Here is a 61,365-nt window from a genome sequence, read left to right on the forward strand (position 1 = left end):
ACATTATGAAGTAAGCCAAATTCAAAGCTTCCAAAGTCACAATAATGTAGTAAAAATAATCTAATCTTCCTTCATTAAGATCTTCTGCTAACCACCCTTTTCTCCATTACCTTCTGTCAATCTCTGAACCATTGTTTGCATAAAACTACTCAAGTAACTCGATGCAGCAGATGCACAGAAGAGACATGATGTAGCTATACTCTTCATGTTCTCAGGGCTTTGCTTGTAAAAAAGCTCGTTTTGTCCTATCATAAAAAATCCTTCGGAAAGTCCTGCTACAATTAATTGTGGTATGAACCAAAAGGCAGACATTGAAGAAATTTCCCCTTTTCTTGGTTCAATTCCTAATGTCGGTCTAGTCAGAGCCCATGTTCTTCTTTTGGATTCGATTAAGGCTGATACAAATAGACTTAGGCTAGATAAAACGATTCCAATGCCCATTCTTTGAAGCACAGTGATACCACCTTCTTTTCCAGTTAATTTTCTGAGCAAAGGAACAATGACTCTGTCATAAATAGGGATCCAGATAGTGAGTGTTACCATGGTAAATACAATATATGTTGCTGCTGGAATCCTGAATGTACTGCTTTTGATGAGGCGTCTATCGGATTGAAGAGCTTGAAAGACCAAATAGTTGTTTTGTTGGATAAATGCTACATGGTATACAAGGATGGCAAACCATATTGGAACCAATCTTAGCAAGCATTTCACTTCTTCCACTTGCTGGATAGTGCAAAGTCTCCATGGATCCACTGCTGATCCGTCCATCTTTAGATCGTCTTCTAGAGTTCTAATTGCTGCTTTGTCCAGAAACCTGGACGGTTAAGTTCAGTTTGTCAAGGAAAAGCATCAGCAATCAGAAAGTATCTAATACATGGTCTAATAGAATGAGTGTGAAAAGTAGTCATTTTAGACAACTGGAGGACATCAATACATGAATCAAGATAGTGATATTCAAAGGAGTTACTCATCTTTTGGTCTTTACCTGAATTGATCAGTGGATGAACTTTAAGTTGGTAGATTTTTTTGGTACATAGTCAAAAAGCGAAAGCCATGGTTGCTCCGGTGACTTCAATCCCCTCTTCTTGATAGCAGCCGCAAAGACTTGCACCACGCCTAGCAAAGGACTACCTTGTGGCAATACTATGACATATATTTTGGTACCGATAAAGAAGAATACACATGAAAAGAACATAAGGAGGGTTGGAATTCCTAATCCGATAGACCAGCTAATATTGGACTGCACATACACTATGATCGTCAGGGACACCATTACTGCGAAAGTATAGGTAAAGTAGTACCAGTTAAAGAAACTATTGATGCCTTTTCTTCCAGAGTCGGTGTTGGGATTAAACTGATCTGCGCCAAAGGCTAAGTTACAGGGTCGTATGCCAGAACCTCCAACAACTAGAAGCGCAAAAGAGCTCAACAGAAAAGCCATTTGCCCTGTTGTTGGTCCTTGGCATATGCTTGTCACTTCTTTCCCACAGCTTGGTGGATGAAGCTTTGAAATTGCTGCTGTTAGAGTTAGTAAAAGCATGCCCTGCATGTTTGACATACTACTTTAGCTTTTTAATCCATATCATCAACTGATATATAACAAATCATTTCTTGTTACTGATTTACACTAAACAACATGAATTATTACTGAAGAAATATTTGTACCGTGAAAGAAGATATGGAGGCGAATCCAAGCGTTTTGTAACGACCAAAATAAGTGTCTGAGAGGAAAGCTCCTATGATGGTACCAAAATTACAAGTTCCCTGGAAAATATTGTTGAGATTTGTTGCAGTTATGGTCTTCATATGAAAGACAGAAGTGAGATACACTAGGAAGTTAGATGAAGTCCCAATTGTTCCCAGCTTCTCAAATGTCTCATTTCCTGCAAATCAAATTCAAAACAGAAAACAAAAACAAATTGTCAAATCCAGTGCAACTGAAGTAGAAATAAGATATAGTTGCAATTTCAAACAAAATTAAATAACATAAGCTTTTTGAGTGTCAGTATACGTTACCTACGATATAAGGCATGGCCTTAATTCCTCTGTAGTTAGGTTCGCTGTCCATAGTGTCTGTGTCATCTTTCTGCGATTTGGAGATTACTCTCGAGGTTTTGTCCATCTTCTTGCTTCTACAAGTTGGAGTACCCTGTGACTGTTTTATGCTTGAAACATATATCCTTCAAGAGGTTTGCATGTTAATTTATACTCATTCCAGCACTGCACTACCCAAGTCAGTTCAAAGATTAGTACCTCTGGTCCTCCACGGCTCTGTTATTACAAAAATAAAATTCAAAATACTCGCGTAGTCATATTTAAGACACTGTTTTCCAAAAATGAGGGAGGAAACAAGTAATCTACTAGTATATAACATGTAGATTGTGAAACATAAAGACTCGTGAGTAAGATTACATATTTCATCTTTGACTGGGAATGTTCAATTAAATAAAATTCTTCATTTACCGATCTCCCCCAACGTCTACGTGTTAGGAAAGGGACTTAGCATGCATTCTAGCGCTTATGTTTCCCTCACTCAACACCCGTTTTCAGATTTGAAGAGTGAACCACTAGGAGCCGAGCAATGAGCAATTCGGACCAGCTCTCTCAGCACGTTAAGGTGCTAGAAAGACCTGTATTACGCTTAAGTTTATGCCTAAGTGTTAATGATAACTACATGATCCTACTGGGGCCTTGCTCTAATACCTCAAGGTTTTAGATGAGCTGGTTACTCAACAGTTAATAAAATGGATGGTCCCTAAATCTAATCTTACTACATTGAGTTACTGACTAAGGTAAAGATAAATTTGGTAACAACCTTGAACAATTTGTCTACCAAGTGCATCAATCTGTGACTATGATCTATAGGAAAACAACAAACATTAGAAATCAAATATATACGGGTTCACACTAGACAGGTAAATTTGTCGCAACTCGCAACATTAGTATATAATAGCTACAGCCTACAGGCACCATAGGTCCATCTCTTTGACAAATACTGCTGGTGTAGATACGCACCCACACGTTTAGTCTGGTACACCAGTACATGACAAATCCTATTGAAATGTGGGGGCTAATTTGCCAAGTGCACTGTGACCACCAAGTAGATCAGTGAATCTATCAGCATCTGGAGTTTAAACAAGAATAATGGACTGCTAAATCTGGTTACTTAACCAAATCACATTTATTTTGGTAGAAAAAGTTGAATAAGAGTGCACATGATAAAGATTATGTAATAATTGAAATGTCCAAGTTCACATTGAATTGGCTGTTAGCGAATTGTTATGATTGACACCTTGAGTCCATGATTGTGAGCAAATGTTATTGATATATAATCTGATCAAGGCCCTCCACAAAATCCTTGATATTTTAGGAGAGTGTTAACATGGCATGAGACTGTTAAGGTTTAGCTCGATTTTGAACCTTCTTGCTCCCAGTATCGTCAAAATGATCCAGTTATTAGTCGTTCTGGTACTGCCTAATAGTTGTAGAATGGCTAGCAACGGCACAGTTACTCAAGGAATTGCTATCTTTTGACTTCCAAATCTTATTTTTCGATCTTTCTCTTGGCCTCTTTGCATCACTCAGTCTAAATTTTATACAGTTTGTTAATTTTTCTGGTTGTAAACCAGTGTTTGATTATACTCCTAGATTAAGATATTACAAACGTAGTTAACCAACTTGAATATTCAGGGGTTAAATTGTCACGTTGCTCAAGTCGATGAGCAAGAATATCAAGAATATTAACAAAAAAGAAAAAGAAAACAAGACAAAATCTAGTACCCCGAGTATGTTGGATATTTTATGATCGAACTCCAGAATAATCACAGAGCTCTTTTTTTTGATACAGAGGGGGGGGGGGGGTGGGATGCGGAATGAAGCTGAGTTCATTTCAACATTGTGGATACGCTTTTACCACTAGGCTATCACCTTACGCTCAAGAGAACCTTATGCAGATTGTTCTATATTGTTGAAACTTTAGTTTAATTAGTCAAACAGCGGACTTATTAAGTTTCAAGTTCTCCATTGCAACTTCATGGCCATTGTTGTCAGCAGTTTCCTTGTACCTGTACCACTTGGCTACCACTAGAAAGTATCCTAAATTTAATAATTCTAAACCTGCAATGAAGTAGTAATAATTATCCAATCTTCCCTTGTTCAGATCTTCTGACAACCAATTTTCTCCAGCTGAATTTCTTGTAATTCTGTGGACAACTGTTATCAAGAAACTACTTACGTAACTTGATATGGCGGTGCCACAAGCAAAGAAAGATCCCCCAAAGCTTCTCATATTTTCTGGGAATTGTTTGTAGAAAAATTCTACTAGCCCAACAACTGTAAATGCCTCTGAAAGTCCTACAATTGCCAACTGAGGCACCAACCAGTAACCTGAAAAGGAAGATATTGCCCCTTTTCGTGCTAATCCCAGTGTTGGCTTTGTTAATGCAATGGTTCTCCTTTCTTTTTCCACCAGGCCTGATACTAGCATGGCAATTACAGAGATAACCAGGCCAATGCCAACTTTTTGGAGGATCGTAATACCTGTTTCTTTCTTTGTTATTTTTCGGAGAAATGGAACTATCAATCTGTCATAGATAGGTATCCAGATAGTGAGGCATAACATCTGAAATACTGTGTAGGATGCTGCTGGAATTTCAAAACTTCCAATGCCGGAACGTCTATCAGATTGAAGGGCTTGGAACACTCCATAGGTATGCTGTTGGACTATAGCAATATAGTAGATCATTCCTGCAACCCAGATGGGAAGTACTCTCACGATGCATTTAACTTCCTCCACCTTCTGCATACTGCAAAGCCTCCACGAATCCACTGCTGATCCATCAGAATTTAGCTCGTCTTCTTTTGTTATGAGTGCTGCTTTGTTAAGAAATCTGAGACCAACATAACATGGTATTAATTGTCAAGTTGCCAGGAAACTTAAATTGTTACAAGACACACTTTTTTCTGCTGCAGTAATAAGGTAGCAAATATATACAATAGAATTTTAGACAGTGTCACCAACAATTATAAGATAACTTCTTATGAAATAGATGGAGAGTAACTGGTACCCGAATTGTTCTGTAAAGGGAAGCTTTGAGTTGATCGAATTAGCAGGCATAAAAGTACACATGGAGAGCCAGGGTTGGCCAGGCAATTCCAGTTTTCGCTTCTTGATTGCTGCTACAACAACTTGAGCAACGCTCGTAAGAGGACTACCTTCAGGTTTAACTTTGACATAGATTCTCGTACCAATGAAGAAGAATGCACATGATAAAAACATAAGAAATGTTGGGATTCCTAAGCCTATTCCCCAGTTGACTTCTGATTGCACGTAGACAATGATTGTGATGGATACCATCATAGCAAAGGTGAAGGTAAAATAATACCAATTAAAGAAACTATTGATTCCTTTTCTTCCAGATTCTGTATTAGGATTGAACTGGTCCGCTCCAAAAGCTAAGTTACAAGGCCTTATACCACTAGCTCCAATTATTAATAGCACGAAACTACTGAACAGAAAAACAAGTTGCCATGCTGTTGGCCCGGAGCATATGCTACCAGCTTCTTTACCACATTCAGGCGGATGAAGTGTTGATACTGCAGCTGTTAATGTGAGCACAAGCATTCCCTGTCATGTCAAAAACATTATGAATAAATTTTAGCTGTTAGATGAACAATTCTCTGGGAAACCGCTGATATTATATCTTTAACAATGAGTAACTACGTTTATTTACCACGAAAGACGAAATGGAAGCGAAACCTAGTGTTTTATAGCGTCCAAAATAAGTGTCACACAAGAAAGCTCCGAACAGAGTACCAAAGTTGCAAGTGCCATTGAAAACATTAATGACATTAGTTGCTGTAATAGATTTCATGTTGAAGACAGTAGTGAGGTAAACTAACAGATTTGACGAGGTTCCGATTGTCCCTAGCTTTTCAAATGCTTCATTTCCTGCCAAAACAAACAAATATTCACCAAACTCTATAGTCTACAAATTTACACACATATTAAATGTTATAAAAATCTGTCAACTCGGACGAGTACTCCGAAATTCAGACGAGTAGCCGAATTTCAACTACACAACCGAGTAAAACCGATTTCCGATTTTTATAACTTGCACATGGTTTAGCAGGTGTTGAAGTTGTACCTATAACAAAGGGCATGGCTCTGACTCCTCTGTAATTTGGCTCTTCTTTGGTGGTAACAGCTTTCTCATTTTCATTCAATGTTGCCATTTTTTGCTTGATAGTTGTGTAGTTGTGGTTACAGTTTGAAAGATGTTATTGGGTTAATGCAAGTGCAAAACAGATGATAAGAGAGAGATGTGTATTTATAGATGAGAGGTCCAAAACGTATGAGTTCTTGTTCCTGGTTAGTGCAGACATGTATCATTCATCATGGTGGGACATGTAAATATAATTGCTCGCGGACTCCACCGTTTTGGAACTTGTTAGTGAAAAGCATACTACTGTAACAGAATGCACTATGCAGTGTTATCAACAGAAACTTTTCATTTCTTGTTCTCTGTCTACCAAGAATTCATGATATACTTTTCATTTCTTGTTCTCTGTCTACCAAAAATTCATGAAATTTTAAAATGTTTAATTGAAAAATAGAATTAACATTAGAGTTGAAATTCTATTTTATGCCCATAATATACTTTTTGATTTTAAATCATGGTAATGATTATCATCATTTTAGTTTTAGCAGTGAGCTTGTGATTAATAAAATTTTCTAGGTTTGCATGATAATCTCAAAACTTTATTCTCATAAAATTTTGTTCACATATTTAACTAACTTCAACAATGTGATCTATCATCACTATATATATATTATAGTTTTATACTCGTGCAAAAATGATTTATATTTATTATATGCTGTATATACATTTTTTTGAAATTTATTATTTTATCTGTCAATTCACTAATGGTACTTATTTTTCTAGGAGCGGGCTGATGGGGATGGTACTTAATTGGATCTTGTTAATCCAATTTTTTAACATTTTTTGCATAAAATTAATTTTCTACTAATTTTAAAATTATTAAATATATTTCTTTACTGTAACTTTAGTATAATATATCTTCAAACCTTACTCGCAATTTCCACAATGAAATGCACAAATTGAAATTATTTAATTTACTTAAAATTTATAACTATTAATATTAATTCTAAAATGATGAATATATCCTGACAGACCATCTTTACCTTACACCAATTATATTAAATATAAATAATATTTATTATTATAGATTCTCTTTATCATTAAACGACAATATATAGTAGAGAGAGAAATAGGGTGTGTAATAATAATAATAATAATAATAATAATAATAATAATAATAATAATATATCTGAATTATAAGAATGGAGGGAAAAAAAGGAAATGTCAAAAAAGATGTAACAATAATTTTTTATTATTAAAATTGAAATAAGAATTATCACAATAACCTTAAAATTAAAACTAAGGCATTTGAGAGTTGTCCTTCTATTTTAAGGTACAATTAAAACATTGTTGGAATTAACTTTTTCATGAAATTGCCCTAAATTTTGATTTAGTAAGGTATAACATAATATAAGGTATCTCTTGCTATAAAACATCATCGCCACATTATTGGATAACTTTCGTTATCAAATGCACAAAATAAAAAATTAGGATATTTGTATATTTAGAATTAAAGATAATTTATAATTGAAGATGGTTATAATGATTTTTATCGAATCATATAGTTAATTAGAAATACATTTCAAGGAGGTTCAATTTTGACGAAAGTGTAATAACTACATAAAATCTTACTTAATTAAACATGAAAATTCTTAGTCGTAAAACACAATTAATATTATAATGTTTTAGGATCCTAAATTTAATTTTAGATCATTGTCTAAATTCAAATGAGTACAAAACTAAGATTATTTTCCTAAATACAGGAAATTAATTATATGATTACAAAAATGTCATTCAATTTTATACATAAAATTCTAATAATTTTTTTAAAAAAATATTAAATTAACTTTAATAACACTTTTCTCATATTATAATGCAAGCATGTTTTAATATCAATAGCTAACTCTAGAGGTTAAATCTCCCTCATAAAATTAAAATCTTTGTATAACGTTTTTGCAGAAACAATATCTCAGTTAGGAGGCGATTAAGTGCTAAGTGAGTTCGAGTTCCCCTACGTGTTTACCTGATATTGAGCATATAGGACATATATTCTTCCATTGCCTATTTGCAGTTCAGTGTTGGCGATATGTAGGTATTTGGTACTTCATGAATAGGAAAGTCTAGGACAACAAGGTTGCAACTGTTGAGGTGACTATGGATTGAGGAAATAAATCTATTGCAAAACGTACTTGTTGACGGAGGAATCTGGCAACAACAAAGATTGAGGTTTATCGCCGGAACTAAGATCTGTGACGGTGGTTCTTTGTCGGAAACTTAAGCGGTGTGTGGTTGATTGTAGTTGTTTTAGGATAAGATTGATCAGAGTAAGTGGTAGCTCTCTTATCAGCTCTCTTATCAGCTCTCAACTTCTTACCCTCTCAATGTGCCTACGTACCCTTTATATAGGGATCAAGCCTGACGTAATTCTCGCAGAACAAGAAGTCTGATGGGTTTAGACTTCTTATTCCTAAGTCCAGTAGAAGCCCATCTAATATCCGTCTTCCGCTAGCTTTAGGAATGTCCAACTATGAGGCCCAACCGCGAAGGCCCAAGGCTCGTCCGTAATCGCAGGACTTCACGGATAGTGCATCTCCCTCCGCAAGGATAACACTCCGCTACAGCTATCTCCCTTGATTTACGAACGCAGGTATAGCCACGGTTCACCCCAAGTGTCAGACGCGTCTCTGTCCCCCGAATGAGGATAACCCATCAGATAGTAGGACAGGTGATCCCAAGCTCTTGGGTACAAGGTACAGGATGACTCCAAAGTTCTCCAACGAGGACACCCGTTGAATACAAGAACAGAGCTCCCAAAGCACACACCAAAGTTAACCCGCATCCCCAACGAGGACACCAGTAGAATACAGGAGGAGGCCTTCAATCATCAGGCATACCCTGGAGGCCTTCTAGCTTTTCACGGACATCCCCCTCATTGACCGTCTCAAGGAGGGAATTCTTCAAAAGAGTACCTGCACAAATATATAGTAAAATAACCTCCATTGCTCCTCTCCAGGCAAGTTTTTCTCCTGAAGTCACCAATTAAGAACACATAAAACAGACAAGGACGCTCCTAGAAACATAGGGCGCGTCCCTAACCCTCATTATACTTGCACCGTCCCCTCTAAACCATCATGCACAACCATTTCACTTCCTACGACGCGTCATGGTTTAAAGTAGGTGCGTCCTACAAGCGTCCATCGCCATAAATCTCATCGGCCAAGCACTTTCATAAACATCGACGCGTCCATATTTCCCGTGCGCGTCCTTCTTGACCATGCACTCATCTTGCCTCGTAACATATCCCTTCCAAAACAGGCGCGTCGTCTTTAGCTGGACGCGTCCTAGTCATCTTCAATGTAACACCGAGTTTTGACTCGTAACCAGCCCGCGTTTGACCCAAGTCAATCTAGTGCCAAATTTTGGGCATAACAACTAACCCCCAAATTCCATTTGTGTTGAAAATAAAATTGGAATTTCTTTCCAAAAAGCAAAATTTGGCTCACAGGACGCGTCATTGACAGAAGACGCGCCTTGCCTTCACTCCATATCTGTGGTGTACAGCTTGTCGCCCACGTAAGCCGACTATCCTCTATACATATCTTCCTCCAACCCACAAATGCACCTTACTCTTTTTCTCTCCGGAAACCACCATTACGTCGCCGTTCTCAAGCTTTTAGCTCAAAATTCCGACGATTTAACCTCCCATTACTTGATTTCTCTTGCTCAATCAACTCCCCAACTCAAAAGGTACACAAATCTCCCTCTTATTTCTTTATTTAGCAAGTACATTAGTTTTAATGAGCAAGAAACTGTTCGCATGCTTCATGTTCATATCAACTGCCCTTCATATTCTTTTGTATGTATATGTGTATGTATATGCGAATATACCATATTTAGCTTCCCCCATGTTTCAATTGCATGTTTCTAAGATTTCATTGTATTTCCCCCAAATTGCTAACAGTCGATTAACATTCTACCACATTGTAACCACGTAGGACGCGTCTACCTGTAAAGGCGCGTCTTATTTCCTTTGTTTAAGGCATATGTTTAAGCCATTTTAACTAAAGACCGCATAGGAACAACAATTTACTAGGACGCGTCTAACTAATGCATTCCACACGTTAGGTTCCTAGGACGTGTCCTATAATGTCTCTAGTAGCTTCATCATAATTCATTCATTTTCCTTCTCCCTCCCCCCTTTTTTTTCGACGCGTCCTCAAATGTTTATTCCTTCTTTTGCAGCTGGAGGACGCGTCATCTTCTTCCCCTTTCCATCCATTCAAGGTTCTCAATAAACGCATTGGTATCTACTCCCCACACTTAATCACTTTCATACCCGATTTTCCCGAAATTCACAGGACGAGTTCCTTCCTTAGAGCAGAAAGACACGTCTTTGGTTTCCCTTAAATCAAGAAGCTCTATATGTTCTGATTCCAGCTCTGACTCCATGGATTCATGTCCCCATAAGTTCTAGAATGAAAAGAAGGGAGTTAAAGGCAAAGAACTCCAGTTCTCCATACAAGGGCCGCCATCAAAGATGGACGGACGATGAGATTGTTCCTGCTACAGGCCAAAAGCCCCCGAGGGACAGCTGTTTCAGACGAGGACGCGTCCTACTCTCAGGACGCGTCAGCTTCCCAAGGTGCGGCTCCTTCTCAGGACGGTCACCTCTCAGCGTAAGTGAATTTGAAAAGAGGGTTCCTGACCCGAGACATATCCTATTTCCCCTAAAAATCTGATTCTCCCCTGGAACATTGGGAACCTTCATATGTTGAAGTGGATTGTGTCTGGGCCAGGCTTGGCCACCCTAACTGAGACAGAGAAAAATGCCAGAAGGAAGAAAGAAGGTAAGCTAGCATGTGTTGCCCTTGACTTGACTGCGACTGACTGGGAAATCCAATGGCATATGAAATACTATGACATGGAGGGCATCTGGGAGCGCCCCTCTTCGAACCATGAGGCCGCACTCTTTCAACGTTGGGAACCAAAGGATCCAAAGAATGGTGCTTACTCCAAAGTTAATTTCCTTGGGTGTGGGCGCGCCCTTACACCCCTACATTAAGAAAATTTTGAAATGGTACGACGTGGCTCCAGTCCAACTATCACCAAATTCATACAAGCTAGCCTGGGCTCTGTTCATTATGTACCATAACCTGAGATTGGGCGCGCCCTCGATGAAAGAATTTAGCTTCTTCTACAGCATCAAGAAATCAATTCCCGAGTACCACTTCCTGGTTGTCAATAAATGGTTTGAACAACAAAGGATTTAATGAAGTAAAATCAGCCATGAACGGGACTGGAAGGAGCCATTTTCTACATTTATGATGTCAAAAGGACGCGCGTTCGCTTCAACTTGGAAACCAAGTAAGTTCAATGTTTTGGACGCGTCCTCATCTATCAGGGCGCACCTTTTCTTTATAACCTTCTCTTCTTTTCCTTGTTGTAACCTATTCTCCCTTCTCTAGACAAAAGAACTCAGAAAGAGCTAACAGGAAAGAAGAAGAAGAGAGCAGAGAAGGTTTTACAGTATGCTGAGAACATTTCAACCTCAAGGACATGATTACCAAAGAGAATTTAAAGAAAATAGGAGCTTTGTCCCCACGGGTGGATTCTCTCTGCAAATTTCGAGATTTCATAATGGGAAACCCATCCTCACATACTTCCGAAAAATCCAAAGGGCTCCGAGCCACAAAATTATTCAGCCAGGCGGTTAACAAAAAGGTGGATTTAGAGCAAGGTAAGAAATTATATACTTAAGACGCGTCACGGATTTAGGACGCCGTCATATTTATTCTCACCTTTGTCCTTTAATTTAGCCTGATTATAAACGTTTACTCACATATGCGCTATCACCTTGGGCGCGGCCCTACCCCCGGGCGCGTCTCTTTATAAAACTCTCCGATTGCTGTTATTATGCCTTTATAAAAAGCGTCTTAGGTAAGACGCGTTACTTCTTTAGGACGTGTCATTCTCACACTCATTTATACATCTTTACATTCGTCTATATATGTCATGCATGTAGAATTTTATATCATGATATGGGCGCGTCTTATTTCCAGGACGCGTCTTCTTATACTTAACTAATACCTTTTCATATTTATATCGCAGATATGGCCTCTCTTCTCAAAGGATTCGCAATTGGGGCCTCCAAAAAGCTAAGGGCCAAAAAACAGGCCCCTACAGAGGTTGATCCAAAGGCAAAAACCCCCCCTCCTGTTGCAACTCCTTCTCCTCCACCCAAGATAATTGACACCACTGTGCTAGACATTCCCGAAAGGGTGGAGGACGCGCCCTCCCAAACACCAAAAGGTAGTGTCAGATGATCAATCCTTCGTGCTTCGATATTTGGGTGCGTCCTCAGTTGGGGATTTCCCAGAGGATGAAGTCAAAGGTTGGACCTTCAGAACAGAGCAGCAAACAGAGGAGGCCATGGTGAGGGCTACTGCTGAGCTCCACTTGCACGCTAGGCAAAGTGCTAATATGGCTGCAAGGCTTAGGGCGCGTCTTGTTGCTACCGACACTACAAAGGAGCCAGGCCGAAGACAAAGTTAAATCCCTGGAGAATTACATTACCCTGCTTGTCCAAGAGAAATATGCTGAGATCAAACGCCTGGAGGGGGAGAGGGACGCGTCTTGAGGCAGACAAAGCTGTGCTAGAAGGGAATGTCTCCTCAATGGAGAAGCAAATGGACAGTATCATCGCATTGAATTCCACCATGCAGCTGAAGCTTGACACCCTAAATGATGACATGCTGCATGGGTGGAACATAGGAGAAAAAGCTAGTTTACCAGCACGGCTTCCAGGCTGGGTTTGAAGAATGGTGTTCTGGGTTCATTGCCAATGACCCGGGGTATACATTTTCAAAGTTTAATGCAGACACCCAGATATGGGTCAATGATTTCAGGGTCAGGGCCGCAGATTCCATCAAGAAACAAAAGGATTTTTCTGGGCTTAGAGGAAGAGGACGCGTCCCCTGATCCTGCTCCGCTTCAAACTCAGCCTCCCCCTACGGAAGACCAAGACAAGCCACAGGACGCGCCTCCTGCTTAGGACGCGTCCTTTGTCTTTTATGTACTCGAGCTATTTTAAGGGTGCGGGCCCCTTGAAGCCTTGCAAGTTGTAATATCTATTTTTGAACTTCATTCGCCTGCACTTTTTTATAAACCTCTTTGCCTTATCCATGCATATTTTTACTTAAGTATTCTATTTTTCCATTCACATGGGCGCGTCTTATTCGTAGGACGCGTCTATTTTGACTATCACAAGTCAAGCAAAGTAACCGTCTTGGGCGCGTCCTCCTTGACTGGATGCATCTTTTAGTTATTTAATGAATATTTTTGTTTGTAAAAAACATATGAGCATAGCACCATGTTGTACCTGCGTATTTAATCAAGGCACAAGGCTCAATTGGGCGCGTCTTATGGTTTTGACGCGCCTCACCTTCAATCCAAAACACATCATCCTTCAGGTAGGACGCGTCCTAAACAAGGACTTTTCCTTTTTAATCATGTTTCATCAAAGTTACAGTAACATTCAGTCTAAAAGAGCATCAACCAAGACAACTTGGGCGCGTCCTTGGAAATAGTACACTTCCTAGTTACATTTTGACTTGAGTTTTTATTGATCCTTTTGACAACCATTAATTCAGTTAGCATTCGCATAAACCATCAATCAGGATGCCGTCCTATAGTTAGGACGCGTCATGCAACCAGGCAAACAAAGCAAGTAACTTTTTGGGAAAAAATTTCAAAGATTTTTATTTATAATGCGCTCTGGTGTCAAAAGTGCACCAGTTCCCATGGCTACTATGCTCTGTGGGGAGATAAATTTTAAAAATGACCCTTCAACTAGTTCCAAGGTAAGTAGTACATGCACTACCCCCTAGGCTAGGAGGAATTTATTTAATTCTAGCCTATAATCCGGGCATAACCCTAAATAATAAAAGAGGTACGTAAGGGACCAAAGCCGCACCTTACTAGTAATACTTTCAGAGATGTTTCGCATTCCAAGCTCGCGGAACCATCTTCCCTTCCATATCTTCAAGGTGATAAGTCCCCTTCCACGGGATGGACTTTATACGGTACGGTCCTTCCCAGTTAGCTCCAAACACTCCATGTTTGGGGTTCTTTGTATTGGGCATCACTTTCCTAAGTACCAAATCTCCCACCTTCAGCAATTGTCCCTTTACTTCTTGTTATAATACCTTGCGGCGCGTTGCTGATACGCCGCTAGCCTTAGCTGAGAATTTTCCCTCATCTCCTCTAAGAGATCTAAATGAAGCATTTGATTAACCTCAGCATCTTCTTTCCTGTAACAATCTCTGCGAAGTGATCCCGATCCAACTTCCCACGGGGACCATAGCTTCGTAGCCGTAAGTCAGCATAAACGGCGTTTCTCCCGTAGTAGATCGTGGCGTAGTGTTGTATGACCACATCACCTTCGGGAGTTCTTCAGGCCAATTCCCTTTGCGTTCCTCCAGTTTGGTTTTGAGGGTATGCTTTATTATTTTGTTAATAGCTTTTGTCTGTCCATTACTTTGAGGATGATAGACCGCTGCAAACTCCTTCTTGATTTTCAACTCCTTACATAGTTGTCGCAACTCCTTGCTATCAAACTGCTTTCCATTGTCGGAGACAAACTTGTAAGGGATTCCAAACCTACATACGATGGAGTTGAAAACAAAATCCCTGATTTTCTTTGCGGTGATAGTAGCCAGTGGCATAGCTTCCGCCCATTTAGTAAAGTAATCGACCGCAACCACTGCATACTTGACGTCTCCTTCAGCTTTCGGCAATTCTCCGATAAGATCAATTCCCCACATGGCGAATGGCCACGGGCTTGCCATAGGCGTCAAGAGTGTCGCCGGCATAGATGAGTAGTTTGCAAAGCGCTGGCAGCGATCACATGCCTTGACAAAATTTGTAGCATCTTCTTTCATTGTGGGCCAATAATATCCCTGGCGCAAAACTTTCATTGCCAACGAGCTACCCCCCGAGTGATTATCACAGATTCCTTCATATACTTCTCTTAGGATGTAATTTCCTTCTTCTTCTTCAACACATCTAAGCAGAGGTTGGTTGAACCCTCTCTTGTATAGGACTTCGTCGTATATCACATATCTTGCAGCCTGATAGCGGAGTCGGCGAGCCTTAAACTTATCCTCGGGGAGTATTCCCTTGCGAATGTAAGCTAGAATGGGCGTCATCCATGTTTCCTTGGAAGCCTCATCCACTTGCATAGTTTCTATCTCTGGGATACTAGGAATCTCCTGGATTTCAAAAGGGATGGATCCTAACAACACAGCCTCTTGTTGCGACCCCATTTTGCTAGAGCATCCGCATTACTGTTCTTCTCCCGCGGGACACATTCCAATCTAACTTTTTGAACATTCCAATCAAGCGCTGTGTACATTTCAAGTATAATTCTGTTCGCGGGCCTCGCGCTTCAATCCCCCGTTCACTTGATTCACTACCAACTCTGAGTCACTCCTTGCAATCAGTTTTGCACCCCCCATTTCCAAAGCGATTTTTAGGCCATTAATCAGTGCCTCATACTCCGCATCATTATTGGTTGCATAAAACTTGAAATGAATTGCGCTCATCAGAGTGGTGGCCTTCCGGAGACACAAGTACTATACCCGCACCAGCTCCCCCATTGTTAACCGCCCCATCCATATGCAAGATCCACCAAGGGTGTGGAAACTCCTCCAAAGACTCCTCAGCATGAGGTGGATGTAGCATTACCAAAGCTTTATCATCAATTTCAGAATCAAATTCCAACAAGAAATCGGCTAAGGCTTGCCCTTTTATCGCTGTTCGGGGCGTATATTCCAAATCAAACTGTCCCAACTCCATAGCCCATTTCAGCATTCTTCCTGATGACTCTGGTTTATGCAGGACTTGTCGCAGCGGGTACGCTGTACGAACTTCAACTCTATGGTCCTGAAAATACGGCCGCAATTTTCTTGATGCAAGAATCAGGGCATAAACCAGTTTCTCCATGCTTGTGTAGCGAGTTTCAGCGTCGTGTAACCGCTTTGCTCACATAGTACACTGGTGATTGATGCCCATCTTCCTCTCTTACCAGAACTGCACTGATCGAATATTCAGACACTGCGAGGTACAGTATTAGAGATTCCCCATCCAACGGCTTTGACAACATGGAGGGTTTTCCCAGTTGCTCCTTGATTCTTTTGAAAGCCTCTTCGCATTCTGACGTCCATACAAAGTATTTTCCTGCTAATTTAATTGCCTTGAAAAATTCCTTGCATCTATCGGACAACTTGGAAACAAATCGATTTAACGCGACGATTCTCCCAGTCAAACTCTGCACCTGTTTCACATTAGTGGGTGACTTCATATCCATTAATGCCTTGATCTTTGCGGGATTGGCCTCAATTCCCCCCGTGTTTGATAATGAACCCGAGAAACTTGCCCGACTCCACGCCGAACACACACTTTAACGGATTTAATTTCATACGAAACCTCCTTAGAATGTTAAACATCTCCACCAGGTGCTTGATGTGGTCACTTGCCACCTCAGACTTTACCAACATATCATCCACATACACTTCCATAGTTCTCCAGATTTTATCCTTGACCATCATGTTTACCAACCGCTGGTAGGTTGCGCCAGCATTAATCAAACCAAACGGCATTCATATGTAACAGTATAACCCCCTGTCCGTAATGAAGGATATATGTTCTTGATCGGGGCCATACATCGGAATTTGATTGTAACCGGAGTATGCATCCATAAAACTCAACAACGTATTCCCCGCCGTCGCGTCAACCAACTGATCGATTCTTGGCAGCGGGAAGCTGTCCTTTGGACAGGCCTTATTGAGATCTATGAAATCCACACATGTCATCCACTTCCCATTCGGTTTCTTCACCAGTACTGGATTTGCAAGCCATTCGGGGTAGAAAGATTCTTTGATCAACCCCACCTCCAACAACCGGTCTACTTCTTCTTTTAATGCTATCGCCCTTTCTCCACTTACTGGGCGGCGTTTCTGACGTATGCCCTTGCAATTCGGGAGGATATTCAAATGGTGACACATTACTTCTGGGTCGATTCCTATCATATCTGAATGACTCCATGCGAAGACATCAAGATTTGCAATTAGAAAGCGGGTAAGACTTCCTCTCATCTCATCATCCAACTGGGATCCCACTTTCAAAACCTTGCTCGGGTCATTTTTATCAACTGGAATAGATATTGTGTCTTCGGTTGGTCCCGTCTTTTCGGCGGGCATAGGGATCCTGGGATCCAAATCGAAATCAAAGTCTCGGGGGTCTTCGACTTCCACTTTTGCATCTGAGGGCGCGTCCTCGTTTGGAGTAGCATCAACCTCAATTTCATTCAAGGGCGCGTCCTTCTTTCGAGGAGCATCCACCTTGAAGTTATTCCCGAGACCTTGCAAAATCTCACTTCTTCCTTCCAACTTTTCCCCGTTAACCTCTTTCTGTATGATCGCCTCTGTATGGTTCACCACCACTTTTTCCACGCTACGGATCTTCGAAAACACGTCCCCGCGTCAAAAAAGAGTTCCCAGAGACGTAGGTTTCTTCCTTTTCGGGGCCTTCAATGAAATAGTGGCCATGGACCTCTCCACTTGGTTTTGTATGAATATCTTCTACATCCTCAAATAGGAGACATTTCCCTTCATACCTTCTTCTACGGAATTCCTTAACAGCCTTGTGATAGCAGTCGCGTGACTCATACTGTGACCCTCTCAGACTGCCCACTCCGTTTGGCGTTGGGAACTTTATCATCAAGTGGTATATCGAGGTTATCACCCTGAACGCTCGCAACCAAGGTCTGCCGACCAGCACATTGTGCACGGAATCCTGATCTAGCACCTTGAAATCTATCATTTGAGTAACCGACAAAGCTCCTTCCCCGAGCATGACGGGAAGCCTGACCGAACCCATAACCCTCACTGCTTCCCCAGTAAAGCCATAGACGTGCGCATCTTCGAAATACATGTCGCTATCTGGGAAACCCAGCTTTTTGTAGGTGTTGTAGTACAAGATGTTTGTAGAACTCCCATTATCCAAGAAGACTCGATGTACGTTCATTACCCCAATAAGCATGGTAATCACCAGCGCATCGTTGTGAGGATGATGCACCCACCTAGATTCTTTTTCCTTGAACATAATATCAGCGGACTCTCCCTTAAAGACCTTCGGGGGTCTATCTTCCAAGTTGTGGATGTTGGTGAGCGGTGGATGTCGCGCTTCTCTCGCGTTACTCTCCAGTGCTCGATTACTATCACCAACGAAAGGGTGTCCTCCAAAAATTGCCCTGATACTGCCAGCCCTCTGAAACTTGACCTCTGTTGTTTTTTCAACATCCTCCGCCCGCGGGGGCTGTCTTTCATCCTTACCCTTGTCATCAAGTCCCCTGCGTCGCTTCACCTTGTCAATCCATTCTCCTAGGTATCCAGCCTTGATCAATTCCTCAATCTCATCCCGCAGGTGACGACACTCATGGGTGTCATGGCCAGTAGACTCATGGTAGTCACAATACTTCCTTTTAGTCTCTGCTCTGCCATGAAGTTAGACGGTCGGGCCTCTTGAAGATTCCTCTATCCTTATTTACCTCGAAGATATGATCAATGGACGCCGCTAGTGGTGTATAATTGCTGACCCTTCTCTCGTAGTTCGACGGTGGGCTCCATTCTTTCCGCGAGCTCACAGTGTTCACCCTGTTAGGGCTTCTGGCATTTTGCCGATAATCTGGGCTCAAGGATCTGTCCCTTCTCTTGGATCGCCCCTTGGAGTTATGGTTATTGTCATTCTTTTTTGTTTCTGCAAGCGATTGCTCGATTGCTTTGAACGACTCCGCCTGCGCAAGCACATCAGCTAGTGACACTGGGTCCTTCCTTGCAGGTGCTTCCAGAAATCCGTCCCCATACGCAAACCCAGCTATAAGCAGTATTTTCAGTGTTTCATCAGTTGCACCCCTCACCAAAGTGGATTCTGCATTAAACCTCTTAAAATACGAAGTCAAACTTTCTCCTTCCTTTTGTTTCACATTAGCCAGCGTGGTAACATGTGGTTTGTACTTCACCGCGGCTTGGAATTGTGTCAAAAATAAAGTTTTCAATTGTTCCCAGGATGTGATCACACCTGGACCAAGTTTTTGGAACCACTGCTGAGCGCCTTCTCTAAAAGTGGCTGCCAGGAGACGGCACCGAGCCAAATCAGGTACTTGATATACGTCCATTTCAATGTTAAAACGCCCCAGGAATTCCACAGGATCAGAGTTCCCATGAAAACGCAAGTCATTGGTTGTGTTCCTGTATCCTGCGGGCAATTGCGCCTCCCTCACGACAGCAGCAAAAGGAGAAGGAGCTTGCGCAGTCGCCGTTACTCTTCCTCCCTCAAGATGGTTGAGCAATCTCTTGAGGTCGTTCACATTAAACGTCCCTACCCCAGGTATGGTTTGAACATTAGACTGTTGGAGTTGCTCTGCGACTTGCTGAAATTCCCCTTGATTGCCCCCCGGGTGTGGCGGAGGATCTCGCCGCCCCTCGCCCTGAGGCTGCGGCGTGGCATGTTACCATTTTGGTTTTGAATATTTTCCCGCACGCGAGGTTCATCTTGACCGCGTCGCGAAATTTCATCATTGTTCTGCATTCTTACTTGAATTCGTCCGCCGTCCTGGTCATGAGGACGCGCCCCAGACCCATTACCAGTAGCACTGTGGGAAGCTACGGGAACAATGGCGGGGGCTTCTCCAGCGGAGTGTGCTCTACATCTCCTACCATTGTAGGGTGTTCTTCCATATTGATATCCCATTCTTCCTCGTCCATTCCTCTGATATCCCCGATAGTAATTCTCGGACCTTCCTCGCGGAGGGGCACGCTCGTGATCGCGGTGTCGCGCCCCGTCATCCCTTTGGAATGCGGGGGGCACACGCGTCGTGTCACGGGGCCTCGCTTCTCCGGCGTTTCCTTCTTTTTGCCATTCTACCAGTAACATCCTCAAATCATCGTCTTCCAATCTTATGTCAAGCCTCCTTTTCAAGGATGAAAGATCCCTTCATTCCTCGTCTTGATTTTGAGTGTTCTCCGCACGACGATGCTCGTCCATCGTACGCCCAGACCTATGTGGGTGCGACACTACCTGGTTACCCAGGCGAGGCCTTTCTCTGCCATCAGTGTCCTCATCCGCAAGCTCCACAATAGGCTCTACATCATCAGAGTACTCCAAGCGTCGTGGAGTGATTCGCGGGTTTTCCCCGCTCCCCTGGGTATCTCCTTCAACTACAGGGGCTTTTTCCAAGGCATGACCGTGACGGGGGAAACGACGACCTCTCATCATCCTTCGACGCTCCACCGTGTTCAGTCTTGAGTTAAAACTGTTAAGAGTATCCCCCATGCGATACAATTGCTCCAAGATATCAGCGTTGTTGATGAGAACTGGAGGTGTCTCCCCCACATTCGGAGCTCTTGCTGGATCCGCCATGTTTCTGGGAACGTAAGGTTCATGGCGAGTATAGCGCCCCCCGCCTTCTCCTTCAGACCTGCTATCACTTCCATCATAAGAACTTCCATCACGATCGTAAGACATCTTTTCCTCCTAAGATTGCAACCTTAATTAGCAGCCCCTCCTTCGAGTGCCAATTTGTTGATGGAGGAATCTGGTAACAACAAAGATTGAGGTTTCTCGCCGGAACTAAGATCTGTGACGGTGGTTCTTTGCCGGAAACTTAAGCGGTGTGTGGTTGATTGTGGTTGTTTTAGGCTGAGATTGATCAGAGTAAGTGGTGGCTCTCTTATCAGCTCTCAACTTCTTACCCTCTCAATGTGCCTACGTACCCTTTATATAGGGATCAAGCCTGACGTAGTTCTCGCAGAACAAGAAGTCTGATGGGTTTAGACTTCTTATTCCTAAGTCCAGTAGAAGCCCGTCCAATATTTGTCTTCTGCTAGCTTTAGGAATGTCCAACTATGAGGCCTAACCGCGAAGGCCCAAGGCTCGTCCGTAATCGCAGGACTTCACGGATAGTGCATCTCCCTGCGCAAGGATAACACTCTGCTACAGCTATCTCCCTTGATTTACGAACGCAGGTATAGCCACGGTTCACCCCAAGTGCCAGACGCGTCCCTGTCCCCCGAATGAGTATAACCCATCAGATAGCAGGACATGTGATCCCAAGCTCTTGGCTGCAAAGTGCAGGATGACTCCAGAGTTCTCCAACGAGGACACCCGTTGAATACAAGAACAGAGCTCCCAAAGCACATACCAAAGTTAATCTGCATCCCCAACGAGGACACCCGTTGAATACAGGAGGAGGCCTTCAATCATCAGGCATACCCCTGGAAGCCTTCTAACTTTTCACGGACATCCCCCTCCTTGACCGTCTCAAGGAGGGAATTCTTCAGAGAGTACCTGCGACAAATACATTAGTAAAAATAACCTCCATTGCTCCTCTCCAGGCAAGTTTTTTCCTGAAGTCACCATTAAGAACACATAAAACAGACACAGGACGCGTCCTAGAACATAGGGCGCGTCCTAACCCTCATTATACTTGCATCGTCCCCTCTAAATCATCATGCACAACATTTCACTTCCTACGACGCGTCATGGTTAAAGTAGGTGCGTCCTACAGCGTCCATCGCCATAAAATCTCATCGGCCAAGCACTTTCATAAGACGCGTCCATATTTCCCGTGCGCGTCCTTTCTTGACCATGCACTCATCTTGCCTCGTAACATATCCCTTCCAAAACAGGCGCGTCGTCTTTAGCTGGACGCGTCCTAGTCCTCTTCAATGTAACACCGAGTTTGACTCGTAACCAGCCCGCGTTTGATCCAAATCAATTAAGTGCCAAATTTTGGGCATAACTGTACTAAACTTCTGAATCAAGCTAATAACACTGACAAAGCAAAGCACAAGTGGCGATCAACTCGTGAGGAATGTTTGAAATTAAATATCGATGCAGCCATTAAATTGGGATCATAAACATTCTTTATAGGTCTTATTATTCGGGATCATCTTGGTTTTTTTGTTGCTAGTAAGACATCATACTTCCCAATGGTGAATTCAGTTTTCGAAGTTGAGGCGATAGCTCTCCACAATGGTATTTAAAAGGTATGAGGTGGTTTGTTTTGAGTCGGACTCTTTATTCTGTTTCAAGCGATCAAGCAGCATCAAGATAATCATCAGAAAGTTGGCCATTTTTTAAATAATTATCGTGTACTTATTTTATCTAATCTAAGTTTCTCTCTCGAATTTATTAAAATGTAGGCGAACAAAATTGTCCATTCGTTGACACGTTTACCTTATTTCTTAGATTGGTCAAACATTCTAACATCTATTTCAAAATTATAATTGGAGACTCTTTTACATGATATTACTTGATGAAATTTACATTTTTCTCGCTAGCCATAATTCAACCATTGCCGTAATCGTTTTACATTAACCATTAAACTTGCTCGACATGCAAAAATGGAGGGAGTATTATTACTCTTTTCGTTTTCTCAGCGTAAGAAAGAATTATGAAGTACAGCCTCGCTAGCGTATCATTTGATGGGGACATGTAAATGATTAGAGAGAGTAAATCATTTTTCAATCTCATGTTTGACCCGACTCCCACGCTACCTTGTTTCGCAATGCAACAGTGGCTTAAGTGCGATGAACATAAATCATAATCGATGTCACATTATTATTTACGATAATAATTACTGTATCTTGGTTAAAGTATTCATTTAATATTCATATTTGTGCATCTGATAAATTAATATATTTTATTTTAAACTTCTGTCCGAAAATTAATCTTTAAGGAATAAAATTCATGAAATTATCTCATAAAAAAAATAATAAAAAAATGAAACATGCCATATTTAGAATCAGGTATATATGTATTAAAAAAAACAAAATAATTAAAAATTATATAATAAAAAGTAAATAATATTTAAATTTAATCTGCAAACATATTTGAAGAAAAGTTTCCTTAGCTAACTCGCATAGTCGCGTAAGTTCTTTATTTAGGCGAATCTCATTTTACCACTTACCTCCAGTAAATTAAAATAATTATAGTACTATTTTAATTATTAAAGCTCCACCCACGCCACAGGGAGGATAGGAGGATAAGCTGATATTCTGATAAGGTGTGGGGGAAGTGGGAACTCAACATACCAGGGCGGTGAGATTGCTTTCACATTATTGATGACAGCAGTTGTAGCGTTGATCATTTTCATAAATGCGTTTTGACTATATTAGTATGTGACAAAAATGAGTAGGAAACTAGATTCGCAAGTTTTTGGAAATTGTTTGTGCCGTGCAAGTTGGATGTAATTGGAGTTGGGTCAAGTTGGTGTTTGTTAAATGAGTTGGAGCCGACGTTTAATCGAGTTCGGTACATATTTACTCAGCTCATGTAATAGAAATGAAAGCACATATTTCTCATGAAAATAATTATAATTTATAAGAGACAATTCATAAAAATGAAATATTACAAAATTGGATGTAAATTGAGTTAGAGCCAAATCGGTATTTACTAAATGAGTTCGAGCTGACCAATAAACTTTAATCAAATTCGAAATATACTTATTTAGCCTATTTAACTAACAAGTTTGAAATTTCTGTTCAAATTCATCGGTTACATAAACTCGTGTTGAGTCGAGCCAAGCTCTAACTTCGAGCTTCTCACACAAAGTTTTGTTCGAATTATATCATTATTTTCCCTTTAATAATTGATGACAACATCCGCCAGAAATTATAGGAACAAGAATAAAAGGATCATGCATAATTAGAGTAATTACAGCGAAATATAAAACAGTTAGCTATTCAAATAGTTTTACAAAAGTGATTACTCAAATAACAGAGGGAAATTCACAATATTTGATAAATACACCTTAAAATGATTAATCGGATAATTATTAATTAATTAAAATGACTAATTGAAATATTAATTTGATATATTCATAAAAATTCATAATATTTAATTTAGTAAGCTTGATATATTAGTTTAAGAAAATATGTAAAAATTAATCAAATTTTAAAAATCAAATCAGGAAAATATTTAATAACAATTAATTTGGACATTAATTAGTAAAACTGGTTATTTTTAGGACCGGTTGAACGCCTGAGCAAACAGATTAGTGATTCAATAGGATTCTCTTTATTGATTTCTGGAAAATAGTAAAAATAACATTATTGTTTAACTTTTATTTTCATAAATTAAATACATAATGACAAATAATAGTGTTACACAAGAAAGTTAAAAAAATATAATTTAAGTAGGGTATTGTATCAAAATACCCAATTTTCTCTTGAAAATAAAAAATACTCATCTGCGAAAAGTACGGCCCAAAATATATGCTGGACATGCCGTGAATATGTGTATGTTGAAGTCCGCAAGGGTTGGCTTAATAGATCAAAGAGAGAATAATTATCCTCTTGGTCACAAATTCAAATTCCACGTGAGAAGAATTTATGATTATGTATCTTGAGCCGGAGGCTGTCGCTTAAATGCGGTTTATCTTGGTTTACGTGATTCGGAGGCTATTACGTGAAACCGTAGGTTTTATCCAATGCGGACCTGAATGGTAGTGGCTGCGGCTTATCTACGATAAAAAAATATGTATATTGAATACGCATTACGAAAATATATATATCTTATACAATTTTATTTGTTTTAATAAATGCACATATTGAATATGCGTATTTTTCATTTTTTTAAAATACAGAATGCGAATATTGAATATCCCGTATTCACAAATTTTAGAAATTTAATACACTAAATATAATATGTGTTTTGAATACGTGCCGTGTTAGAGCAAGATGAGATTAGCAAAATTGTGCTAAACAACCGCGCACTTGCGAGAATTTAATTTCATAGGATTATCAGCAAAAATGCCAACCAGAAAAAGAATTAATGTAGGTGTTCATATGTTAGACTTGTAGACTTGTAGTGTGTGTTATGAATCGGACAATGAAAGCGATTCAAGTGCAATAACAAACAAAACAAAACAAAAAGCCTTTCGATCTAAAAATGTACATTTTGTAACCATCTCTGTGGATCGGCCGTATTATTTGTCTTCTTTCTTTTGACCTTTCATTCATCGGAATCTACTCCATCGGAAAGCTGACGTAGATTACCCAAAAAGTGCATAGTTGCATGGCTTTTTCTGAAAAATAACCGAAGTCTTAAAGTAATTATCGAATTGTTAAGAATTGATATTATCATAAAATTAGCTTTAAAATTAAATTACTAATATCCTTAACATAAAATATTACAAAAATCATATTTTAGGAAAGTTTTTGCCTTTGTTTATATGTTAAAAAATCACAATAACAACCAAATTATACCACCTAATTGTGATATTTATTATTTAATTCTTCGATAATTAGCAATATACAATTTATTTATCTCCACCACCTTCTTCACAATATATGTAAAACTATTATTCAGCTAATAAAAAGAGAAATCAATTTTTAAAAAAGAATAACTCAAGTTACATTTTTACAATTTGTTTTGTAAAATTGGCAAAAACAATAATAAAAAAATGTACAAATATATTGCAGTAACAAAAAAGCCTTTAACTTTTTTTATAATAAGCTTCACGTTTAGTGGATCGGAGCAGAGATCTAGTTAATGTATACAAAATCCAAAGCAACAATGTTGTGGGATGTTGGCCCAATAACAGCGGCCCAAAACGAAGGGTGTCCGAAGAAGAAACAAGAAAAGTGAGGAGAGAATGAGAGATTCTCCTCTCTCTCTCTCTCTCTCTCTCTCTCTCTCTCTCAGAGCAGCACAGCTCAGGCCTCAGCTGGATTCCCAAATCAATCAGTCCAACTCGTGCAGTGCAGCCTTCTATATCCATCCATCCCACCATACCCCACCAACAAACACAACATCCCCCAGTCGTAGAGCTCACGCGACTTCATTTGCTCTGCTCTGCAATGCCGACTTTTTGAATTTTGCTTTGTTAATTAACATTAAAATATGTAGAGAAAGTTTCAAACACTTATAAAACTAGTTTATAACCCTGCTTTGCACGGGGATTTCAAAAATTATTTAATAAAATAAATTTATAATTTAAATTGAATAACATGATTATGAAAGATTAAATTATCTATATAATAAGTGTATTACATCTACATATTACGATAAATTTATTTAAAAACTACATTCATCACATATATTATTTTTATGTTATATATTTTATGAGATTATTTCTATAAACAGATCTGTTAAAATTTAAACTTTACTTCAAATTTGTATTAAAAACTTACCATAAGTGGTTTTCAAAAAAGAAACTTACCATAAATAATACAATTCATATTTAAAATTGTATTATAAAGTTTTTATAATTAAAATGAATCATAATAATTAAAATGGATCATAATAAGTACATGGATATTTTATAAACCTAATATGGATACCAAACCTAAAAATGGATAGTCCACTGGGTCAAATTAAAGTTAAAAATCATATCCGAACCAAAATATGGATACCAAGTCTTATGAAAAGGTTATCCAGCAATTTATAATATATAGATGTGCCAAAAGTTTGCTAAATAGCACCCTTGGAGTTTTAATTTTAATAAGATGGCACCCTTGGAATTGTTATAACGGCTCGTATATTTTCGTATTATTTAAATGTGTATTTATTAAATTATTAAATAAATAATATATATATATATGTATATATAGATTTTGTCATATGTGTGTTGTTTGTTATTATTTATGTGTGATTTATTGATGTACAGGGTTTGTTTGCGTAATTGATTATTGAGTGGTATTGATTTATTTTCACTTTTAAACGTGGATTTATTAAAAATTTATTTGCATAAATATTTTGATTGTCTCTAAAATTATTTTTATGATTTTATAATTTCAATAATTATTTTTGAGATTTTATAAAATTTAGAAATCAATATTTCATTAATTATTTATCTTTAAATGATTTTTTGATTGCATTTATTTGTAAAATCAGTATCTAATTCCATAATTCTTCAAAAATTATGAAATTCATATATTATTAAGTTTTTAATATTTTGAGAATTTTAAAATTATTTTGGAAATTTTTGGGATTAAATTCACCCGCGCGTTGTTTCATTTAATCGTTAAATGTTGGTATAAGTTGCGTTTCAAAAATGATTTAAAAATTACGAAATTTATGTTTTATTAATTTCGGGATATTTATAAAATTTTAAAATTGTTTCGGTAATTTTTCGGGTTTATTTTACCCGCAACTCGGTTCGATAATTTGCGAATTGTCAGAACAAACTGAGATAGCAGGACACGTGTTAACAGTTTGCATCTCCTTTTGCTACGTGCCATGGCTGAGAGTTATAGAAAAAAATAATAATAAATAAAACACCCCCCTTCTTCACCTCCGTCTCACTCTCTCTGAAATCTCTCGTCTCTCTCTAAAAAATCTCTCGATCTCTCATCTCTATCTATCTTCACTTCCCTCTCTTTCTTTCTTCTCCCTCTGTTTCACTTCGATTTCCCCCGGTTTTACGTGTACTGTTAAATGAATGATTTAAAAAGGGGATAGGTACAAGTATTTTGAAAACTGAATAAAACGATCAGATATGGGATACATATGAGCCAGAGTGACCTAATGAGGTTGCGTAAGAGTCTAACTCGGTTGCGAGCATTACATAACCGATTAGTCCAGCAGGTTAAAGACCTAGCGGGTCTCCGAGTTCCGGAACAGGTGTATGGGATGGAAGTTGGAGCAGTCTAGTGTTGATAGCCTGATCAGTTGTATTCACATATATTCACATAAATTAATCAATTAATTTTATTTATAAATAGTTAAATAAATGTAAATTATTTATAATTAATTCAAATAATTTCTAAAAAATTATTTTTAGGTTTTTAAAAATTACATTTTGGTATTTAAAAATCAATTAATATTATTATTAATTGATTTATTTCCATTTATTTCTTGTTTTATTCATAATAATTAAACCGTTCGTCCGTTTAATACGAAACGAACGCGTACAGACTCACAAAAATGTTACGCTTCCAATAAAAATACTTTTGAGTCCTAATTTCTTTTGTATTGCAATGTCATTTGATTTGTGTATCAGTTTAAGTCGGTATTTGATTGGTAAATGCTAATGTTGACCTGATTTTCATTCTAAACGCACTAAGACATATCTTTTAATGATCTGACTTATGTGTTACATGAAATATGTGATTACGTGTATATGAATACCATGATTACATGCTAGGTGATATGTATGCTATCTGTTTATAGATTTAAAATGCCATGCGTATTCATAAATGATCAGGTAGATGTCAAGACGTATAGTTACGTCAATTGAGTTTGGTTCTATCAATTAAGATAGTCCTTTTGTTTATAGAATCAAGTAGCAAGGAGTGTGGTCAAGTGGTAGACGGAGATAGTAGCCGGCAGCTATAAGCAGAGTTATGGTAAGAGATTATCGAGCATACCAGGCAAGTACCCTAACTTCACTTATCATTCAAGTGACGTTTACTTCGAATTATATTATGCAATTATTTATGTCATCCCTTATCATTCAAGTGATATCGACTCTGAATTTATTCGTTCAATTTCTCTACTATTCTAAGTTCAGAATAGAAAAATATTTTTACATTTCGCTATAACTTACTCTATACAGTGAAGCTTTGAATTAAAATTAGCGAATAACTAATTATTCTTGTTATTTTGCCATTAGTTGTTGAGAAAACTCCGGACCATGAGAAATGGGGAGTTATGTGGTTAAGGATGTCATTTGATTCGACTCCTTTGACGGAAAATTATTTTTATGGATTGGATGGTTGCGTAAGAGGCCGTGGCGGCGGTCCAGCGTGAGCTATGTGTAATACAAGATATAACACCTTGCTAGGCCGATATGTGCCTTGGGTACCTTTTGTTTAGTTGGATATGCTTCAGCATACCGGTGTTGCTCCGCGGCTGATCACTGGCGACAACACACCGTCGTTCGAGGATTCCAATCCCAAAACAAAATATATTGCAAATGTTGTCTATTATCATATATATATATATATATATCAGTTTTTGATACTGTTCAGGTATTGTGGTTTGGTTTTGTTCATCAGATATACTGTTGTTGTTGTTCCAAATCATAAGCTATTTACTGTTTGTTGAGCATTTCTTTCGCTCATACTTGTTTCATATCCTGATTCTTTCAGCTAAACCGGAGCGGGCTTGAGTTCCAGGTTTGATTAGAGGTCAAGTGCTTGTAGATAGTTTGGTGTGTTTTCAGGTAGGCAGTTTGGGACGCTTGAATAGTTTAAAGGTTTGTAATAAAGTTTGAATAAGTTGTAAAACTAATTAGACTTATGGTTTGTAATAACAGTTGGTTTGTATTAGTTCCTGTTTCATACTATAACCTGTGATCGATCCAGTGCAAGTAAAGGGGTCATATTTATTATATTATTCCGCTGTGATTATTTTATTATAATTTAGTGGCAAGTGACCCCCAAATCTAGACCCCGGGTTTGGAGGGTGTCACAGGTTGGTATCAGAGCTACAGGTTATGGTCACTGAAACAGGCTTAGGATTGTCATAGGTGAGTCATAGGAAGATCACATAAGATAGGCGCGCGTAGTTTAGCTTTTGTAGGATTAAATTTAGGTTATTGGGCTGGGTTATAGTTAAGTTGTTTAGGTTTCCTGTTTTGCGTTTAGCCTTAGGTCTTTTTGTCACTGCCCTGCTATTTTGTTGGTTTAGTTGAGATTTCAGGTAAGGATTTAAAAGGTTTGGATAATTCTGAGTAAATTTTCTTTGTGTTATTATTCTCGAGATAATAAGCAGGATTATGTGATAATCATGTCGCTTGTGTTAATATGGTAGCAAGTTTATGATGTTTTGAGAAGAGATAATGTTTGGAAATTTTGATATGCTAAGGAATTGCTACATATTTGACACAATACTTGACAGATTATTATATATGTTGCTTGTTTTCTTACCAGAATAATGGGACCGAAGAGAAGGAATAATTAAGGAGAGGATCGTACCGAGAGCCGTACGGATCCAGCAATTGTCCAGATGTTGGGACTGATGCAGCAGCAGATGTTACATCTTACGCAGCAGCAACAACAGCAACAACAGCAACAACAGCAACAGCAGCAACAACAGCAACAACAGCAACAACAGCAACAGCAGCAAGCAGCAGCACCACCTGCAGTGACTTTCAAGCAGTTCCAAGCAGTAAAGCCACCTGAGATCAAGGGAAGTGCTGATCCCGTGGAAGCCAATGCATGGCTCAAGGAGATGGAAAAGGCTTTTGAATTAGTCGGAGCAGGAACTGAACAGAAGACCAAATTTGTGAGCTACTTTCTGAAGGGTGAGGCAAACTATTGGTGGGAATCCACACGAGCATTGGAAGGAGGTGCGTTTATCACTTGGGAGAGATTTACTGAGCTGTTCCTGGAGAAATATTTCCCGAGGTATATGAAGAATCAAATGGAGATCCAGTTCTTGAACCTGACCCAGGGAGATCTTACTGTCCCTGAGTACGAAGCTAAGTTTACTGAGTTAGCGAGGTTCGTGCCAGACCAGGTTGACACAGATGAAAAGAAAGCAAGAAGGTTTGAACAGGGATTGAGATTTTGGATTCAGAATAGGGTGGCCATGTTTGAATTGACTTCATATGTGGCAGTGGTTCAGAAAGCAATGGTGATTGAAAGTAAAAGTGACATGTATCAGAAAGGGAAGGATGGGAAGAAAAGGAAAATAGAAACCTCATGAGGAGGCCAGCAACAAGGTAACTTTCAGGGCCGTTTTAATGAAAGGCCAGAGTTTCAAGATAATAAGAGTGTGGGATTTAAGAAACCACAACCAGGGAATGGGAACCATTTCCAGAATTCAAATCAGCAGAGGCTCAATCGTCCACCAATACCAGAATGTAAATTTTGTGGTAGAAGGCATTTTAGGATTTGTAAGGATAATATGTTGTGTTACAAGTGCAATCAGAAGGGACACTATGCTAATGAGTGTCGAAGTCAGACTATAGCTCAGAAATCTGGGACAGTGTGCTTTAAATGTAGAAAGATGGGGTATATTGCCAGGGACTGCCAGAAAAGTGAACCAGCAGTTAATGTGCCAAGGAATGAAGGACCACCAGCAAAGGACCAGCCCAAGGCCAGGACATTCAATATGACTATGAAGGATACCGTTCAGAGTTCAGACGTGGTTGCAGGTACACTTCCAGTCAACTCTGTAGATGCTAAATTTTTATTTGATTCTGGAGCTACAAGGTCATTTATTTCTCAAGATTTTGTCGATAAACTGCATTGCGAAGTTAAATTGTTAGAACAAGCATTAATGATAGAGTTAGCTAATAAGAATCAAGTTTCCGTCGACCGAGTGTGCCCGAGGTGTGATATTGAGATAGGGGGGCATCATTTCTATGCCAACTTGATACCTTTTAAGTTGGGAGAATTTGACGTTATTTTAGGAATGGATTGGTTGTCCGAAAATAATGCTCAGATTGATTATAAGAATAGGAAAGTGAGACTTCAGATATTGGGTAGTAAGAAGATGGTGGTATTACGAGGAAATAGGCAAGAGAAGAAGTTCTTAACGATAGCTCAAGTGAAGAAGTTATTGTGTCAGAATTGCGAAGCGTATTTGGCCCATGTGATAGACACCAGCAAGGAAGTTCCAGCACTAGAAGCGATTCCAGTTGTCAACGAATTTCCAGTTGTTTTTCCAGACGATCTACTAGGATTACCTCCCGATAGAGAAATTGAGTTTGCAATTGATCTAGCACCCGGAACAGAACCAGTTTCTAAAGCTCCGTACCGGATGATACCAGTGGAGATGAAAGAATTGGCAACTCAACTGCAAGATCTTTTGGAGAAAGGAGTTATGAGACCCAGTGTATCCCCGTGGGGCGCACCAGTACTGTTTGTTAAGAAGAAGGACGGGAGTATGCGACTGTATATTGACTATCGAGAACTAAATAAGCTGACCATTAAGAACAAGTACTCGTTGCCGAGGATCGATGATTTGTTTGACCAATTAAGAGGCGCTGTATGGTTTTCTAAAATTGATTAAAGATCCGGATATCATCAACTGAAGATTAAGTCTGAAGATATTCTGAAGACCGCATTCAGAACTAGATATGGGCATTATGAGTTTCTAGTGAGGGCATTTGGATTAACCAACGCACCAGCAGCTTTCATGGATCTGATGATTCGAGTATTCAAGAAATATTTGGATAAATTCGTGATCGTGTTCATAGACGACATCTTGATCTATTCTAAAACAGAAAAGGAGCACGCAGAGCATTTGAGGATAGTTTTGGAGATACTGCGACAGGAGAAATTGTACGCAAAGTTTTCCAAGTGTGAATTTTGGTTAAAAGAAGTACGATTTCTTGGGCACGTGATTAGCAATAAAGGAGTGGAAGTGGATCCAGCAAAGATTGAAGCCATAATCAACTGGGAGAGGCCAAAGACATCAACGGAAGTACGAAGTTTCATGAGATTAGCAGGTTACTATAGAAGATTCGTACAAGATTTTGCAAAGATAGCTACGCCGTTGACAAAGCTCACCAGGAAGAATCAGAAATTTGAATGGGATGAGAAATGTGAAGAAAGTTACCAAGAATTAAAGAATCGATTAGTATCTTCACCAGTACTAGTCTTTCCAGATGAACAAGGAAATTTTGTGATTTACAGTGATGCTTCATACAAAGGATTGGGATGTGTTTTGATGCAGCATGACAAGGTGATAGCCTACACTTCAAGATAGTTGAAGCCACATGAAGAGAAGTATCCAACTCATGATCTTGAATTAGTAGCTATAGTATTTGCATTGAAGATCTGGAGGCATTATCTTTATGGGGAAAAGTGCGAGACCTACACGGACCACAAGAGTTTAAAGTATATCTTTACCCAGAAGGAATTGAATATGAGACAACGAAGATGGCTAGAACTAATCAAGGACTACGACTGTACTATCAACTATCATCCACGAAAAGCAAATGTGGTGGCCGACGCGCTGAGCAGAAAAGAAAGGCTGAACATGATAACTTCATCTGAGGAATTGATCAAGGAATTTGAGAAGCTGGAAATAGAGGTCAGTATCCCAAGTATGTCTACAGAAGTATTGTGTGCAATGTCTTTTCAACCAGAACTATTAGAGAAAATAAGAAGATGTCAGGAAGAAGTAATGAGCAATGAACGAGACAGTTTGACAGGAGAAGAGATAGGAAGTCAAAAGGATGATAAAGGAATATTAAGATTTTCTTCAAGAATATGGATACCCAACGTAGCCGAGCTGAAAAATGAAATTCTTCGAGACGCTCACAACTATAGATATTCAATTCATCCCGGGAGTACCAAGATGTACAGGGATTTAAGAGAAAACTTTTGGTGGCCAAACATGAAGAAGAAAATTGCAGAATGGGTAAGTAAGTGTTACACTTGCCAGCGAGTCAAAACGGAACATCAAAGGCCCAGTAGACTGATACAGCCATTGGACATTCCAGAATGGAAGTGGGAACATATTGCGCTGGATTTCGTAGTTGGATTACCGAGGACCAGGGCAAATCATGATGCTATTTGGGTTATTATTGACAGATTGACAAAGTCAACGCATTTTCTTCCTATCAACGAGAGATTTTCAATGGATAAATTGGTATGGTTATATCTTAAGGAAATTGTGACCCGATATGGAGTTCCAGTATCCATAGTTTCAGACAGAGATCCTCGATTTAATTCAAGATTTTGGAGAAGTTTTCAAGATTATCTCGGAATGAAGCTGAACATGAGTACCGCGTATCATCCGCAGACAGACGGTCAAAGTGAAAGGACGATACAGACTATAGAAGATATGTTAAGGGTTTGTGCACTAGATTTTGAAGGAAGTTGGGACGAACATTTGCTATTGGTTGAATTATCCTACAACAATAGTTATCATGCCAGCATTGGAATGCCGCCTTACGAAGCTTTGTACGGGAGGAGATGCAGGTCTCCAATATGTTGGGATGAGGTTGGTGAGAGAAAGATTTTGGGTCCAGAATTGATCCAGTAGACAAAGGAGAAAATAGAACTTATTCGGAAAAGATTAATGGCAGCTCAAGATCGTCAACGCAGATATGTTGATCCTATCAGAAAAGATATGGAATTTGAAGTTGGTGAAGCAGTGCTATTAAAGGTTTCGCCTTGGAAAGGTTTATCAAGATTTGGAAAGAAAGGAAAGCTGAGTCCGCGTTATGTTGGCCCTTTTGAGATTTTGAGGCGTGTGGGAAAGGTTGCTTACGAGTTAGCGTTACCACCTCACATGCAGCATATCCACAACGTGTTCCATGTGTCAATGTTGAAGCGTTATTTGTCTGATTCCAACCATGTGATAGAATATGAGCCAATCGAGATTCAGCCAGATTTATCTTTTGTAGAGCAACCACTGCAAATTTTAGATAGGAACGAAAGAATGCTTAGGAATAAGTCTGTGTCGTTAGTACGAGTCTTGTGGAGGAATCCCAAGGTTGAAGAGTCGACTTGGGAATTGGAAAGCGAAATGCGATCCAAGTATCCTCACTTATTTTCCTAGGCTGATTCTGAGGACATAATCCTGTTAAGGGGGGAAGGATGTAATATCCGGGAAAATTATGTGAATATTATATGTTAAATAAATAAATATTGCGTGTTTTATAAATTTAAAGTAATTATTGCCATGATATGAGAAGTTATAACTGTTATCTGTGTTTTCGTGCGGGCCAGAAAATTTTTCGATTAATTAATATATGTTTAAACTGCAATTATATTAATTTATCTACAACCTGGACGCGTATTTATTAGCGTCTTTATTAAGACCTCCATTTTATTTCATTTTACGCGTGTTTCAATAACTTTATGTGTTATCGGGTTTTTCTGGTAATTTAAGGATCGTTCCTGTTTTTCAAAAAAATCAACGGACCGGGACCCCACCGGGACGTCAAACCCCACAAAATCAATGTTTTTATTTTTATAAAATTATTCGTATTTCAAATACCCTTTATTATTGCATTTTTGAATTATTCGCAATATTCGGGGAATTTTGACATTAATTTTGTATTTTATTGTTTTTAAATTATTCCCCGTAATTATTATTTTGGGGCCCTAATTATTATAATTAGGGGATAAAAACACCCTTAAATTATTTTGGGGTATTAAAATTCCTGTATATATAAACAGCGGAATTGTTTTATTTTATTTTACTTTATTTTCAGAAATTACTAAAAATAAAACAAAAACTCAGAAAATAGAAAATGGGGGTTAGGGTTTGTTCATAATCGATTTGGATCGATTCAACGCTGATTCTACAATCGTTGGTGGCAATCTTTAGACCAAATCGAAGCTTATATCGAGTATTTTCTCAATCCATCATCAAAGTTCACATAGGGTAAATGAATCGAACTTTTCGATTTCGTTTATAATCGATTATGTTGGGGTTTTGATTTCTGAGGTTTGTTGATTAAATTGAATGTTAGAACCGTGTTTATCAGGTTAAACCTAATAGTTTTATATGAACTCCGTGAATTCTCGAGTTCAATTCGTAAGAGGTCGACTTTAGTATTATTTTTGGATTTTCTTTTTATTTTTCCGGCTAAATCGATGATGGGTTGTTGTTAAGATTCATTGTATATATTTGTAAATAATCTGGGCTTTATATTGAGGTAAAGATCGATGGTTTTCATCGAATTTATCTGTTAATCGGAATTTGCCGACGAGTTGCCGGAGTTCTTTGTTTACTTGATCGGTTTTGGGTTGTGGTGGTGACATATGATTGTTTGAATCCTTATTGCTTTGTTGTGTTGTTGTAATTGAATTCAGGACTGCTTTGGACTGAAACCGCTGTGAATCGAGTCCGTTTCTGGGAAATTAAAGTTCCCGGATTATTTTCAGTCAACCGGAATCTGGTAATCCCCAGAAACCGGTGAGGATTCCGGCCGTGTTCTTATAAACCCGTTAGGGTTCTTGCCGACCCGGCTATGACCCGGTCTCTTGACCCGGGTTCAATCTGTTTTCCCAAACTGCAAATCAAAAAAATATGTTTATGTGTTTTCTTTTATAATTTATTTTAAAAATCATTTTTATTTTTAAAAATCATTTATTTTATATGTAAAAATCATTTACTTATTATTTTTAATTCTAAAAATTATTTTCTGCATTATTTTGAATTCCTAAAATTATTTTCTTTAGTTATTTTCAAAAATACAATTTGATTTAATTATTTATAATTTATTTTATTTAATTGTTTATGAACTTAATTAACTGATTAAAAATCAATTAATCAATTAATTTTATTTATAAATAGTTAAATAAATGTAAATTATTTATAATTAATTCAAATAATTTCTAGAAATTATTTTTAGGTTTTTAAAAATTACATTTTGGTATTAAAAATCAATTAATATTATTATTAATTGATTTATTTCCATTTATTTCTGGTTTTATTCATAATAATTAAACCGTTCGTCCGTTTAATACGAAACGAACGCGTACAGACTCAGAAAAATGTTACGCTTCCAATAAAAATACTTTTGAGTCCTAATTTCTTTTGTATTGCAATGTCATTTGATTTGTGTATGAGTTTAAGTCGGTATTTGATCGGTAAATGCTAATATTGACCTTATTTTCATTCGGAACGCACTAAGACATATCTTTTAATGATCTGACTTATGTGTTACATGAAATATGTGATTACGTGTTATATGAATACCATGATTACATGCTAGGTGATATGCATGCTATCTATTTATAGATTTAAAATGTCATGTTTATTTATAAACGTTCGGGTAGATGTCAAGACGTATAGTTACGTCGATTGAGTTTGGTTCTATCAATTAAGATAGTCCTTTTGTTTATAGAATCAAGTAGAAAGGAGTGCGGTCAAGTGGTAGACAGAGATAGTAGCCGGCAGCTATAAGCAGAGTTATAGTAAGAGATTATCGAGCATACCAGGAAAATACCCTAACTTCACTTATCGTTCAAGTGACGTTTACTTCGAATTATATTATGTAATTATTTATGTCATCCCTTATCATTCAAGTGATATCGACTCTGAATTTATTCGTTCAATTTCTCTACTATTCTAAGTTCATAATATAAAAATATCATTACATTTCTCTATAACTTACTTTATACAGTGAAACTTTGAATTAAGATTAGCGAATAACTAATTATTCTGGTTGTTTCGCCATTAGATGTTGATAAAACTCTGGACCATGAGAAATGGGGAGTTATGTGGTTAAGGATGTCATTTGATTCGACTCCTTTGACGTAAAATTGTTTTTATGGGTTGGATGGTTGCGTAAGAGGCCGTGGTGGCGGTCCAGCGTGAGCTATGTGTTATACAGGATATAACACCTTGCTAGGCCGATATGTGCCTTGGGTACCTTTTGTTTAGTTGGATATGCTTCGGCATACCGGTGTTGCTCCGCGGCTGATCACCGGCGACAACACACCGTCGTTCGAGGATTCCAATCCCAAAACAAAATATATTACAAATGTGTCTATTATCAAATAGATATATCAGTTTTGATACTGTTCAGGTATTGTGGCTTGGTTTTGTTCATCAGATATGCTGTTGTTGTTGTTCCAAATCATAAGCTATTTACTGCTTGCTGAGCATTTCTTTCGCTCATACTTATTCATATCCTGATTCTTCAGCTAAACCGGAGCGGGCTTGAGTTCCAGGTTTGATTAGAGGTCAAGTGCTTGTAGGTAGTTTGGTGTATTTTCAGGTAGGCAGTTTGGGACGCTTGAATAGTATAAAGGTTTGTAATAAAGTTTGAATAAGTTGTAAAACTAATTAGACTTATGGTTTGTAATAACAGTTGGTTTGTATTAGTTCCTGTTTCATACTATAACATGTGATCGATCCAGTGCAGGTAAAGGGGTCATATTTATTATATTATTTCACTGTAATTATTTTATTATAATTTAGTGGCAAGTGACCCCCAAATATAGACCCCGGGTTTGGAGGGCGTCACATACTAGAATTTCTAAGCCACCCTCCTATTTGAAAAACTACAAAAGCTTAAATGCTTCTCAAATTTCTCCAGTTATATCACATGTGGTTCCCATAGATTTTTCTTGTTTCTTGGCATCATTAACTACATGTGTGGATCCTGTTCATTTTTCTCAGGCCGTGCAATTTTCTCACGGGATTACAGCCATGAATGTTGAATTAGAGGCCTTGGAAAGAAATGGTACCTGGGATATAGTTCCCCTTCCAGCTCATAAAAAGGCTATTGGAAGCAAGTGGTTGTTCAAGACTAAGTACAAATATGATGGTACTATTGAGAGGTATAAAAGCAGGTTGGTTGTTCTTGGATGCAAACAACAACTTGGTGTGGATTATCTGGAAACTTTTGCTCCTATTACGAAGCTTTTTACTGTGAGAAATTTATTAGCTTTGGCTGCAGTGTATCAATGGAGTGTGGTGCAAATGGATGTCACCAATGCTTTTTGCATGGTGATCTCCATGAAGAGGTATATATGACTCTTCCTCAAGGATATACACATTATGATTGTCGAATTTCTAGTCAATCTGCTACTCATAATCCTAAAACTAATCTCGTCTGCAAGCTTAAAAAGATCATGTATGGCTTGAAACAGGCTCCCAGGATGTGGTTCTGCAAACTCTCGGACACTTTGTTATATGATGATTATGTTCAATCAAAAAGTGATCCAAGTCTCTTTACTAAAACTACTACCTCTTCTATTACGTTGATCCTCATTTATGTGGATGATTTACTACTTGATGGTGATTCTGCTACTGTCATTTCAGAGCTCAACTACTACCTCTTCTATTACTTTGATCCTCATTTATGTGGCTGCAGTGTATCAATGGAGTGTGGTGCAAATATATGTCACCAATGCTTTTTTGCATGGTGATCTCCATGAAGAGGCATATACGACTCTTCCATTATAGTTGTCGAATTTCTAGTCAATCTGCTACTCATAATCCTAAAACAAATCTCGTCTGCAAGCTTAAAAAGATCATGTATGGCTTGAAACAGGCTCCCAGGATGTGGTTCTGCAAACTCTCAGACACTTTGTTATGTGATGATTATGTTCAATCAAAAAGTGATTCAAGTCTCTTGACTAAAACTACTACCTCTTCTATTACTTTGATCCTCATTTATGTGGATGATTTACTACTTGCTGGTGTTTCAGCTACTGCCATTTCAGAGCTCAAAACTATGTTATCACAAGCCTTTCATATGAAAGATCTAGGTAATATTAGTTATTTTCTTGGAATTGAAATACATAAAAATGCTTCTGGTTTTTTTCATCTCTCAGAAGAAATATTTGTTGGATCTTATTCGTGAATTTCGCATGGATCATGCTACACCTTTGAAGATTCCTCTTGACAGTCATCTGAAATTAACACCTCAAACAGGTGATATCTTGTCTAATCCTCAGCCTTTTCAGCGTCTATTAGGAAAGCTTATTTACCTTACTGTGACTCGACCAGACATCACGTTTGCAATCCATATTCTAAGTCAGTTTATGCATCAGCCTACAACTGCTCATATGCAAGCTACCAAACAACTTATCCGGTACTTGCTTGGCACCTCTGATCAAGGTTTGTTGCTTACTTCCTCATCTGCTGTTCAGCTCCAGGCATATTGTGATAGTGATTGGGCTAGTTTCCCAACCACTCGTAATCTACCACTGGGTACTGTATTTTGCTTGGAGACCCTCCTATTTCCTGGAAATAAGAAATAATTTGTGGTTTCTCGGTCCACAGCAGAGGCGGAGTATCGTGCTATGGCCATGACTATTTGTGAGGTGACTTGGCTTCGTGCCTTACTTCTAGATATGGGGTTACTCAATTGCCTCCAACTGTGCTCCATTGTGACAACCAGGCTGCTATCTCAATTGCTGCTAATCCCATATTTCATGAACGGACGAAACACATCGAGGTGGATTGTCAATTTATTCGGGATAAGCTAAAGTCTGGTTCTATGTGCACTCAACGTGTTCCATCTCATGCTCAATTGGCAGATATTTTAACTAAAGTGTTACCAGTCAAGCCTTACACAAGCTTGGTGCCTCTGGATCTTCTATGGCATCTCCCTCGGCTTAGCTTGCGGGGAATGATGTGGAGTATTTTGCTTAAAGGATATCTTGGTCATTTTATAATATTCTGTTAGTAAGATAGAGAGTTTATACATGCTTCATCAGTCCATAAAATCCAATCTTAGTACATTGAATTGCCAAACAAGGTAAAGATGAATTTGGCAACAAAATGAACAGTCGTCTACCAAAATTTTCAACATAAGACTATGATTTATAGGGAAACAACAAAAACTGGATTCATCTGTCCATCTCTTTGAGAAATCCTACTGGTGTAGCAAGTTTATTCTGGATTTCTGGTACATCTGTACATGATAATTGGTAAGTGCACTTTGACCACCAAGATCAGTAGATCTATCATCATATTCATCTGGAATTTCAGTGTATCTATGCACAAGAACGATGTACTGGTTAAGTCTGGTTACTTGACCAAATCACATTTGATCGCAGTAGACAAATATTTTGGTACACAAAGTTAAACAAGACTGCTCATGATCAAGAACGTGTAATTATTGAAATGTCCAAGTTCACATTGAATTGTCTGTTAGCTAATTGTCATGATTAACACCTTGAGTCCATGATTGCTAGTGAATGTTTTCGATATATGATCCAATCAAGACCCTCCACAAAATCCTCAACGTTTTGGGAGAGCTCGACTTCAAACCTCTTAACAATATATAGTCAAAAATTTCAAAGCAAGTGAGGGATTATATCATTAGTTGTTCAAGTACTGCATTATAATTGTATACTGGCTATAAACAGCAGAATTACTTGTGGATCTTTTATTTTCTAACTCTTATCTCCTACAAGATATTTAAGAAACTAGATTAAAAGGGGGGATGTGAAATTACATGTAACGGGTTGCCTTGGGCTTTGTTGATTGTAAAAGAACAAAAAACATGCATGTGTTTAACAGTGTGCATGCAGACTCTTCTTTGGATATAATATTTCAGTAATGCATCAAACAAGAGGCTCTTCTGATTTTAATTCTTGCAATGCAACTTCAGGGCCAGAGGTGGTGTCTTTGCTTGCTGTTTTATACTTGTACCACTTGCCACACATTATGAAGTAAGCCAAATTCAAAGCTTCCAAAGTCACAATAATGTAGTAAAAATAATCTAATCTTCCTTCATTAAGATCTTCTGCTAACCACCCCTTTTTCTCCATTACCTTCTGTCAATCTCTGAACCATTGTTTGCATAAAACTACTCAAGTAACTCGATGCAGCAGATGCACAGAAGAGACATGATGTAGCTATACTCTTCATGTTCTCAGGGCTTTGCTTGTAAAAAAGCTCGTTTTGTCCTATCATAAAAAATCCTTCGGAAAGTCCTGCTACAATTAATTGTGGTATGAACCAAAAGGCAGACATTGAAGAAATTTCCCCTTTTCTTGGTTCAATTCCTAATGTCGGTCTAGTCAGAGCCCATGTTCTTCTTTTGGATTCGATTAAGGCTGATACAAATAGACTTAGGCTAGATAAAACGATTCCAATGCCCATTCTTTGAAGCACAGTGATACCACCTTCTTTTCCAGTTAATTTTCTGAGCAAAGGAACAATGACTCTGTCATAAATAGGGATCCAGATAGTGAGTGTTACCATGGTAAATACAATATATGTTGCTGCTGGAATCCTGAATGTACTGCTTTTGATGAGGCGTCTATCGGATTGAAGAGCTTGAAAGACCAAATAGTTGTTTTGTTGGATAAATGCTACATGGTATACAAGGATGGCAAACCATATTGGAACCAATCTTAGCAAGCATTTCACTTCTTCCACTTGCTGGATAGTGCAAAGTCTCCATGGATCCACTGCTGATCCGTCCATCTTTAGATCGTCTTCTAGAGTTCTAATTGCTGCTTTGTCCAGAAACCTGGACGGTTAAGTTCAGTTTGTCAAGGAAAAGCATCAGCAATCAGAAAGTATCTAATACATGGTCTAATAGAATGAGTGTGAAAAGTAGTCATTTTAGACAACTGGAGGACATCAATACATGAATCAAGATAGTGATATTCAAAGGAGTTACTCATCTTTTGGTCTTTACCTGAATTGATCAGTGGATGATAACTTTAAGTTGGTAGATTTTTTTGGTACATAGTCAAAAAAGCGAAAGCCATGGTTGCTCCGGTGACTTCAATCCCCTCTTCTTGATAGCAGCCGCAAAGACTTGCACCACGCCTAGCAAAGGACTACCTTGTGGCAATACTATGACATATATTTGGTACCGATAAAGAAGAATACACATGAAAAGAACATAAGGAGGGTTGGAATTCCTAATCCGATAGACCAGCTAATATTGGACTGCACATACACTATGATCGTCAGGGACACCATTACTGCGAAAGTATAGGTAAAGTAGTACCAGTTAAAGAAACTATTGATGCCTTTTCTTCCAGAGTCGGTGTTGGGATTAAACTGATCTGCGCCAAAGGCTAAGTTACAGGGTCGTATGCCAGAACCTCCAACAACTAGAAGCGCAAAAGAGCTCAACAGAAAGCCATTTGCCCTGTTGTTGGTCCTTGGCATATGCTTGTCACTTCTTTCCCACAGCTTGGTGGATGAAGCTTTGAAATTGCTGCTGTTAGAGTTAGTAAAAGCATGCCCTGCATGTTTGACATACTACTTTAGCTTTTTAATCCATATCATCAACTGATATATAACAAATCATTTCTTGTTACTGATTTACACTAAACAACATGAATTATTACTGAAGAAATATTTGTACCGTGAAAGAAGATATGGAGGCGAATCCAAGCGTTTTGTAACGACCAAAATAAGTGTCTGAGAGGAAAGCTCTATGATGGTACCAAAATTACAAGTTCCCTGGAAAATATTGTTGAGATTTGTTGCAGTTATGGTCTTCATATGAAAGACAGAAGTGAGATACACTAGGAAGTTAGATGAAGTCCCAATTGTTCCCAGCTTCTCAAATGTCTCATTTCCTGCAAATCAAATTCAAAACAGAAAACAAAAACAAATTGTCAAATCCAGTGCAACTGAAGTAGAAATAAGATATAGTTGCAATTTCAAACAAAATAAATAACATAAGCTTTTTGAGTGTCAGTATACGTTACCTACGATATAAGGCATGGCCTTAATTCCTCTGTAGTTAGGTTCGCTGTCCATAGTGTCTGTGTCATCTTTCTGCGATTTGGAGATTACTCTCGAGGTTTTGTCCATCTTCTTGCTTCTACAAGTTGGAGTACCCTGTGACTGTTTTATGCTTGAAACATATATCCTTCAAGAGGTTTGCATGTTAATTTATACTCATTCCAGCACTGCACTACCCAAGTCAGTTCAAAGATTAGTACCTCTGGTCCTCCACGGCTCTGTTATTACAAAAATAAAATTCAAAATACTCGCGTAGTCATATTTAAGACACTGTTTTCCAAAAATGAGGGAGGAAACAAGTAATCTACTAGTATATAACATGTAGATTGTGAAACATAAAGACTCGTGAGTAAGATTACATATTTCATCTTTGACTGGGAATGTTCAATTAAATAAAATTCTTCATTTACCGATCTCCCCAACGTCTACGTGTTAGGAAAGGGACTTAGCATGCATTCTAGCGCTTATGTTTCCCTCACTCAACACCCGTTTTCAGATTTGAAGAGTGAACCACTAGGAGCCGAGCAATGAGCAATTCGGACCAGCTCTCTCAGCACGTTAAGGTGCTAGAAAGACCTGTATTACGCTTAAGTTTATGCCTAAGTGTTAATGATAACTACATGATCCTACTGGGGCCTTGCTCTAATACCTCAAGGTTTTAGATGAGCTGGTTACTCAACAGTTAATAAAATGGATGGTCCCTAAATCTAATCTTACTACATTGAGTTACTGACTAAGGTAAAGATAAATTTGGTAACAACCTTGAACAATTTGTCTACCAAGTGCATCAATCTGTGACTATGATCTATAGGAAAACAACAAACATTAGAAATCAAATATATACGGGTTCACACTAGACAGGTAAATTTGTCGCAACTCGCAACATTAGTATATAATAGCTACAGCCTACAGGCACCATAGGTCCATCTCTTTGACAAATACTGCTGGTGTAGATACGCACCCACACGTTTAGTCTGGTACACCAGTACATGACAAATCCTATTGAAATGTGGGGGCTAATTTGCCAAGTGCACTGTGACCACCAAGTAGATCAGTGAATCTATCAGCATCTGGAGTTTAAACAAGAATAATGGACTGCTAAATCTGGTTACTTAACCAAATCACATTTATATTTTGGTAGAAAAAGTTGAATAAGAGTGCACATGATAAAGATTATGTAATAATTGAAATGTCCAAGTTCACATTGAATTGGCTGTTAGCGAATTGTTATGATTGACACCTTGAGTCCATGATTGTGAGCAAATGTTATTGATATATAATCTGATCAAGGCCCTCCACAAAATCCTTGATATTTTAGGAGAGTGTTAACATGGCATGAGACTGTTAAGGTTTAGCTCGATTTTGAACCTTCTTGCTCCCAGTATCGTCAAAATGATCCAGTTATTAGTCGTTCTGGTACTGCCTAATAGTTGTAGAATGGCTAGCAACGGCACAGTTACTCAAGGAATTGCTATCTTTTGACTTCCAAATCTTATTTTTCGATCTTTCTCTTGGCCTCTTTGCATCACTCAGTCTAAATTTTATACAGTTTGTTAATTTTTCTGGTTGTAAACCAGTGTTTGATTATACTCCTAGATTAAGATATTACAAACGTAGTTAACCAACTTGAATATTCAGGGGTTAAATTGTCACGTTGCTCAAGTCGATGAGCAAGAATATCAAGAATATTAACAAAAAAGAAAAAGAAAACAAGACAAAATCTAGTACCCCGAGTATGTTGGATATTTTATGATCGAACTCCAGAATAATCACAGAGCTCTTTTTTTTTGATACAGAGGGGGGGGGGGGGGGTGGGATGCGGAATGAAGCTGAGTTCATTTCAACATTGTGGATACGCTTTTACCACTAGGCTATCACCTTACGCTCAAGAGAACCTTATGCAGATTGTTCTATATTGTTGAAACTTTAGTTTAATTAGTCAAACAGCGGACTTATTAAGTTTCAAGTTCTCCATTGCAACTTCATGGCCATTGTTGTCAGCAGTTTCCTTGTACCTGTACCACTTGGCTACCACTAGAAAGTATCCTAAATTTAATAATTCTAAACCTGCAATGAAGTAGTAATAATTATCCAATCTTCCCTTGTTCAGATCTTCTGACAACCAATTTTCTCCAGCTGAATTTCTTGTAATTCTGTGGACAACTGTTATCAAGAAACTACTTACGTAACTTGATATGGCGGTGCCACAAGCAAAGAAAGATCCCCCAAAGCTTCTCATATTTTCTGGGAATTGTTTGTAGAAAAATTCTACTAGCCCAACAACTGTAAATGCCTCTGAAAGTCCTACAATTGCCAACTGAGGCACCAACCAGTAACCTGAAAAGGAAGATATTGCCCCTTTTCGTGCTAATCCCAGTGTTGGCTTTGTTAATGCAATGGTTCTCCTTTCTTTTTCCACCAGGCCTGATACTAGCATGGCAATTACAGAGATAACCAGGCCAATGCCAACTTTTTGGAGGATCGTAATACCTGTTCTTTCTTGTTATTTTTCGGAGAAATGGAACTATCAATCTGTCATAGATAGGTATCCAGATAGTGAGGCATAACATCTGAAATACTGTGTAGGATGCTGCTGGAATTTCAAAACTTCCAATGCCGGAACGTCTATCAGATTGAAGGGCTTGGAACACTCCATAGGTATGCTGTTGGACTATAGCAATATAGTAGATCATTCCTGCAACCCAGATGGGAAGTACTCTCACGATGCATTTAACTTCCTCCACCTTCTGCATACTGCAAAGCCTCCACGAATCCACTGCTGATCCATCAGAATTTAGCTCGTCTTCTTTTGTTATGAGTGCTGCTTTGTTAAGAAATCTGAGACCAACATAACATGGTATTAATTGTCAAGTTGCCAGGAAACTTAAATTGTTACAAGACACACTTTTTTCTGCTGCAGTAATAAGGTAGCAAATATATACAATAGAATTTTAGACAGTGTCACCAACAATTATAAGATAACTTCTTATGAAATAGATGGAGAGTAACTGGTACCCGAATTGTTCTGTAAAGGGAAGCTTTGAGTTGATCGAATTAGCAGGCATAAAAGTACACATGGAGAGCCAGGGTTGGCCAGGCAATTCCAGTTTTCGCTTCTTGATTGCTGCTACAACAACTTGAGCAACGCTCGTAAGAGGACTACCTTCAGGTTTAACTTTGACATAGATTCTCGTACCAATGAAGAAGAATGCACATGATAAAAACATAAGAAATGTTGGGATTCCTAAGCCTATTCCCCAGTTGACTTCTGATTGCACGTAGACAATGATTGTGATGGATACCATCATCGCAAAGGTGAAGGTAAAATAATACCAATTAAAGAAACTATTGATTCCTTTTCTTCCAGATTCTGTATTAGGATTGAACTGATCCGCTCCAAAAGCCAAGTTACATGGCCTTATCCCACTAGCTCCAATTATTAATAGCACGAAACTACTGAACAGAAAAACAAGTTGCCATGCTGTTGGCCCGGAGCATGTGCTACCAGCTTCTTTACCACATTCAGGCGGATGAAGCGTCGATACTGCAGCTGTTAATGTGAGCACAAGCATTCCCTGTCATGTCAAAAACATTACGAAGAAATTTAGCTGTTAGATAAACAATTTTCCAGAAACCTGCAGATAGTATATCTTTAACAATAAGGAACAACGTTTAATTACCACGAAAGACGAAATGGAAGCGAAACCGAGTGTTTTATAGCGTCCAAAATAAGTGTCACACAAGAAAGCTCCGAACAGAGTACCAAAGTTGCAAGTGCCATTGAATACATTAATGACATTAGTTGCTGTAATAGATTTCATGTTGAAGACAGTAGTGAGGTAAACCAACAGATTTGACGAGGTTCCGATTGTCCCTAGCTTTTCAAATGCTTCATTTCCTGCCAAAACAAACAAATATTCACCAAACTCTATAGTCTACAAATTTACACACATATTAAATGTTATAAAAATCTGTCAACTCGGACGAGTACTCCGAAATTCAGACGAGTAGCCGAATTTCAACTACACAACCGAGTAAAACCGATTTCCGATTTTATAACTTGCACATGGTTTAGCAGGTGTTGAAGTTGTACCTATAACAAAGGGCATGGCTCTGACTCCTCTGTAATTTGGCTCTTCTTTGGTGGTAACAGCTTTCTCATTTTCATTCAATGTTGCCATTTTTTGCTTGATAGTTGTGTAGTTGTGGTTACAGTTTGAAAGATGTTATTGGGTTAATGCAAGTGCAAAACAGATGATAAGAGAGAGATGTGTATTTATAGATGAGAGGTCCAAAACGTATGAGTTCTTGTTCCTGGTTAGTGCAGACATGTATCATTCATCATGGTGGGACATGTAAATATAATTGCTCGCGGACTCCACCGTTTGGAACTTGTTAGTGAAAAGCATACTACTGTAACAGAATGCACTATGCAGTGTTATCAACAGAACTTTTCATTTCTTGTTCTCTGTCTACCAAGAATTCATGATATACTTTTCATTTCTTGTTCTCTGTCTACCAAAAATTCATGAAATTTTAAAATGTTTAATTGAAAAATAGAATTAACATTAGAGTTGAAATTCTATTTTATGCCCATAATATACTTTTTGATTTTAAATCATGGTAATGATTATCATCATTTTAGTTTTAGCAGTGAGCTTGGATTAATAAAATTTTCTAGGTTTGCATGATAATCTCAAAACTTTATTCTCATAAAATTTTGTTCACATATTTAACTAACTTCAACAATGTGATCTATCATCACTATATATATATTATAGTTTTATACTCGTGCAAAATGATTTATATTATATATGCTGTATATACATTTTTTTGAAATTTATTATTTTATCTGTCAATTCACTAATGGTACTTATTTTTCTAGGAGCGGGCTGATGGGGATGGTACTTAATTGGATCTTGTTAATCCAATTTTTTAACATTTTTTGCATAAAATTAATTTTCTACTAATTTTAAAATTATTAAATATATTTCTTACTGTAACTTAGTATAATATATCTTCAAACCTTACTCGCAATTTCCACAATGAAATGCACAAATTGAAATTATTTAATTTACTTAAAATTTATAACTATTAATATTAATTCTAAAATGATGAATATATCCTGACAGACCATCTTTACCTTACACCAATTATATATTAAATATAAATAATATTTTATTATTATAGATTCTCTTTATCATTAAACGACAATATATAGTAGAGAGAGAAATAGGGTGTGTATAATAATAATAATAATAATAATAATATAATAATAATAATAATAATATATCTGAATTATAAGAATGGAGGGAAAAAAAGGAAATGTCAAAAAAGATGTAACAATAATTTTTTATTATTAAAATTGAAATAAGAATTATCACAATAACCTTAAAATTAAAACTAAGGCATTTGAGAGTTGTCCTTCTATTTTAAGGTACAATTAAAACATTGTTGGAATTAACTTTTTCATGAAATTGCCCTAATTTTGATTTAGTAAGGTATAACATAATATAAGGTATCTCTTGCTATAAAACATCATCGCCACATTATTGGATAACTTTCGTTATCAAATGCACAAAATAAAAAATTAGGATATTTGTATATTTAGAATTAAAGATAATTTATAATTGAAGATGGTTATAATGATTTTTATCGAATCATATAGTTAATTAGAAATACATTTCAAGGAGGTTCAATTTTGACGAAAGTGTAATAACTACATAAAATCTTACTTAATTAAACATGAAAATTCTTAGTCGTAAAACACAATTAATATTATAATGTTTTAGGATCCTAAATTTAATTTTAGATCATTGTCTAAATTCAAATGAGTACAAAACTAAGATTATTTTCCTAAATACAGGAAATTAATTATATGATTACAAAAATGTCATTCAATTTTTATACATAAAATTCTAATAATTTTTTTAAAAAAATATTAAATTAACTTTAATAACACTTTTCTCATATTATAATGCAAGCATGTTTTAATATCAATAGCTAACTCTAGAGGTTAAATCTCCCTCATAAAATTAAAATCTTGTATAACGTTTTTGCAGAAACAATATCTCAGTTAGGAGGCGATTAAGTGCTAAGTGAGTTCGAGTTCCCCTACGTGTTTACCTGATATTGAGCATATAGGACATATATTCTTCCATTGCCTATTTGCAGTTCAGTGTTGGCGATATGTAGGTATTTGGTACTTCATGAATAGGAAAGTCTAGGACAACAAGGTTGCAACTGTTGAGGTGACTATGGATTGAGGAAATAAATCTATTGCAAAACGTATTGTTGACGGAGGAATCTGGCAACAACAAAGATTGAGGTTTATCGCCGGAACTAAGATCTGTGACGGTGGTTCTTTGTCGGAAACTTAAGCGGTGTGTGGTTGATGTAGTTGTTTTAGGATAAGATTGATCAGAGTAAGTGGTAGCTCTCTTATCAGCTCTCTTATCAGCTCTCAACTTCTTACCCTCTCAATGTGCCTACGTACCCTTTATATAGGGATCAAGCCTGACGTAATTCTCGCAGAACAAGAAGTCTGATGGGTTTAGACTTCTTATTCCTAAGTCCAGTAGAAGCCCATCTAATATCCGTCTTCCGCTAGCTTTAGGAATGTCCAACTATGAGGCCCAACCGCGAAGGCCCAAGGCTCGTCCGTAATCGCAGGACTTCACGGATAGTGCATCTCCCTCCGCAAGGATAACACTCCGCTTACAGCTATCTCCCTTGATTTACGAACGCAGGTATAGCCACGGTTCACCCCAAGTGTCAGACGCGTCTCTGTCCCCCGAATGAGGATAACCCATCAGATAGTAGGACAGGTGATCCCAAGCTCTTGGGTACAAGGTACAGGATGACTCCAAAGTTCTCCAACGAGGACACCCGTTGAATACAAGAACAGAGCTCCCAAAGCACACACCAAAGTTAACCCCGCATCCCCAACGAGGACACCCGTAGAATACAGGAGGAGGCCTTCAATCATCAGGCATACCCCTGGAGGCCTTCTAGCTTTTCACGGACATCCCCCTCATTGACCGTCTCAAGGAGGGAATTCTTCAAAGAGTACCTGCGACAAATATATTAGTAAAAATAACCTCCATTGCCTCCTCTCCAGGCAAGTTTTTTCCTGAAGTCACCATTAAGAACACATAAACAGACACAGGACGCATCCTAGAACATAGGGCGCGTCCTAACCCTCATTATACTTGCACCGTCCCCTCTAACCATCATGCACAACATTTCACTTCCTACGACGCGTCATGGTTAAAGTAGGTGCGTCCTACAGCGTCCATCGCCATAAAATCTCATCGCCAAGCACTTTCATAAACATCGACGCGTCCATATTTCCCGTTGCGCGTTCCTTTCTTGACCATGCACTCATCTTGCCTCGTAACATATCCCTTCCAAACAGGCGCGTCGTCCTTTAGCTGGACGCGTCCTAGTCATCTTCAATGTAACACCGAGTTTGACTCGTAACCAGCCCGCGTTTGACCCAAGTACAATCTAGTGCCAAATTTTTGGGCATAACAACTACCCCCCAAATTCCATTTGTAGTTGAAAATAAAATTGGAATTTCTTTCCAAAAAGCAAAATTTGCTCACAGGACGCGTCATTGACAGAAGACGCGCCTTGCTTCACTCCATATCTGTGGTGTACAGCTGTCGCCCACGTAAAGCCGACTATCCTCTATAAATATCTTCCTCCAACCCACAAATGCACCCTTACTCTTTTTCTCTCCGGAAACCACCATTACCGCCGTTCTCAAGCTTTTAGCTCAAAATTCCGACGATTTAACCTCCCATTACTTGATTTCTCTTGCTCAATCAACTCCCCAACTCAAAAGGTACACAAATCTCCTCTTATTTCTTTATTTAGCCAAGTACATTAGTTTTAATGAGGCAAGAAACTGTTCGCATGCTTCATGTTCATATCAACTGCCCTTCATATTCTTTTGTATGTATATGTGTATGTATATGCGAATATACCATATTTAGCTTCCCCCATGTTTCAATTGCATGTTTCTAAGATTTCATTGTATTTCCCCCAAATTGCTAACAGTCGATTAACATTCTACACATTGTAACCACGTAGGACGCGTCTACCTGTAAAGGCGCGTCTTATTTCCTTTGTTTAAGGCATATGTTTAAGCCATTTTAACTAAAGACCGCATAGGAACAACAATTTACTAGGACGCGTCTAACTAATGCATTCCACACGTTAGGTTCCTAGGACGTGTCCTATAATGTCTCTAGTAACTTCATCATAATTCATTCATTTTCCTTCTCCTCCCCCTTTTTTTTTCGACGCGTCCTCAAATGTTTATTCCTTCTTTTGCAGCTGGAAGACGCGTCATCTTCTTCCCCTTTACATCCATTCAAGGTTCTCAATAAACGCATTGGTATCTACTCCCCACACTTAATCACTTTCATACCCGATTTTCCCGAAATTCACAGGACGAGTTCCTTCCTTAGAGCAGAAAGACACGTCTTTGGTTCCCTTAAATCAAGAAGCTCTATAATGTATGATTCCAGCTCTGACTCCATGGATCATGTCCCCATAAGTTCTAGAATGAAAAGAAGGGAGTTAAAAGGCAAAGAACTCCAGTTCTCCATACAAGGGCCGCCATCAAAGATTGGACGGACGATGAGATTGTTCCTGCTACAGGCCAAAAGCCCCGAGGGACAGCTGTTTCAGACGAGGACGCGTCCTACTCTCAGGACGCGTCAGCTTCCCAAGGTGCGGCTCCTTCTCAGGACGCGTCACCTCTCAGCGTAAGTGAATTTGAAAAGAGGGTTCCTGACCCCGAGACATATCCTATTTCCCCTCAAAATCTGATTCTCCCCTGGAACATTGGGAACCTTCATATGTTGAAGTGGATTGTGTCTGGGCCAGGCTTGGCACCCTAACTGAGACAGAGAAAAAATGCCAGAAGGAAGAAAGAAGGTAAGCTAGCATGTGTTGCCCTTGACTTGACTGCGACTGACTGGGAAATCCAATGGCATATGAAATACTATGACATGGAGGGCATCTGGGCGCGCCCTCTTCGAACCATGAGGCCGCACATCTTCAACGTTGGGAACCAAAGGATCCAAAGAATGGTGCTTACTCCAAAGTTAATTTCCTTGGGTGTGGGCGCGCCCTTACACCCCTACATTAAGAAAATTTTGAAATGGTACGACGTGGCTCCAGTCCAACTATCACCAAATTCATACAAGCTAGCCTGGGCTCTGTTCATTATGTACCATAACCTGAGATTGGGCGCGCCCTCGATGAAAGAATTTAGCTTCTTCTACAGCATCAAGAAATCAATTCCCGAGTACCACTTCCTGGTTGTCAATAAATGGTTGAACAACAAAGGATTTAATGAAGGTAAATCAGCCATGAACGGGACTGGAAGGAGCCATTTTTCTACATTTATGATGTCAAAAGGACGCGCGTTCGCTTCAACTTGGAACCAAGTAAGTTCAATGTTTTGGACGCGTCCTCTCTATCAGGGCGCACCTTTTCTTTTATAACCTTCTCTCTTTCCTTGTTGTAACCTATTCTCCCTTCTCTAGACAAAAGAACTCAGAAAGAGCTAACAGGAAGAAGAAGAAGAGAGCAGAGAAGGTTTTACAGTATGCTGAGAAACATTTCAACCTCAAGGACATGATTACCAAAGAGAATTTAAGAAAATAGGAGCTTTGTCCCCACGGGTGGATTCTCTCTGCAAATTTCGAGATTTCCATAATGGGAAACCCATCCTCACTACTTCCGAAAAATCAAAGGGCTCCGAGCCACAAAAATTATTCAGCCAGGCGTTAACAAAAAGGTGGATTTAGAGCAAGGTAAGAAATTATTATACTTAAGGACGCGTCACGGATTTAGGACGCGTCATATTTATTCTCACCTTTGTCCTTTAATTTTAGCCTGATTTATAAACGTTACTTCACATATGCGCTATCACCTTGGGCGCGCCCTACCCCCGGGCGCGTCTCTTTATAAAACTCTCCGATTGCTGTTATTTATGCCTTTATAAAAAGCGTCTTAGGTAAGACGCGTTACTTCTTTAGGACGTGTCATTCTCACACTCATTTATACATCTTTACATTCGTCTATATATGTCATGCATGTAGAATTTTATATCATGATATGGGCGCGTCTTATTTCCAGGACGCGTCTTCTTATACTTAACTAATACCTTTTCATATTTATATCGCAGATATGGCCTCTCTTCTCAAAGGATTCGCAATTGGGGCCTCCAAAAAGCTAAGGGCCAAAAAACAGGCCCCTACAGAGGTTGATCCAAAGGCAAAAACCCCCCCTCCTGTTGCAACTCCTTCTCCTCCACCCAAGATAATTGACACCACTGTGCTAGACATTCCCGAAAGGGTGGAGGACGCGCCCTCCAAACACCAAAAGGTAGTGTCAGATGATCAATCCTTCGTGCTTCGATATTTGGGTGCTTCCTCAGTTGGGGATTTCCCAGAGGATGAAGTCAAAGGTTGGACCTTCAGAACAGAGCAGCAAACAGAGGAGGCCATGTGAGGGCTACTGCTGAGCTCCACTTGCACGCTAGGCAAAGTGCTAATATGGCTGCAAGGCTTAGGGCGCGTCTTGTTGCTACCGACACTACAAAGAGCCAGGCCGAAGACAAAGTTAAATCCCTGGAGAATTACCTACCCTGCTTGTCCAAGAGAAATATGCTGAGATCAAAACGCCTGGAGGGGGAGAGGACGCGTCTTGAGGCAGACAAAGCTGTGCTAGAAGGGAATGTCTCCTCAATGGAGAAGCAAATGGACAGTATCATCGCATTGAATTCCACCATGCAGCTGAAGCTTGACACCCTAAATGATGACATGCTGCATGGGTGGACATAGGAGAAAAAGCTAGTTTACCAGCACGGCTTCCAGGCTGGGTTTGAAGAATGGTGTTCTGGGTTCATTGCCAATGACCCGGGGTATACATTTTCAAAGTTTAATGCAGACACCCAGATATGGGTCAATGATTTCAGGGTCAGGGCCGCAGATTCCATCAAGAACAAAAGGATTTTTCTGGGCTTAGAGGAAGAGGACGCGTCCCCTGATCCTGCTCCGCTTCAAACTCAGCCTCCCCCTACGGAAGACCAAGACAAGCCACAGGACGCGCCTCCTGCTTAGGACGCGTCCTTTGTCTTTTATGTACTCGAGCTATTTTAAGGGTGCGGGCCCCTTGAAGCCTTGCAAGTTGTAATATCTATTTTTGAACTTCATTCGCCTGCACTTTTTTATAAAACCTCTTTGCCTTATCCATGCATATTTTTACTTAAGTATTCTATTTTTCCATTCACATGGGCGCGTCTTATTCGTAGGACGCGTCTATTTTGACTATCACAAGTCAAGCAAGTAACCGTCTTGGGCGCGTCCTCCTTGACTGGATGCATCTTTTAGTTATTTAATGAATATTTTGTTTGTAAAAAACATATGAGCATAGCACCATGTTGTACCTGCGTATTTAATCAAGGCACAAGGCTCAATTGGGCGCGTCTTATGGTTTTGACGCGCCTCACCTTCAATCCAAAACACATCATCCTTCAGGTAGGACGCGTCCTAAACAAGGACTTTTCCTTTTTAATCATGTTTCATCAAAGTTACAGTAACATTCAGTCTAAAAGAGCATCAACCAAGACAACTTGGGCGCGTCCTTGGAAATAGTACACTTCCTAGTTACATTTTGACTTGAGTTTTATTGATCCTTTTGACAACCATTAATTCAGTTAGCATTCGCATAAAACCATCAATCAGGATGCGTCCTATAGTTAGGACGCGTCATGCAACCAGGCAAACAAAGCAAGTAACTTTTTGGGAAAAATTTCAAAGATTTTATTTATAATGCGCTCTGGTGTCAAAAGTGCACCAGTCCCATGGCTACTATGCTCTGTGGGGAGATAAATTTTAAAAAATGACCCTTCAACTAGTTCCAAGGTAAGTAGTACATGCACTACCCCCTAGGCTAGGAGGAATTTATTTAATTCTAGCCTATAATCCGGGCATAACCCTAAATAATAAAAGAGGTACGTAAGGGACCAAAGCCGCACCTTACTAGTAATACTTTCAGAGATGTTCGCATTCCAAGCTCGCGGAACCATTCCCTTCCATATCTTCAAGGTGATAAGTCCCCTTCCACGGGATGGACTTTATACGGTACGGTCCTTCCCAGTTAGCTCCAAACACTCCATGTTGGGGTTCTTTGTATTGGGCATCACTTTCCTAAGTACCAAATCTCCCACCTTCAGCAATTGTCCCTTTACTTCTTGTTATAATACCTTGCGGCGCGTTGCTGATACGCCGCTAGCCTTAGCTGAGAATTTTCCCTTCTCCTCTAAGAGATCTAAATGAAGCCTTTGATTAACCTCAGCATCTTCTTTCCTGTAACAATCTCTGCGAAGTGATCCCGATCCAACTTCCACGGGGACCATAGCTTCGTAGCCGTAAGTCAGCATAAACGGCGTTTCTCCCGTAGTAGATCGTGGCGTAGTGTTGTATGACCACATCACCTTCGGGAGTTCTTCAGGCCAATTCCCTTTGCGTTCCTCCAGTTTGGTTTTGAGGGTATGCTTTATTATTTTGTTAATAGCTTTGTCTGTCCATTACTTTGAGGATGATAGACCGCTGCAAACTCCTTCTTGATTTTCAACTCCTACATAGTTGTCGCAACTCCTTGCTATCAAACTGCTTTCCATTGTCGGAGACAACTTGTAAGGGATTCCAAACCTACATACGATGGAGTTGAAAACAAAATCCCTGATTTTCTTTGCGGTGATAGTAGCCAGTGGCATAGCTTCCGCCCATTTAGTAAAGTAATCGACCGCAACCACTGCATACTTGACGTCTCCTTAGCTTTCGGCAATTCTCCGATAAGATCAATTCCCCACATGGCGAACGGCCACGGGCTTGCCATAGGCGTCAAGAGTGTCGCCGGCATAGATGAGTAGTTTGCAAAGCGCTGGCAGCGATCACATGCCTTGACAAAATTTGTAGCATCTTCTTTCATTGTGGGCCAATAATATCCCTGGCGCAAAACTTTCATTGCCAACGAGCTACCCCCCGAGTGATTCACAGATTCCTTCATACTCTCTTAGGATGTAATTTCCTTCTTCTTCTTCAACACATCTAAGCAGAGGTTGGTTGAACCCTCTCTTGTATAGGACTTCGTCGTATATCACATATCTTGCAGCCTGATAGCGGAGTCGGCGAGCCTTAAACTTATCCTCGGGGAGTATTCCCTTGCGAATGTAAGCTAGAATGGGCGTCATCCATGTTTCCTTGGGAGCCTCATCCACTTGCATAGTTTCTATCTCTGGGATACTAGGAATCTCCTGGATTTCAAAGGGATGGATCCTAACAACACAGCCTCTTGTTGCGACCCCATTTTTTAGAGCATCCGCATTACTGCTTCTCCCGCGGGACACATTCCAATCTAACTTTTTGAACATTCCAATCAGCGCTGTGTACATTCAAGTATAATTCTGTTCGCGGGCCTCGCGCTGAAATCCCCCGTTCACTGATTCACTACCAACTCTGAGTCACTCTTGCAATCAAGTTTGCACCCCCATTTCCAAAGCGATTTTTAGGCCATTAATCAGCCTCATACTCCGCATCATTATTGGTTGCATAAAACTTGAAATGAATTGCGCTCATCAGATGGTGGCCTTCCGGAGACACAAGTACTATACCCGCACCAGCTCCCCATTGTTAACCGCCCCATCCATAGCAAGATCCACCAAGGTGTGGAAACTCCAAAGACTCCTCAGCATGAGGTGGATGTAGCATTACCAAAGCTTTATCATCAATTTCAGAATCAAATTCCAACAAGAAATCGGCTAAGGCTTGCCCTTTTATCGCTGTTCGGGGCGCATATTCCAAATCAAACTGTCCCAACTCCAAGCCCATTTCAGCATTCTTCCTGATGACTCTGGTTTATGCAGGACTGTCGCAGCGGGTACGCTGTACGAACTTCAACTCTATGGCCTGAAAATACGGCCGCAATTTTCTTGATGCAAGAATCAGGGCATAAACCAGTTTCTCCATGCTTGTGTAGCGAGTTTCAGCGTCGTGTAACCGCTTGCTCACGTAGTACACTGGTGATTGCTGCCCATCTTCCTCTCTTACCAGAACTGCACTGATCGAATATTCAGACACTGCGAGGTACAGTATTAGAGATTCCCCATCCAACGGCTTTGACAACATGGGAGGGTTTCCCAGTTGCTCCTTGATTCTTTTGAAAGCCTCTTCGCATTCTGACGTCCATACAAAGTTTTCCTGCTAATTTAATTGCCTTGAAAAATTCCTTGCATCTATCGGACGACTTGGAAACAAATCGATTTAACGCGGCGATTCTCCCAGTCAAACTCTGCACCTGTTTCACATTGGTGGGTGACTTCATATCCATTAATGCCTTGATCTTTGCGGGTTGGCCTCAATTCCCCGTGTTTGAATGAACCCGAGAAACTTGCCCGACTCCACGCCGAACACACACTTTTGCGGATTTAATTTCATACGAAACCTCCTTAGAATGTTAAACATCTCCACCAGGTGCTTGATGTGGTCACTGCCACCTCAGACTTTACCACATATCATCCACATACACTTCCATAGTTCTCCGATTTGATCCTTGAACATCATGTTTACCAACCGCTGGTAGGTTGCGCCAGCATTAATCAAACCAAACGGCATTCCTATGTAACAGTATAACCCCCTGTCCGTAATGAAGGATGTATGTTCTTGATCGGGGCCATACATCGGAATTTGATTGTAACCGGAGTATGCATCCATAAAACTCAACAACGCATGCCCCGCCGTCGCGTCAACCAACTGATCGATTCTTGGCAGCGGGAAGCTGTCCTTTGGACAGCCTTATTGAGATCTGTGAAATCCACACATGTCCTCCACTTCCCATTCGGTTTCTTCACCAGTACTGGATTTGCAAGCCATTCGGGGTAGAAGATTCTTTGATCAACCCCACCTCCAACAACCGGTCTACTTCTTCTTTTAATGTTATCGCCCTTTCTCCACTTACTGGGCGGCGTTTCTGATGTATGCCCTTGCAATTCGGGAGGATATTCAAACGGTGACACATTACTTCTGGGTCGATTCCTATCATATCTGAATGACTCCATGCGAAGACATCAAGATTTGCAATTAGAAAGCGGGTAAGACTTCTCATCTCATCATCCAACTGGGATCCCACTTTCAAAACCTTGCTCGGGTCATTTTTATCAACTGGAATAGATATTGTGTCTTCGGCCGGTCCCGTCTTTTCGGCGGGCATAGGGATCCTGGGATCCAAATCGAAATCAAAGTCTCGGGGGTCTTCGACTTCCACTTTTGCATCTGAGGGCGCGTCCTCGTTTGGAGAGCATCAACCTCAATTTCATTCAAGGGCGCGTCCTTCTTTCGAGGAGCATCCACCTTGAAGTTATTCCCGAGACCTTGCAAAATCTCACTTCTTCCTTCCAACTTTTCCCCGTTAACCTCTTTCTGTATGATCGCCTCTGTATGGTTCACCACCACTTTTCCACGCTACGGATCTTCGAAACACGTCCCCGCGTCAAAAAAGAGTTCCCAGAGACGTAGGTTTCTTCCTTTTCGGGGCCTTCAATGAAATAGTGGGCATGGACCTCTCCACTTGGTTTGTATGAATATCTTCTACATCCTCAAATGGAGACCTTTCCCTTCATACCTTCTTCTACGGAATTCCTTAACAGCCTTGTGATAGCAGTCGCGTGACTCATACTGTGACCCTCTCAGACTGCCACTCCGTTTGGCGTTGGGAACTTTATCATCAAGTGGTATCGAGGTTATCACCCTGAACGCTCGCAACCAAGGTCTGCCGACCAGCACATTGTGCGCGGAATCCTGATCTAGCACCTTGAAATCTATCATTTGAGTAACCGACAAAGCTCCTTCCCCGAGCGTGACGGGAAGCCTGACCGAACCCATAACCTCACTGCTTCCCCAGTAAAGCCATAGACGTGCGCATCTTCGAAATACATGTCGCTATCTGGGAAACCCAGCTTTTTGTAGGTTGTAGTACAAGATGTTTGTAGAACTCCCATTATCCAAGAAGACTCGATGTACGTTCATTACCCCAATAAGCATGGTAATCACCAGCGCATCGTTGTGAGGATGATGCACCCACCTAGATTCTTTTTCCTTGAACGTAATATCAGCGGACTCTCCCTTAAAGACCTTCGGGGGTCTATCTTCCAAGCTGTGGATGTTGGTGAGCGGTGGATGTCGCGCTTCTCTCGCGTTCTCTCCAGTGCTCGATTACTATCACCAACGAAAGGGTGTCCTCCAAAAATTGCCCTGATACTGCCAGCCCTCTGAAACTTGACCTCTGTGTTTTTTCAACATCCTCCGCCCGCGGGGGCTGTCTTTCATCCTTACCCTTGTCATCAAGTCCCCTGCGTCGCTTCACCTTGTCAATCCATTCTCCTAGGTATCCAGCCTTGATCAATTCCTCAATCTCATCCCGCAGGTGACGACACTCATGGGTGTCATGGCCAGTAGACTCATGGTAGTCACAATACTTCTTTTGTCTCTGCTCTGCCATGAAGTTAGACGGTCGGGCTTCTTGAAGATTCCTCTATCCTTATTTACCTCGAAGATATGATCAATGGACGCCGCAGTGGTGTATAATTGCTGACCCTTCTCTCGTAGTTCGACGGTGGGCTCCATTCTTCCGCGAGCTCACAGTGTTCACCCTGTTAGGGCTTCTGGCATTTCGCGATAATCTGGGCTCAAGGATCTGTCCCTTCTCTTGGATCGCCCCTTGGAGTTATGGTATTGTCATTCTTTTTTGTTTCTGCAAGCGACTGCTCGATTGCTTTGAACGACTCCGCCTGCGCAAGCACATCAGCTAGTGACACTGGGTCCTTCCCTTGCAGGTGCTTCCAGAAATCCGTCCCCACACGCAACCCAGCTATAAGCAGTATTTTCAGTGTTTCATCAGTTGCACCCCTCACCAAAGTGGATTCTGCATTAAACCTCTTGAAATACGAAGTCAAACTTTCTCCTTCCTTTTGTTTCACATTAGCCAGCGTGGTAACAGGTGGTTGTACTTCACCGCGGCTTGGAATTGTGTCAAAAATAAAGTTTTCATCTGTTCCCAGGATGTGATCACACCTGGACCAAGTTTTTGGAACCACTGCTGAGCGCCTTCTCTAAAAGTGGCTGCCAGGAGACGGCATCGAGCCAAATCAGGTACTTGATATACGTCCATTTCAATGTTAAAACGCCCCAGGAATTCCACAGGATCAGAGTTCCCATGAAACGCAAGTCATTGGTTGTGTTCCTGTATCCTGCGGGCAATTGCGCCTCCCTCACGACAGCAGCAAAAGGAGAAGGAGCTTGCGCAGTCGCCGTTACTCTTCCTCCCTCAAGATGGTTGAGCAACCTCTTGAGGTCGTTCACATTAAACGTCCCTACCCCAGGAATGGTTTGAACATTAGCTGTTGGGTTGCTCTGCGACTTGCTGAAATTCCCCTTGATTGCCCCCCGGTGTGGCGGAGGATCTCGCCGCCCCTCGCCCTGAGGCTGCGGCGTGGCATGTTACCATTTTGGTTTGAATATTTTCCCGCACGCGAGGTTCATCTTGACCGCGTCGCGAATTTCATCATTGTTCTGCATTCTTACTTGAATTCGTCCGCCGTCCTGGTCATGAGGACGCGCCCCAGACCCATTACCAGTAGCACTGTGGGAAGCTACGGGAACAATGGCGGGGGCTTCTCCAGCGGAGTGTGCTACTCTCCTACCATTGTAGGGTGCTTCCATATTGATATCCCATTCTTCCTCGTCCATTCCTCTGATATCCCCGTAGTAATTCCCGGGCCTTCCTCGCGGAGGGGCACGCTCGTGATCGCGGTGTCGCGCCCCGTCATCCCTTTGGAATGCGGGGGGCACACGCGTCGTGTCACGGGGCCTCGCTTCTCCGGCGTTTCCTTCTTTTTGCCATTCTACCAGTAACATCCTCAAATCATCGTCTTCCAATCTTATGTCAAGCCTCCTTTTCAAGG

At 39.6% G+C, this 61,365-nt stretch overlaps 1 protein-coding gene and 3 pseudogenes across 1 annotated transcript; all 4 read right to left on the minus strand.

Moving 5' to 3' along the window:
* Positions 1-2,377, minus strand: part of LOC141704556 (protein NRT1/ PTR FAMILY 2.11-like) — a 2,587-nt pseudogene extending 210 nt beyond the window's left edge.
* Positions 2,378-3,685: 1,308 nt separating this feature from the next.
* On the minus strand, positions 3,686-6,423 carry LOC141704553 (protein NRT1/ PTR FAMILY 2.11-like). Its single transcript, XM_074507785.1, has 4 exons — positions 6,147-6,423; positions 5,733-5,950; positions 5,067-5,626; positions 3,686-4,889 (listed from the first exon to the last, which is right to left on the minus strand). The coding sequence occupies exons 1-4, from the start codon at positions 6,232-6,234 to the stop codon at positions 3,989-3,991; spliced, it is 1,767 nt and encodes a 588-aa protein (XP_074363886.1). The 5' UTR covers positions 6,235-6,423; the 3' UTR covers positions 3,686-3,988.
* A 34,652-nt stretch (positions 6,424-41,075) lies between these two features.
* LOC141704555 (protein NRT1/ PTR FAMILY 2.11-like) lies at positions 41,076-43,668 on the minus strand (annotated as a pseudogene).
* A 1,287-nt stretch (positions 43,669-44,955) lies between these two features.
* LOC141704557 (protein NRT1/ PTR FAMILY 2.11-like) lies at positions 44,956-47,660 on the minus strand (annotated as a pseudogene).
* Positions 47,661-61,365: the final 13,705 nt, after the last annotated feature.

This window comes from Apium graveolens, unplaced genomic scaffold (assembly GCF_009905375.1).
Source record: "Apium graveolens cultivar Ventura unplaced genomic scaffold, ASM990537v1 ctg7981, whole genome shotgun sequence".
NCBI lineage: Eukaryota > Viridiplantae > Streptophyta > Magnoliopsida > Apiales > Apiaceae > Apium > Apium graveolens.

Excerpts from the sequence above, each read along its gene's own strand:
- LOC141704553 (XM_074507785.1), bottom strand. The coding sequence starts at position 6,234 with ATGGCAACATTGAATGAAAATGAGAAAGCTGTTACCACCAAAGAAGAG. Across the intron at positions 5,951-6,146 it reads AGCCATGCCCTTTGTTATAG|GAAATGAAGCATTTGAAAAG; the intron begins GTACAACTTCAA and ends TTGTTTTGGCAG. Across the intron at positions 5,627-5,732 it reads CTTCCATTTCGTCTTTCGTG|GGAATGCTTGTGCTCACATT; the intron begins GTAAATAAACGT and ends TTGACATGACAG.